Source organism: Rhineura floridana, chromosome 2 (genome assembly GCF_030035675.1).
Source record: "Rhineura floridana isolate rRhiFlo1 chromosome 2, rRhiFlo1.hap2, whole genome shotgun sequence".
NCBI lineage: Eukaryota > Metazoa > Chordata > Lepidosauria > Squamata > Rhineuridae > Rhineura > Rhineura floridana.
In genome coordinates this window covers 140,398,354-140,459,301 of record NC_084481.1, presented here as the reverse complement: position 1 = coordinate 140,459,301, position 60,948 = coordinate 140,398,354, and the positions used below count along the sequence as shown (strand labels likewise).

The 60,948-nt window shown below is 41.3% G+C and overlaps 1 protein-coding gene and 1 long non-coding RNA gene across 4 annotated transcripts; one reads left to right on the top strand and one right to left on the bottom strand.

Moving 5' to 3' along the window:
- Window positions 1-610: 610 nt before the first annotated feature.
- NADSYN1 (NAD synthetase 1) lies at window positions 611-51,489 on the bottom strand. 3 transcript variants are annotated; one of them, XM_061610672.1, is made up of 22 exons: window positions 51,150-51,487; window positions 50,293-50,532; window positions 48,563-48,623; window positions 44,544-44,660; window positions 40,613-40,666; window positions 40,124-40,213; window positions 39,558-39,609; window positions 37,604-37,692; window positions 35,755-35,872; window positions 31,829-31,960; window positions 31,515-31,589; window positions 31,180-31,304; window positions 25,130-25,178; window positions 22,840-22,942; window positions 17,694-17,862; window positions 13,662-13,797; window positions 12,776-12,882; window positions 11,987-12,118; window positions 10,225-10,294; window positions 8,981-9,109; window positions 4,659-4,835; window positions 612-902 (listed from the first exon to the last, which is right to left on the bottom strand). In XM_061610672.1, the coding sequence occupies exons 2-22, from the start codon at window positions 50,375-50,377 to the stop codon at window positions 849-851; spliced, it is 2,124 nt and encodes a 707-aa protein (XP_061466656.1). In that variant the 5' UTR covers window positions 50,378-50,532; window positions 51,150-51,487; the 3' UTR covers window positions 612-848. The 3 variants fall into 3 exon arrangements, with proteins under 3 accessions (XP_061466657.1, XP_061466658.1, XP_061466656.1); XM_061610673.1 differs by lacking the exon at window positions 31,829-31,960 and having other exon boundaries at window positions 611-902; window positions 51,150-51,489; XM_061610674.1 differs by lacking the exon at window positions 50,293-50,532 and having other exon boundaries at window positions 611-902; window positions 51,150-51,251.
- A 75-nt stretch (window positions 51,490-51,564) lies between these two features.
- Window positions 51,565-54,128, top strand: LOC133377179 (uncharacterized). The gene is made up of 3 exons (XR_009760641.1): window positions 51,565-51,609; window positions 53,253-53,380; window positions 53,517-54,128. It is a non-coding gene; the product is annotated as an uncharacterized LOC133377179 (long non-coding RNA).
- The last annotated feature ends 6,820 nt before the right edge of the window (window positions 54,129-60,948 follow it).

Sequence of the window (60,948 nt, the reverse complement as noted above, 5' to 3'; positions counted from 1 at the left end):
GTTCCTTGGGCTCATTGGAGGAAAAGCAAGATTACAAATGTAGCAAATAAAATTATTAATATTAAAATTATTAATATTAATAATTATTAGTATTCAACACTTGCCCTACTCAAAGAAGACTCATTGAAGTTAATGATCATGATTAACTTAGGTTCATTCATTTCAATGGGTTTACTCTGAGTAGGACTTAGTTGACTGAAACCCAGAATCTCCAGAGGCAGGAGCCGTATACTTCTCTGAATACCATCTGGCAGGAGATAAACCTGGGGGAGGGTTATTGCCTTCATGCCCTCCTTGTGGGCTTTTCAGAAGCATACAACTGACCACTGTCGGAAGCAATGAGACTGGACTGGATGGATCTTTGGTCTGATCCGCAAAGGCACTTCTTAGATTCATGACTCTATAGTGGTGCCTGTATTTGAAAGTAACCTCTGTTGAACTCAGTGGGCCTTACTTCTGAGTAAGGATGCATTGGCTCAGTTGGTAAAGTTAGTTACTCGGCATGGGAGTAAGATATTGACCTCAGTAAGGATAGAAGTAATCCTTACTTATCTTTTTGCTAAATAAAGGCAATACAAAAAGGTTGTTTTCTTTTTACTTTATTTTACTATTCAAACAAAACATTTTCCTACTCCATAATGATTTTCTTATTTGCCTTGTTACATTTTTTATAACATTTGAATTGAAAAATGAACAAAAAAATTACAAAAGGTAAGGGCGTTTAGTTTGAATAGTTTACTGTTGTTGGTGTTACAAAAAATGCAACATTATTATCATTATGATTGTTATTATTCTGACAACCTCCAGAATTCTTCTGCTCTTCATAATATCGGCAAGAGAGAGAAGAGTCAAGCTGCATTTTCAAGCTTAGAGTTCACTTCCTTAGATTCTAGTTTAGAAACCTGTAAAATCAGAAGTTTGAGCAGCCTTTTAATTTTTCACCAAGACGAAGTCAGGACAAAACACAGATTAAGAGCCAAATGATAAGTTATGCACAAGTAATTGTATCAACTCCCCAGTCATTGTGGCCTTTTCTTCTAAGCAAAACTGGGTGTGAGAGGAAAAACTCTGGAACAGAGAATCAGCAGGTAGGGGTCTTAGCCCTTCCAGCCCATCACTTTTCTACTCCAAATCACACCTTCCGAAAGAGGTTATGTCTGCATGGGGGAGCAGCAGGAGAGACATTGCAAGGGACATCATCTCCTGTAAGCTTGCCACATCTTACTTGGAAGACAAACATACCCCAACCTCCAGTTTAAAGCAGGGAACCTGGAATATTTCCCAACAAGCAGATCTACTTGCAGGTAAAATGTCACAACCAGCTTTTTAAGCACCAGGGGGACAAACTGATCTACTTAAACAGAAGCACAGGAATGACTTTGTGAGTAAATAGCCCCAGTCTACTATTTCAAATGGCAGACTGGAGTGCCTTATGAGCAGAACTGCTGGCGAAGAAGGCCTTGAGCCTGTCACTTGAAGCAGCAGGCTGATGCCTATTCAAGCCAACAGATCTGTACGCAAGGAAGCACCCCAGGCTACTATTTGGTATGGCAGACTGGGGGAAGTTCTCTTGTGTTAAAATAGCTTAACTCATGTGGCCCAATCTCTTCTCTGTCTATACCTAAAAAGGAACACAAAAAAGAAACACCTTTCTCATCCATAACTCCCATAATGGCAACAATACCAACCCCCTCACTATGAGGATGCTTCCAGTGGGGCACTGTTTCCACACTACTAGGGTGCTTCCTTTCAACAGTTTACAGGACTGAAAAATAGGAGTGTAACACCAGCACAAGGACATAACTGGTGCTCATACTCTTATGGCAGGGAATTGACTAGGGTTCAGCGCAGCAGCAGCTGTCATTCGTACTGCTGTACCAAGCCATCTCTAGCAGTGATATCCTCTGAAGTTCTTCCATGGCTCTGATGGGAAGAGAGCAGAGCAGCCCTTACACAGCATCCCAATGACTATTAGTAAGACCGAGAAGTGCTTTGGTGTGCAAATTTGTGCCTCACCCACACTTCTCCCTACTGGGAGAAAGGGCAGGATATAAATCTAATAAATAATAAACTGGGATGCTGCTAGTTGTGGTTAGGGTGACCTCAAAAGTTACTCAAGGCAGTGAATTGGCCTGGGGGTTAACAGGGGAACAACAAGAGCTGCAGGGCTCTGCAATACAGGGAATATTGTTTTTAGCTTCAGCCACAGAAATTAGTTGAGTGAGACAAGGGCGGGGAGAGCAAGTCTGGGCTTGTGCATGATAAATATGAGATGCAATTTCTAGCCTCCTGAACACACAGATATTAGGAATGCCATGTCTCCTGTCATTCAAATTGCTGAAGCAAAGAAATCAGACTGCCAGCCCAACAGCTTGTGCAGTGCAAGCTCCACAAAAGGCTGCAAGGCCTGGCAATATTGCCAAAGCATCTGGCAAAGGTTAATGACTACACTAATATACTGGTTAATTAGATACTTAAGCCCCAATTAATCATGACCATAAATTATTACAGACGCAGAGGGTTTTTTAAAATATGACCCCACAATAACATCCAAATGAACTCCCACTGAAGCTAGAAAGATTTTTTTTCCTTTTGACTTTACTGAGACTGGGTCAGGTCTAACAAGTGGGAAAAAATACAAAACTTTTTTTTAAAAAAGGCAGGGACCACATGGCATCTTTTATCTTGAGTTTCCAAGAAGTCAGATACTATTACAGCATGTCTGGCATTTCAGGGAGGTGGGAATTAGCATCTTATTACATGCATAAATATATTAAACGGCATCGGACCGCAATACCTGATGGAGCGCCTCTCTCGCTATGTACCTACCCGTTCACTACGCTCGACGTCGAAGGCCCTTCTCCGGGTTCCAACCCATAAAGAGGCCCGGAGATCAACAACTAGATCTAGGGCCTTCTCGGTGGTGGCCCCCGAACTATGGAATGCCCTCCCAGACGAGATACGCCTGGCGCCTTCTCTGTTATCTTTTCGGCGCCAGGTAAAAACTTACCTTTTCGCCCAGGCTTTTTAAATTTTGTAAATTTTTAAATATTTTAATTTAACATTTTAAACTTAATATGATCTTAATTTAAATCTCAATGGCAATTTTATTAATGTTTTATAATTGTACTATATATATATATATTTTTCCACACTTGCTCATATTTTAATTGTGATTTTATTTGTTGTACACCGCCCTGAGAGCTTTCTGCTATAGGGCGGTCTAGAAATGTAATTAACTAAATAAATAAATAAATAATTAAAGGCAACCAAGGTACAAAAATCTTTGGCACAGAAAATGTGGAGGTATTTACATTCCTCTGTCCAGCAAAAGAAAATATATTAAAAAAATGTTATGGCTGTGACTGAAGACCACAAGCAAGTCATAATTTTGATGCCTGCTTGATCTTTTCCATACCTTCTAGTTCCCAGTCTTGGGACAGAAACATTCAGGTCTTAAAACGCCACTGACCTCAGGGCTGAAGGCTACTGCAAAACAGGACTTCAACTATGAACCAAATGAACCTTCCTTCGGGCATGAAAGTCTGTTCAAGCCTCCCAAAATGTAATACTTTTTTTAAAAAAAATGGATGCCTTGGCAGGGATAATATAGTCGTGTTTGTCCAGGTGTGAAAAATGGTATTATAAAAAACAAACACAGCATGACTATGAATGCTCACAGCATTCACTACAGGTAAATTCAGGAGGCAACATGAGCTTTGGAGGACATGGGTGTTCTCTCACTGGCGCTAAGCACACCCAGAAATGAAGGCTTCATACAGCTATCCATGCTGCCCTTGCTGGGAAGGGATGGACAATGGCTCAGAAGCTTCATCGCCTTATCACCCCACACAAAAAACCTGGGCTAGGAAATAGGCTTGTGCCCCCTTAAAGGATGTAGTGTTGACATCTATGCAGAAATGCAAGGAATGAGAAACCTTTGCTCTGGAAGCTAGATGGCTTTAAACAAATTCCACTTCTAACATAGACTTAAGCAACAGTGTGGAATCTGTGGCCCTCCAGGTGTTGCTGGACTACAACTCCCATTATCCCTGACCACTGGCCTTGGTGGCTGGGGCTGATGGGAACTGGAGTTCACCATCTGGAGGGCCACAGATTTCCCACCCCCGGAGTAAAGTATGGTGCATGGAAACCTAGATTCCTATCCTTGCTTGCTATAATGTTTGATGGCAACCTTGGGCACTCTCTGTCAGCCTAACCTACCTCAAGTAGAAGGGTGGATATAAATGCAACAAATAACAGTTCAGACATTAAATGAACTTTGCATGCTTACAAGGGTCTCCATAACATGTACATACTTCAAAATTCTGACATCTATTTCTACAGTTTATTTCTTTGCTTTATAATCATGTCATAATCATCATCTTCAAAGCTTTAAAAAAATTTTTTTAAGTGGTTTTGTTTTAATGTATTTTAAGGTCTGTTTTTATGAGGTTTTAAAGTGTTTTTTGTGTTTTTGTTTGCCGCCCTGGGATCCTGCTGGGAGGAAGGGCAGGATATCAATCAATCAATTAATGTTTTCTTCCCACTGGAGATGTACATTACTAACCACACTTCCTTTATACATATATTGAGTTTATTCACACATCACCACAACTGCTATGGCAATAAACAACAAAGAACAGGCTTACACTTACCTGTTCATCTATACACCTGAACTGCCAGGACCAGGCAGTATTATAAAGAAAGGGTCTTAGATCAAATCGGTTGTCATCAGGACTATAGTTTGCAGCGTGATAGGAAGGGGTGAGAGTAGTCATTTTGTGTCGATTGACAGAATACATTTGGAAGAAATGCTTAACCTTTGACGCCACCTAGTGTACAACACACAGTATTTCAGAGAAACCAACCTGAAGGTGCTCAAACCTTAATCAGAATTCTAGATGAGAAAAGGGCTCTAAAAAGATGCAAAATTCAGCCCTATATTCCAGGGTAAGTTTATATCTACTACACTAAATTTAGCTACAGAATGAGAATACATATCCAAATAAATATCAGAACATATTACACAAAATTAGTCTCTCATTAAGCAAAGTTCAGACATTGTAAAACAGCAATCGTGCATACAGTTCAGTTACTGAAATCTTATTGACTTCAACAGTGCCCAATTTTATTGACAAACGCAGCCAGCAGCATCAAGAATGGGGTCAGATCGAACTGGTTGTCATACAGCATGGCAGGATGAAGGAAGGGTAGCAGGTGATAGCACAAAAATGCCTCAGGGACAACTGGGTGTAAGAACAAAGTGTGGCCCAGGATATTCCTGGTAGAACCACAGGCAGAAGTGGACATTTTCAACTGAGGAACTTGCCACTGCAACTGCCGCACAATTCAGACATCTATTATCAAACCATGGTTAGCATTAACCATTGTTTGAGATTCCAAGTATACAGGGAAACAATGGCTTAGACCCATGCTTCTGCTTTTATTTTTATCCACTCATTATCCTTGTTTATATGGGGCAGGGGCCTCTGGAGGCAGAGCAGTGACCATAACCACGGTTTGTCAGTTCAGATGTCATTGACAGCTAGGATCAATCTTGGTTTGCAAATCTTCTTCAAACCATGACTTCCAATTCTGGTATTCAGGATATTGCAAACCATGACGTATCAATTTAACTATAGTTCTGTGCAATGTCAGAAAAATATCAGAATTGCACATTTATTTGTAGTTTTTCTGAGTCACGCACTACAACTGCTATGTAAATGCTTCCCCAGACAGTCTGGATGCATCACATGGAAAATGTGTATTAATTCTGTCATACAGATTTGGAACTCAGACTGAAAGCAGTTTATCTCAGGTCCTTTAACAGCTCAATTCAGATATTATGACAAACAATAGTTTGCATTACCACAGTTTAAAATCCAAAGTATGATTTCAGCTTCCAAACATACAGCAGGCAAACCACAGTTTAAAGCTGCTTGCCTGCTCTTATTTTCTCTCCTCTCAGCTTCATAAATTCATTCCCTTCTTCAGAGTACTGTAGTCTGGAGATTGAGCAATGGCTGTAATTATGGTGTGCCAATTAGACAATGTCAAATCACAGTTAAGCTTCCTCAGTGATGATTGTTTGGCAAGATGTTTGAATTAAGCATTGCCTGTATTGGGGCTGAACTGATATTTCAACTTGTTGGTCAAAATACAACAATCTAAAACAATTCTTAGGCCTCAGCAGGATCTGTGTGGAAGGACTTGCCAAGGATGTGTGCATCAGAAATGGACTCAGGCCAAAATGGCGGCCAGGTTCTCTCTGGCAGGGAAAAAAAAAAGAATCACCAACTTGCTCCCAGCTTCTCATAATGCACCAAACTTGGGCTAATTCATTGATATATTTGTTGTTCTCCTCCGATAACTTGTGGATCTCCTTCCTTCTAAATATGTGACACTTAAATAGGGATGGACATCGTCTATTTCTGGTCTATGTCAATTTCACATGTTTATTCATAAATGTGTGCTGTTCTATTTCCATATTAATCTGCCAATTTAAAAAAGATCATACAAAAATTCATAAAATATGTATTTTTATGCATTATGGTATGTTTGAGCTTTGAACTGTATCACAAAATTTGGAGACGTCCAATAATAATTATCCTTCAGATTTTGGCACTTCCCAGGAGGATTGCTCTGCCTGTGACGCCTCTGAGACGAGCTCCCATCTCAGAGGAAGCTTTTTCAGTTTTAAAACCAGTCAGAAGAATTTTTTGACTGGTAAAAACTTTCTCCCAGGCAAGGGAGAAACGAAGAGATCACCCACAGAAACTTCGTTGTGTTTGTTGGGGACTGGAATTCATTAGGATCGCCTATGAACGAAGGTGTAGCCAGCAGCGTCTGACGGAGTCAGGGAATTCAAGCAAGCTCAAACTGACTAAGCGAGACTTTTTTTTTTCTTTAAAGAAAAACGGATTTTAACAGGCAAGCATCCTTCTGTCTACTACTATCTACTATCACTCTTATCATTGTTACAGTAAAAGAGATTTGTTATAGAATCAGCAACAAAGAATCCCTGGGTGAGTTATACCTTTCTCTTTTATACACGGAATTAAGGAAGAGGAAGATCGAAATAGCTTATCTTGGTTTTTATTGCAAAAAGCTGGCATGGAATTGAGCATTATAAAGATATAAACGGATGAGGGGCATCTAATCTAAGAGGAAATCTGATTAATATGAACATTTGAGTACTATTTGTTTGGGACTATTTTTTCTGGTCTACTTTATTTTGACGAATCTGCTTATTCTTTATGCCACTAACTATTTTGATGCTGGGAACTAAGTTTGTTTTGCACTCTTGGTAATATAGGAGATAAGGCAGTCTGTCTAGAAGATGATGTCAACAGGCTTGGAATATTAACTCCTTTGTTGCTGGAAAAAGAAATAAATTGCTCTTTGCTTGAGAATAGTGGCTATATTGGAAATTGAAGGGGGGTTTTTTTGGTCTTAAGAATGACAATCAAGAAAGCGGCAGAGACCCTGGATGTACAGGAAGGGGTTCTCTCTCTAAACATGTTTCAGAAAATAATGGATGAGATTAAGGTAACGAAACAACAATTGAGACAGGGCAGACAAGAGATGAAAATTGAATTTGGCAAAATGAAACAGGAGCTGAAAGAAATAAAGGATTCTATGAGAAAAGAAGGTATAACTGGACAAGCAACAGGAAATGAAAGAAAAATTAAAGGGAAGGTGCAAGTCCTGGAGATTGGAATAGATATATCAAATGTGGAATTGCAAAAAGATTTGGACTTTATAGCTGTGATGGATCCTAGTGACAAAGATTATTGCTTGGAATTCAGCGATGTCTCTGAAGGAATTGGTGAAGATATCAGAGATAAATTTATCAATGTTTCAAAAAAAATTCTGGACTGGAATGATCTGATGGAACCTGAGATAGAGAAAGTTTATAGAATTAATTCCAGATATGTGACAATGGAAAAACCCTCAAGAGATGTGCTAGTGCACCCCGTAAAAAAGAAGAACAGAGATATGATTTTACAACAATATTTCAGTAACACATTCAGAATTGATGGCAAGGAAATATTTGTGATGAAGGAAATTCCTATCAGACTTTTACTATATGACTATGACAGCAGAATTATGTGTGCAAGGATGGACGATGGAAGATGGAACTAACACTGATAATGGAAGAATAGCTGTTGAAACTACTGGATTTATTAGACTTGAATAGATGGATTAATTGACATGTCTATTTGGAGAAAAATCGATAGAAATATTTCTCAAGGACTGGAAACCTCTCTTTGACTTTTTGTGGAAAGAATAAAATGATATGATGTTAATGAGATTTAATGATTAACCAAGATAACCACTGGAGGAAAGTGATTTTGTAATATATTAAGGGACAGGTTTGTTATATACTATAGACCTACAGCTGATTTAAGACAAATCGGAAGTCAATATTTTTATTGTATTAGTTATTAATTTGTTCTTTTTCTTTTTCTTTTGTTTTGTTTTAGAAATCTGAATAAAAAATTATATTAATAAAAAGATTTTGATCAGTCTATTAGTCTGGAAGATGTGAATTAGGTCCTGTATTCGCTTAAAAATGCAAACCACATGAAATTCTAATCTTTCCCTACACTCGAAAGAAAGAAAAAACAGTGACCTTGGTTTTGCTGCGAGGTCCTTCTCCCATTAAGTTTCTCCTCCCCCTGCCAGTTTACTTGCTCCAGCCTTTGAATTCTATGCCCTTCATAGCACTCTGATCCCAAAATATCATCTCACTCATCTCCACAGGATCCCAACATGTGTGTGGAGAGGAGAGGGAATCGCCTGGCAATACTTATTTTCATTAAATGTTTTTAATGCTGTTTTGTCTTAATGTATTTTAAGATTTGTTTTCATGATGTTTTAAAGTGTTTTTAGTGCCTTGTTTGCCGCCCTGGGCTCCTGCTGGGAGGAAGGGCGGGATACAAATTAAATAAATAATAATAATAATAATAATTACCTCTCTTGGAGCACAAATCTCTTTCCAGATTGTGATTAGCTTGCAAAACATAGTATAAGGTCCAGCCTTGGCTATTTTTCTTAGTTTGCCATATACAGAGAGCTCATCATAGGTCATCCCCATGTCTATCTGAAATTACACATGCATGAAGTGTGCATACACAAAGAAAAAAGACAAAAAGCAGAAGAACAAATGGACTAAGATTAAAAATCATGAATTCAGAAGCAGGGTACATTTAGCCCAATCATTATCTGCTTTAAAGATGTCTATGGACTCAGACAGAAGCTTCTCTACATACGCAGCAGAATAAGGAGCAATTTGAATACTCCTTCGTGGATAGGTTAAAAGAAATCCTGCACATTTAAAAAAAAACTATAACATCAGAAAAAAGTTTCCATTCCAACCTGCTGTGCTAGTTTCTACCTGCAGGGTGTTTTTTTTAATGTAGCAGAACATTTTTAAAAAAGTGATTCCCCCACTGTCTAAAAGGATGTAATCTGCCCTTACCATGTCAGGAGTAGAATACGAGTATGGCTGGGCCTTAGATTCTTAATTGGACATGTCAGGGATGAACCTCAAACCTTCCAAATCCAGAACATGTGCTCTACAATTGAGATACAAACTACCTCTAAAAACAGTTGCCACAGCAGTTGAAACTTAACAAGTTTAAGCTATATATAAAATTAGTTCCTGCATTTGCTTAAAAATGCAGACCAAATGAAATTCTCCTCTTTCCCTACACTCAAAAGAAAGAAAAAACAGTGGCCTCAGTTTTGCTGTGAGGTCCTTCTCCATCAAATCAAAAGAATTTGGTTTAAATTAATCCTGATTTAAAATAATTATCATTAGTACATATTTCAAGAATTTATTGGTGGGGGGAATACACTCTGCTGTCTAAAAGGTGGGCTGTAGTTCTGCTGGTGAACTTCCTTGAATCTGGGTTGTGAAGTTCCCAAAGGCTTCCACAACATTACAGGCCACACCAGCCACATGCAAAAGTCTTCTCTGCTGGGTTATGCAGAAGCTTCCTGTCCTGGCATATGAGAAGTCTTATTGGTTTACAGGAGAAATAACTGTGGGGAAAGGTATGACGTACGCAGCATGAGAAAATCAATGCAAAAGTCACAAAATCAACACAAAATTTCTTGACATGGAATTTAGGGTAATCTGGGGCACAAATTTGTTTTTTAAATAGAATTTACACATCAGACTTGCAAGGGGATTTTGTAGTCACTGCCCTTTACCTCATCTGCTTGAGTGACATGCCCTTTCTTCAAGGGCTCCAGCTCTGCTGTTGGGGGTGCAGACACAACACTAAAAAAGAAAGAAAATCCACTCTCTCAGATTAGTTTATTGGTTTGCTTTAAAAATGAGCTCTTCTTGGAAGGGGTAGAGGGAAGAGGGAGAGCTTATTTCTATCAAGGGCTCAATATGTTCCACTTTCTGCAGAACAATTATTAAAGAAAGAATACAACTGCAAAGTATGTATGAGGCTTATGCTGCAAGATTATTAATATACTTGGCCAAAAGCCATATAGAATAATGTGATATTTATAGAAAAAGTATCACCCACATAACGATCCAATGAATAAGAATGATTTATTTTTTGTGGCCCACATAAAGTATTATTTGCTTAGATTTTATCTGTACCATAATTAACCCATTAAAATATAAGAATACAAGCAGAGCCTACTGAATCAGACCAATGGCCCATCTAGTCCAGCATCCTGTTCTCACAGTGACCAACCCGATGCCCATAGGAAGTCCACAAGCAGGACGTGAGTGCAAGAGCACTCCTGTGGCTACCAGCAACTGGTTTTCAGAAGCATACTGCATCTGACTATGGCAGAGCACAGCCATCATGGCTAGTAGCCTTTGATAGCCTTATTCTCCATGATGTATCTAGGCAGCATTAATCCACATTCAGCCCTGTCCAGGTATTATTGAGTATACATGTGTCATAATTCCCCTTCCTCAAGGTCTCAGACTACCCACCATTACACTGAACACCAAAAACAATTACATTCATAGAGATGCACATTCACACAAAATTAACAAGCTTGACCTTCAGCAAGAAATAAGTTTGTAACAAATTCGGAAAGGCACATTCCTTTCTATTTGGCTGCAGTTCCCACTCTTTTCTGCATTTATGATGTTGCTTCTACTCAACTGCAAGGACACATTCCTCTGGAAGATTTTTCTTACTATATAATAATATAATAGATATATATAATAAAAAGGTAAGAAGTTACAGTCATGGTGTCACACAGCGTTACACTGGGGATGCGGTGCATCGGCAGAGCACCAATGTACAAAAATGGCTGACTGGATGCAAGGTGGATGCAGGCACAACATTCAAGCAAAGTGGGTTGGGGTGGGGACTGTGGGTGCCTGGAGTGTGTTGACGGAGCGAGCAAAGCAAGTATGACAGGCAGGTGAGTGAGCAAGCATCAGAGGGATGAGCGAGCAGGCAGGCAGGGAGGGTGAGTTGCCTTAGGGTAGGGGGGACATTTCTGGAGTTGCTTGAAGGTGGGGGGGACAATCTTAGAGTTGCCTTTGGGTGGGTCAGGAATGTTCTGGGAGTTGACTGTGGGGGGAGGGCATTTTGGGAGTTGCCTGCGGGTTTGAGAGTCCTTGTGTATGTCTTTTGAAGTCCCTGGTGTGTGTGTCTGTGCGTGCACACAAGCTTGGAAGTCCACTGTGTGCAAGTGTGTGCGTGCATGTAGTGTTGGTGTGCAAAGCCCCTAGCATAAATTGTCAACCAATGTCAAGATGAAAACAGTTGGCTTCGGAAAAAGGACAGTTTCCTGTTGCCCAAGGAAACTGTGTCAGATACAATAATACTGTTTCTTATTGGCATTCAGAACTGAACTGAAATTTGGTCAGAAATCCTAATTAGGGTCAGAATTCCATAATACTAACATGAAACCATCACAGGAAAGGTATTCTAGCCCATTTTACAGCAAAATATGTGCAAAGCCCAAGCTTCATCACTTTAACTCTTACCTTCTGAGTGTCATTAGGTGAAAAGTATCAATGCAATATTGGATAAAACTTTTCAAGTCTGTCTTGCTAATTCCACCTATGGGGTTGATATCAGCACTGGAAGAGTCGTACTTTGTTAAGTATCCACAAAGGCTGATGGACAGAGCATAAATATTTTTATTTTGCATTTAATCCAGAAAGGGAAAGAGAGAAAAGTTCCAGGTTCTCACATGTCATGTAATTATAATAGCATAAACATTTTAATGTTTCGGAGATAAAGTCTACAAATTAGAACGGGGTGGGCAGAATCCAACCTTGTGGGATCTCTTTCGTTGGTTGTGTTAGAATCCCAAGGGTCACTAACTGGAGTCAAATGCAAAATAGTACCTGGGGCAGGGCAGACAGATGCAAAATGGAGGATCGACGGATGAAACTATTTAGTATACTCCATGAGCCAAACACTGGGATGACCTGCATATACAAGTACATATCTATATCTCAGTTACTATATATCAGGGATTTTGAGTCAAAATTCTAGAAGTTGCCACCAGATCAAAGACAACCAATTAAAACTCATATTTCACAACTGAGGAACACTGAGGCTAAAAGATACTGCATTTACAAGTGGGATTTGCAACAAGAGAGACTTGCAGCAAGCAGTGCTCCTCTTCAGAGCTCTAGTCATGCCCTCTTCAGTGACAGTCTAGCAACATCTGGAGGGCCACAGGTTCCTCATTCCTCACCTAAAGAAATTCTAGGATCATGGACATGGACAATAAGGAATACAGCATAGTTTTAACATGTGCACACCTTTCATCCACGTTAGCTGTTCCAAGCACTAACAGTCCACCAGGCATTCCACGACTCCATAGGCACAGCTGTGCAAACAGGTAGGTGAATACCATTCTTATCCTGGCCTAGAAGTCAAATTTAGAAACCAGGACTTAAAAGAAGGAATTCTCAAGAGGCAGGTCATAGCATGTCAGTCAGTATCAGCGGGTGGGTATTAACAGCAATGTGATATAAAGCAGGGATGGGGAACCTTTTTCAGCCCATGGGCCACTTTCCCTTCTGGGGGCCCATGCCAATGATGGGCAAAGGCAAAAGTGGGTGGAGCAATGAATATAAAGTTTACCTTTCTACAGTAGGCTGCTGTCTACCAACCCTCACACATCCCTCTCTATCCTCCATCCAAGCGAAAGGCATTATCAGAGTTCAAGGACACATTGCAGCTAGGCAAAAACACTCAAGAAGGATATGACGGGGAGGGGGTAGTAGCCTGGGGAAGAGTCCCAAGGGCCAGACAGAGATATCTGAAGGGCCATATTCAGCTCCAGGCCAGAGGTTCTTCATGCCTGACATAAGGAGATAAGTGGGAACAAGGCCGGTGGCTGTGTTGCTTAGCAAATACTCTGTATTATAGGACGTGCAAGAGAGTAAGGTTCTCTTCCTAAAGAAGGTAGGCAACAGATGTTGCTAGAAAAGGAAGAGAACTAAAAATGCAACAAATATAAATTATTTAGCGTCGGCCTCAAGAGCAGGAAATCTGAGCTCAATACCTAGCTCTACCACACTCGTAAGACTCAGCAAGCCTCTAGGGGACCCTCAGTAAATCAGCAACTCTCCCTGCCAAAGAGAGAAAATGTATTGCCTCTTCTGGAAAGATACAGGGAAACAATCCTTGATATTACAGTACCTGCACATTCTGTAGGGCCAGATTTTCCCTGGCACTTCCTCCGTGCACTTGATACTTGGGCAGTCTTCCTGTAATGGCATTGAAAATGCACCAAATAGCTTTCACTGCTCCATCTATGTATATATTCATATGGTAACTGGGGAAAGAAACAGATTTTATTGCTAAACAAAAGTAGTCTACCTCATGAAGAGCAATTTCATAGGTTTGCTTCAAAATATTTTAGTATCTCACAAGAAATAAAGGCTTGGATCCCAATATAAGTTAACTTAAAGATGCTCAGGAAAGGAAGGTTTTCTATCTCCTCTTGCCAACTATAGCCACTTTTGACATTTATGAAAAGCCTCTCTGACAGGTGAAGAATATGGGATGGGCAGAGGAGGCTGCTGAGGGAGGAGAGAATTGCCTAAAACTAGGCTATCTCCCATGATAATGTAAGGAAGTTCATGGAAGGAATGTTTGCCATCCCTACCCTCCTACATCAGTTCCTGTACCCTTCCCGCATTCCACAATCTTTCAGGGAGGCTTTTGGGGATGCTCAGGTGACAGCTGAAGGGAAGGAAATAAACTTTCCTTCCATGAACTTCCGTAAGTTAATTTAGCTTAGGAACCAAGCCAAAGTTTCTCAAGTGTTTAACCAGAAAACTGAAACAAAGTATACGTTCTGTGGTGTTCAGTTTTAAGTGATATCTTCCGTCACCTTCTGTTACCAAAAAGTTGTCGCAAAGTTTTTTTCATCACAAAGCAAATTAGAAAAAAATGCTACCACTCTTCTAAGGAACTACTTAATTTGTATTTATTTGGTTTGTAACAATTATCAGCAGTTGTGCTTTATACGTATTTTAAATTTTGTGGCTTTTTATACTGATTTTAATCTTTTGGCCTGTGCCCGTAATAAATGATTCATTCATTTATTCACGTGATACCTTCAGTGAGTTCAATGACCAAGTTCTCTAGACATTACAAAAGTTGTTCTGTTTTTGCCCCCTGTCCAGTTTTATCCTTTACAAAAGATTCTCGGAATCCTCTCACATGTTCTCTCTTTTGACTAAGGACCCACCTGCACTTTACATTTAAAGAGGTATTATGCAGTATTAAAGCAGTATTGTGTTTAAAGTAGTATGATACTGTGCAGATATGGGGCCTAGCTGTTTGAGGCAATCTAGCAACCAACCCAAAAATGGCTTGAATGTGTAACATACACAGGATACAAAGACCACAAAACCCAACAATACATGTAAAATACAAGCAGGAAAACAAAAACAAAAGCTGGAAAGAATCCAGCAGCAGCTTTGATCTTACATCAACCATTTCCATAGGCCTCAAAAAACAAATTATTATTATTTATTGAATTTATATCCTGACCTTCTTCCCAAAGGAGCCCAAGGCAGCAAACATAAACAAAACAATTAAACAAGAAAAAATAAAAACATGCTAAAAGAGTTAAAAACATTCCAAGCCAAAATTACAATTAAAAATGGTCTAAAGCAGTTAAAAATATTGTAAAACACAGCTAAAAATATTCTAAAACACAGCATTAAAAACATTATTTTATCTGTGATCTTCAGGTTGCCAGAACAGTCCCCTTCAGCCATCAAATGTATGGGTAAACAGGAATGTTTTCAAATTCCTCCTGAAAGTTAATAAGGGTAGAGACCAGCACACTTCATTGGGCAGGGCATTCCACAAACTGGGAGCCATCACTGAAAAGGCCCTGTCATGGATTAGCCCCAACCAGGCAGCACTCAGTGGTGGCACCACCACCAAGGCCTCACCCGCCGATTATAGGGTCTGAGACAGTTGATACTGGGAAAGATGGTCTTTTAGATACTTGGGTCTCAAGCCATTTAGAGCTTTATACATTAGTAGTAACACTTTGAATTGGGCCCGGTAGCTCACCAGCAGCCACTGCAGTGCTTTCAGGGCTGGAGAGACATGGTTCCATCAGGCTGCGTCACTTACCATCCTGGCAGCTGCATTCTCTCCTTTCTGCAGCCTCCAGACCATCTTTGAGAGCAACCCCACATACAGCACATTACAGGAGTCCAGACAGCAAGTCACCAGGACATAGACAACTGAGGCCAGGCTATCCTAGTGCAGGAACAGCCGTAGCTGACGAACTGGCCTAAGCTGAGCATAAGCACTCCTAGCTTCAGAAGCCACTTGGGACTCTAGTGGCAAGTTGGAATCCAGAGGTACTCCCAGACATCGGGGGAATACAGCCCCCCCCAAACAGGTCGTATCTCTAATTCCCAGACATGGGAACCACCTACCCACAGCACTTCTGTCTTATCAGGATTCAGCCTCAGCTTGTTGGCCCCCATCCAGCCCATCACTGCCTCCAGACATTTTCACAGCCTCTCCTGATACAGATGGAATGGAGAGATAGAGCTGCGTGTCATTAGCATATTGATGACACCATGCTCCAAATCCCTAGATGACAACTAGACTGATGCCTACAGACAGCTAACATAGGTGACAACCCTATTTCCATGGACAGGAAATTCCATGTTCAGGTATAGGCTGACGTGCAATAAGGCAGCTGATCCCTCAGATACTTAGGCGCTAAACTGTAGAAAGCTTTATATATTAAAGTCACTTCCTTAAATTGGGCCTGATAGCAAATCTGGAGCAAGTGCAGATCTTTATTAATAGTTGTCACATGATCCCATGTCACAGGACAGGTCAACAGCCTGGCTACTGAATTCTGCATCAGCTGCAGCTTCTGAACTGTCTTCGAGGGCAGCCTCATACAGAATGCACTGCAATAGTCCAATAGAGAGGTTACTAAAGCATGAAGTACTGTAGCTAATATCCCAGTTCAGGAAGGTCTGTTGCTAGAGAATGTGCCAGAGTTAGCCATAGGCTCTCCTTGCCTCTGAAGCCACCCGGGCTTCAAGGGGCAGTGATAACTCCAAGGACACCCTCAAACTGCAAACCTGGTCCTCCAAAGGAAGTGCAATTCCATCTATAACAGACTGTCTACCTAACTCCCAGATGTGGTAACTGCTCAAAAGTGTCCCGTCTTATCAGGATTGCTACCTCTAGACTCTGGTCTAGCACTTCTTCCAGTTCAGATGAAATGGACAGACACGAGTTGTGTAACATCCGCATACTGATGCTACCATACTCAAAATCTCCGTATAAGTGCTCACAGTGGCTTCAAATAGACATTAAAGAGCATCCGGGACAAGACAGTACCCTGTGGGAACTCACAGCACAAGTGCCAGCAGGAGTCTTCCAATACTGTTCTCTGGTATCACTTCTGCACATAAAAATGGGCTCACCATAATATGGTGTTTCCAGCTCCAACCCACACAGCCAAATCAGAAGGATGTCATAGTCAATCATATCAAAAGCCAGAGAGAGATAAAGAAGAACCAACAGGGTCATACTCCTCCTCTCCCTCTCATGATAAAGGTAACGTAATCAATCAGGATGGCCAAGACCGTTTCAATGCCAAATCCAGGCCTGAATCCAGATTGAAATAGATCTCTAGCTAATGAGTTTTATGCAAAGTCATGTATGTTTGGGTAGGTATGTTTCTGAGTGGGGAACTGCTACAGGAAATAATTTTTCCAAAGAGCTGACATGGGAACAGTAACATCTGTGCTTGAAAAGGAGGTAACCGAAGTATAGGTGTTCTTGGAGAATGAAGAACTGCAGGGCAGTGGTGGTACAAGATTGTACCCGAAATGGACTCCTGTGGCAGATATAATTTTATCTAACTTAAAAGATAAATCCTGCTTTAAAAATAAACTCTTACCACTATAGTCCACAGTGAAAGCTATTAAACCACTTAGTAGGATATACATTTATGTTTCAGGCAAACCAACACTACAGGATTTATTTTCTACAACCACACAATTGCCCTGATCCAACAAAGGGGACTGATACACTATAGTAGCCTCCCACATGTGTAATGGACGCAGATGTATATCTGAATGTAATGCCACCGTCTAATGCTCCTGCTAAACCCAGATCAGGGATTTTAATCACAACATGTAGTTTATCCACTTCTTGCCATTTATATACCTGCCAATCTCTTCAGCCAAAAATTTGGCTCTACTGTTTGTATCCTGAGAGGAGTTCTCACTAGCCATGTAACAAGTTGTTAAGACACGTCCACAAAATTCCCGAGGGTCTGTTGGTGTGTAGGCGTCATCATTTACTATTTTGCGCACATCATCCAGTACACACTGATCTGAAAACAGTGAGAAAGAAAAAATGAAAAATGAACTGAATGTTATTATCTCTTTTCATGTCAGAATTGATATCAGCTGTATCATTTCATAAAATAATACAATCCTGAGTTGATTAGTGTTTTGAATATAGTTTACTGATGTCTGTAATCTTGTTTTAAACTTAAGGGAAAAAACATTAATTTAGAGATGAAAACAAAGGCTCCTACCATATATGGAGCAAGAAATGCCAGACGTCCAAGCTGGATTTAGAAAGGGAAGAGGCACCAGAGATCATATCGCAAACATACGTTGGATAATGGAATGGACCAAGGAATTTCAGAAGAAAATCACCCTGTGCTTTATAGACTACAGCAAAGCCTTTGACTATGTAGATCATGAACAACTATGGAATGCTTTAAAATAAATGGGAGTGCCACAGCATCTGATTGTCCTGATGCGCAACCTATACTCTGGAAAAGAGTCTACTGTAAGGACAGAATATGGAGATACCAATTGGTTCCCCATCGGAAAGGGTGTGAGACAGAGGTGGATTTTATCACCCTATTTATTTAATCTATACACAGAACATATCATACAGAAAGCAGGATTGGACCAAGAAGAAGGAGGTGTGAAAATTGGAGGGAGAAATATAGATAATTTAAGATATGCAGACGATACCATACTATTAGCAGAAACCACTAATGATGTGAAAAGAATGCTGATGAAAGTTAAAGAGGAAAGCACAAAAGCAGGACTACAGCTCAATGTCAAAAAGACTAAAGTAATTACTACAGAAGGTTTATGTAACTTTAAAGTTGACAATGAGGACACTGAACTTGTCAAGGATTATCAACACCTTGGCACAGTCATTAACCAAAATGGAGACAATAGTCAAGAAATCAGAAGAAGGCTAGGACTGGGGAGGGCAGCTATGAGGGAACTAGAAAAGGTCTTCAAATGCAAAGATGTATCACTGAACACTAAAGTCAGGATCATTCAGACCATGGTATTCCCGATTTCTATGTATGGATGTGAAAGCTGGACAGTGAAAAAAGCTGGTAAGAGAAAAATCAACTCATTTGAAATGTGGTGTTGGAGGAGAGCTTTGTGCATACCATGGACTGTGAAAAAGACAAATAATTGGTTATTAGAACAAATTAAACCAGAACTGTCACTAGAAGCTAAAATGATGAAACTCAGGCTATCCTACTTTGGACACATAATGAGAAGGCATGATTCACTAGAAAAGACAATAATGCTTGGAAAAACAGAAGGGAGTAGAAAAAGAGGAAGGCCAAACAAGAGATGGATTGATTCCATAAAGGAAGCCACAGACCTGAACTTACAAGATCTAAACAGGGTGGTTTATGACAGATGCTCTTGGAGGTCACTGATTCATAGGGTTGCCATAAGTCGTAGTCGACTTTAAGGCACATAACAACAAGAAGAGATGAAAATGTATACTTTGGGGGCAGTTGTTTGAAGTAAGCATTTCCTTTTTTTGGAAAATTTTGGACTCTTTACCACTGCTTGCTAGAAGAACAGAGTATCTTATGTGTGATTTAATTTGTTCAAGATTTTTATATTGCACAAAATCTGAACGAGGGCAACAAAAATGACATGAAATTAAACTAGAGAAAAATCAGAAAAATAGAAGTTAGGTTTCCTTTTGGTTCTAACATGCTTGCAGCACCATCCTATGCATGTTTAATTGGAAATAAATCCCACTGTGTTTGAAGAGACCTACTTCCTTAGTTAACTGTGTTTAAGATTGAGTCTTAAACAATGGGGAGTCTGATCTAGCGAACGTTAAGCAATTCTAAGCTGTGCTGATTTCAGTGTGACAGTTATGCACACTGTATGACTCAAAAGGTAAAAAATTATTATTTCTATCATTCTGAACACTACAGTTGGGTTAGACCAAATACAAAGTATTCCTGTTTCAGAGTCTTGAAATCTGGTTCCACGTTTTTAATGAATCCCAGCTTTATCCAAACATAGATTCAAAGTGCAAGGCCATCTTTTGAAATAATTTCCTTAGGGGTGTTCACACATTATATTTAACATGCGTACTATCTGTGTACACATATACAGTAGTTGAGCTGTACATCTGTACAGTTATTCACATGTAACATTCAATGAGTGTACAATATCTAGTCTACACAGGTTTGCTGCCAGCAAGGAAATAGCTTCAATGATACTTATCAAGGACATCATTGAAGCAATTCCCTTTTACTGGCAACAAGGCAAGGCATGCTGGGTGTTTTAAAACTAAAACACCTATAATCAAAATATTTTAGATACATAATTCTCACTGCCTATTATTCTTAATGAATATATTGTTGCCCTTGATGTAGGCATTCACAGCTGAGCCCTGTACATGCTTACTCAGATGTAAGGCCTATACAGTTCAAATCGTTATGACTAAAGCCCTACATGTATGAAAATATTTTGAAGAAAGGGCTGCAACAACAACAAACCGCACACACACAAGCCACTTAAAAGAGCATTTGAACTAAAATTATTCTTCCAGCACGGTATACCCAATTCCTGCTTAGGGATATAGGTGTGGGGGAAGGTTGCTTGTGCTTTCCAGCCTGCTCCTCCCACTTTAACATACTGTATTCTACGTGAATATATTCTGAAGCTAGCCCTGGTTGGTGGATCTTGGGAGTATTAATTAATTAATTATTAATTAATGATAGCTACCAAAAACCTAAAGCCCACCCCATCTAGAGTATTAACACAACCCTACAAGATAGGTTTGTGTTAAAATGACATGCTTTACAATAAAGCAATATGATGCAGCTGCTACAGGGATGAAAACCATGTACTGTACATCACCTTGAGTTCCCTGGAGGAAAGGTGGGATATAAATGTAATAATAAATAAATGTCTATTGCATCTGGCTGCAGCTGATAGCTCTTGGGGTTCTAGCAAAACACAAAGTACATCTCAGACTCACAAGTCTAAGGTTTGCCCTCCCGTAGTTTAGTAAGTATTTAAGAATGTACATTAAAGACATCAGGAACTCCTATTAATATCTTCAAGTTCAGACCTGCTAACAAATCCTACACTAAGATTGCAAACCTATACACATTTGCTGGGGAATAAGTCCCATTGTACTCCATGGGACCAATATACAAATGAACATGCTTAGAGATTGCACTGTAAAGCAAATGAGAATATATGTGGAAAGAAGCAAGATCTTTACCGTGGTTAACCCAAGACTATGCCACAGTGGTGTTCTTCCAGTGGTGGCACTACTACCATGAATTGGGTGGGGATGAGGCAAGGAGCCTGCACGCTTGGGAGAGTTCAGGGTTGGTGGCAATGCCATCCTGCAGGTGGGCATGCACCTGGAGGCTGCTGCCACCACCATCCCAAAGCTCCCTCAACCTTGCTGCCACCTCACCCCAGAGCCACTGCCATTCTGCCCCTCTCTCCACTCAGCATGCCACTGCTGATCTACAGCATCAATTATTGGAAGAGCTCTGGCTATATTTCTCTCTCCTGCTCTTCAGAAGGAAATGCAAAGCACATAAACAGAATTTGCATTACTATTGATTTCAGTAGGTTTTAGAAGACAAAAAAGACCAAGGAAGAAATGTATACTAGGGTAATTTATATTAAATTACTATTTGTGGAGGTACTGCAGTGTACAGACTCTGGCAAAGCCTGTGTGGTAAAGTGATAAGCCTGTTGGGCTTACCAAATCCATGAGGGTTTTGTGCATGTTTTAAGCAGACTTCTTTGGAATTTGTGTGTCATAATCCTGAAAAGTAATTGTGCTACTCTGTAGCAAACAAACAACAACAAGGTCCCAAGATGACACATTAAAGATTTAACACTTATTATAAATACTGTAACATTAATAAATTAGTCTTTAAAGGAAGGAATTGAATTTAGAAGTTTTAAGGCTGCTATTCTACATTCAAATACTGAGGAGTCAGCCCCATTAAACTCAGCGGGACTTACTTCTGAGTAGACATGGGTTAGACTGCACTGTGGATTCAGATTCCTAGTCCCTCTCTCTCTCTTCCCTCCCTTCACTACCCTTCTGATTCCCTGGCTCCTTCTGCCTTCCCTCAAGATGACAGTTCTCACTCATCTGACACACACGATACATTCACACTCTTAGTTCCACCCACCCACTTCTCTCTCTTTCCCTCACTCTGTCTTCTGGTTAGCAGCTGCTGCTAGAAAAGAGACTCACAGAGACTGTCCCTGGGGAGAAACTTGCACACAGTCAAAGCCACATGGAGAGAATGCAGGGACCAATCAACACATGAGGATTTTAAAAATCACCACATGTAGACTATTTCTCATGAGCAGCTAAACTCAAGTACCTGTGTACAAGGCAGTGTGTGAACACCCCTCTTGTAAGCTCCTCAGGAGTATCTCAATGAGAATGGAAGACTAACTTCTCTGAAAGACAGTGTGCTTGCACTGCTGAACTTCCCTGTAATGTAGAGTAGCTGTGGAATATTAAGGTACACTCTCTGTCCACATGGAGTGATTGTGAAGTTCAGCATGCCTACCAAGTGCCCTAAATGAGCCAAGTGTGCAATCTAGAATATGCCCTGTAACACTCAGTAGCATGCACAGATTCTGGCCCAGGTTCTCAGAGGATGACTGCAGCTCAGTAGTAGTTACATGCTTTGCATACAGAAGATCCCATTTTCTGAGAAAGACCTCTCTCCGCCTGAGATCTGGAAAGTTGCTGCCAGTCAGTGTTGACAATACTGGCCTAGTCAGACCAATGGTCTGATTCAAGATAAGGCAGCTTCACATACTCAGCAGAAAGGTCAGAAGTGGAAAGAGTCCCTGGAAAGTTTGAAAACCAGTTCTTTCCAAAAATGTCCTCAGCATCTACAGAAGGGATGGAGACTAGGGCTGATGGGAGTGGAGAGTCTAACAGGACCTAGAAGGGCACAGCTTCCCATCCCTGCTCTACAGTCAACCTCTGGTAATCTTAACTATTCAAGTGCACTTACTTCCATTCTGTACTGCACAGCAAACCTGAAGACACATGGAGTACACAATGCAGGCTACAGCAGAACTGTCCACACCACCGCTAAGTGGCATAAAAAATCCTCCCTTAATGGCAACAGGGGAAAAAAAGAAAAACATAACATTGATGGCAGCCATGTATCTTTCCAAAATTAAATCTGTACCCCATTTTTCAGCCAACAGTTACACAAGCTATACCTAGCCTGGCCTTATTAACTTCTGGTCACCTGTGATCCCAAGTGTTCCTTCATGGAGAAGATTTTAAGACCTTGAGTCAGGATTAAAATCAGGTGCATCCTTTTTCACATATGCTTTGGAAAGTGTAGGCTAAAAGAATCTTGCAGCGGGGGAAAGGACACAAAACAAGGCACCTCTGTTTAACGTGGCTGGGAGAAACTCCCATTTGGCTTCTCCCTTCTCAGAACTGCTGCCTGAAGTGATCCTTACACATAGTCACCATGTAATAGTAGGAAAGAATTAGTACGTAAATATACTTACCTTCCTCTCTCATTCCTTTTCCCTTTTGCATCGTGACAGACTGTAAGCTGCACTTCTAACCCCAATTATCCGTTACTAAGCCCCAATAAGACTTACTTCGGAGTAGACATAGTTAGAATTGCACTGTAAGCCACTATTTGGTTTCTGACTCATTTACCTGGCTGGAGCCATGTTCCCAGAAACGGAGTGAATATGGACCCAGTGTAGTTCTAAAGCAGGAGTGGGAAACCTTAGGCCTGAGCCTCTCTATTTGGCTCTCAGGACTCTCCCGAGGCCACACACCCCTCTCCAGCCACACCTTCTTTCCCATGGCCACACCCCTCACCGACTCTGCTCCTTGAGTGTTCTTACCTGGCTGGAATGCATCCTTGAATTTTGATAATGCCTCTTGTTTGTATGGATGGAGAATACAGTGGGGTGCATGAGTGTGCATAGACACCAGCCTACTGTACAAAAGAAAGATTCATATTTGTTGCCTCACACCTACGCCTCTGGCCCTGCCCACAACTTAAAGGGAGTGCAGCCCTGGGGCTGAAAAGACTGTCTACAAATATTGTCAATATTGACTCTGTATTCATTATCAAGCCCAATTCAAGGTGCTGGCACTTACCTTTAAACCCTAAACAGCTTGGGCCCTGAATATTAGAAAGCATCCCTCCTCCCATACCATGCTGCCTATGAACTAAGTCTGAGGAGGCCCTTCTCTGTGTTCCAACTTCAGGAGAAGTACATCATGTATATAGAAAAGGGAGGGCTTTCTCTCTGGTAGCACCTCAACTGTGTAATGCCCTCTTTACTTGTTCAGGGATTTTAAATTAGGATATTTTTAGCTAGTTGAATGGTTCTCTTCCTCTTAATTTTATTGTATTGCTGATGGTTAAAATTTCTGCGCTCTTAAATTTCTTTGTAATCCATTTTTGGACAAATGGAAATTTATACATTTTTAAAATAAAATAATTATCAAGTAAAACCACTTTGACTGCTTTGGCACAAGGTAGTATATGAACATAATTTTTAAACAGTCAAGTATCAGCACAGCTAAATCCCCAACCCTATTCATGGCAAGCAAGGCATGGTTGGCCAGCTGGGTCCTGCTTCCAAGGCAATTTCTTGTCTTTTCTTTATTCTTAAGGCCAATGCAGAGTTCCCCCAGGTGCCTCTTTAATATGCCATTAAGCCTTGCGGCATATGAATGAGAAACAAAACAAGCACATCAAATTAAGTGGAAACAACTTTAAAGGGCAAAAACTACTCCGTAAATGCCCAATTTGTTACCAATTTCAAAAGGAAGTAGGAATGGGCACCTTTTAAGTTAAGAATACGTTCAAATTCTCTCGAAATCCATAAATCATAGAATAGTATAGTTGGAAGGATCCTATAAGGCCATAGAGTCTCCCTGCTCAATGCAGGAATCCAAGTTAAAGTATACCTGACAGGTGGCTGTCCAGCTGCCTCCTGAACGCTTCCAGTGTTGCCCACCATGTCCTTAGATAATTGGTTCCATTGTTGTACTGCTCTAACACTTAGGAAGTTTCTCCTGACTTTCTGCCAAAATCTGGCTTCTTGTAACTTGAGCCCATTATTCCGTCTCCTGCACTCTTGGATGATCAAGAAGCTTCTCTATTTCCTAATAGGATGTCTCCAACATCAGCCCTACCGAAACTGGTGCCCTGTCTGCATAGGGCAGTGATGATGAGAATTGTGGTCCAAAACATCTACCAGGTACTAGGCTGAGGAAGGCTGATTTAGCTGAAAGAGGGAGTGGGAATTTTTTACCTGTTTACTGCGCCTTAAGTAGTCCCAAAGCCAACATGCAGGGCCGAGGCTGAAAGCAAAACAGCATGTTTCAAGATAATTATGGAAGTAAAGCATATTCTCACAAAAATCATGGTGTTCTCCTGGGATCACACCTTGCCAGAACCTACATTTTATTATAAATGTAATGGTCTCTATTTTCATTGCACAAGCACAAACACACACACTACCTACAGCACAAGCTGATGCATATTTACTCAGAAATAAGCTCCACTGAATTCAATGAGACTCACTCCCAGATAAGTGGCATAGGATTGCACCCTAACTTACTTACACTAGAAAAATGTTTGTTTCTTCCTGGAGAAAACAGCAGGTCAAGGTTGCTGCTTTCTTGACATTCTGTATTCAGGTCTTCTGATATTATATGCACATTATATTCACTATTATCATTTATTCAATTTATTATCCACCCTTCACCTTCAGGTCCCAGGGTGGGTTGCAACCATTTGAAATTCAGTATTAAAAACAGTCTAAAGCAAATTCTAGTCACAGGAATAGGCTGGGTCCCATAAACGTGTATCTCAAGCATCAGCCAGGGTAAAGAGAAGCATCTTCAGCATATGACAGAAGCTATATAATGAAGATGCCAGATGTACCTCTGCGGGAAGGGAATTCTACAACCTAAGAGCTGTCACAGATAATGTCCTCTCCTGGGCTACAATTCCTTGAACTTCTGAGGGGAGTGGAACTACCAAGAGGAACCCCTCTGTCAATCTTACCCCCAACAGAGTATGCAAGGAAGCAGGCAGTCTTCCAGATATTTGGGGCCTAAGTCACTTAGGGCTTTAAACACTTAATGCAAGCACCATTAATAGGGCCTGGAAATGAAATGGCAACCAATGCAGCCATTTTAAAAGAAGCATTATGCGTATTCTAAAGGAAAACCCAGCCAGTAATCTGGCTGCTGCATTTTGGACCAGTTGAAATTTCCAAGTCATCTTCAAGGGCAGCCCCACATAAAGTGCATTGCAATACAGTAGGGCCCCACTCATACGGCAGGTTAGGTTCCAGACCCCTGCCGAAAAGCAAAAACTGCCAAAAAGCGCTACAGCTGAACTTCCCCTCCTCCGGCGCCATCAGCAGGAGTATGGGAATCTGATCGCCTCCAAGGAGAAGTCTTCCCCTCCTCCAGCGCAACAAGCTCGAGCGCAGGAGTCTTATTGCCCCCGAGGAGACGCTACAGCTGATCTTCCCCTCCTCCAGCGCGATCAGCTCGAGCGCGGGAGTCTTATTGCCCCCGAGGAGGAGACACTACAACTGATCTTCCCCTCCTCCAGCACGATCAGCTGGAGCACGGGGAGCTCCAGCCCCCCCTCCAGCTGATCGCCCCGCTGGTGCTGTATTAGCTGAACGCCAAAAAGCGGGGTGCTGCGAAGTGGGGCCCTACTGTAATCCAATCTGAAAGTTACTAGAGTATGGAGTATGGTAACCAAATAATCTCTTTCCAAAGGGGCTGTAGATGGCAAACCAGCTATAGCTAGAAATAAGTACTCCTAGCCATCGAAAAAAGGGTAGAATAAGAGTCCTATTCCAAAGGATTACAGAAATTAAAGGGAAATTTAAACCAAGGGTAGGGATGTTGAATAATCAACAAGGGAACACACTGACTGAAGGAACCGTATGATGAAGAACCAGAAATGTTAGAATGTGAGGTGAAAGCTGCTCCTACAATACTTGGAAGATACCATCACCAGGAACAGATGGAATATCAATACAGTTGCTACAAGCTACTGAGACAGAAACTGTCCAAATTTTGACAAAAAATTGTCAACCAATATGGAAAACTAAACAATGGCCCACAGACTGGAAGTGTTCAATATACATCCCAATTCCAAACAAACAAGATCCCAGGGAATGCAGTAATTATCGAACTATTGCCTTAATATCCCATGCAAGTAAATTAATGCTCAAGATTCTACAACAAAGGCTCTTACCATATATGGAGCGAGAAATGTCAGATGTCCAAGCTGGATTTAGAAAGGGAAAAGGCACCAGAGATCATATCACAAACATACTTTGGATAATTGAACAGACCAAGGAATTTCAAAAGAAAATCACCCTGTGCTTTATAGATTACAGCAAAGCCTTTGATTGTGTAGATCATGAAAAACTATGGAATGCTTTAAAAGAAATGGGGGTGCCACAGCATCTGATTGTCCTGATGTGTAACCTATACTCTGGACAAGAGGCTACTGTAAGGACAGAATATGGAGAAACCGATTGGTTCCCAATCAGAAAGGGTGTGAGACAGGGGTGTATTTTATCACTCTATTTGTTTAATCTATACACAGAACTTATCATACGGAAAGCGGAATTGGATCAAGATGAAGGAGGTGTGAAAATTAGAGGGAGAAATATTAATAATTTAAGATATGGAGACGATACCATACTCCTAGCAGAAGCCAGTAATGATTTGAAATGAATGCTGATGAAAGTTAAAGAGGAAAGCACAAAAGCAGGACTACAGCTGACCATCAAGAAGACTAAAGTAATGACAACAGAAGATTTATGTAACTTTAAAGTTGACAACGAGGACATTGAACTTGTCAAGGTTTGTCAATACCTTGGCACAGTCATTAACCAAAATGGAGACAATAGTCAAGAAATCAGAAAAAGGCTAGGACTGGGGAGGGCAGCTATGAGAAAGCTAGAAAATATCCTCAAATGCAAAGATGTATCACTGAAAACTGAAATCAGGATCATTCAGACCATGGTATTCCCGATCTCTACATATGGATGTGAAAGTTGGGCAGTGAAAAAAGCGGGTAAGAGAAAAATCAACTCATTTGAAATGTGGTGCTAGATGAGAGCTTTGCGCATACCATGGACTGCAAAAAAGACAAATAACTGGATGTTAGAACAAATTAAGCCAGAACTACCACTAGAAGCTAAAATTGAGGTTATCATACTTTGGACACATAATGAGAATACATTATTTACTAGAAAAGACAATAATGCTGGGAAAAACAGAAGGGAATAGAAAAAGAGGAAGGCCAAACAAGAGATGGACTGATTCCATAAAGGAAGTCACAGATCTGAACAGGGTAGTTCACAACAGATGCTATTGGAAGTCACTGATTCATAGGGTCGCTATAAGTCGTAATTGACTTGAAGGCACTTAACAACAACAACAAGCCATCGAGACCACCTGAGTGTTGGATGGCTAGGCAAATGACAAGAGTACTGGATCCAGAAGTATCCCTAAGCTACGAACCTGCTCCTGGACTTGAGAACTGGAACACGTCACACCTCTGTCTTTTCAGCATTGTTTCAATTTGTTGGTCCACACCTAGCCCATCACTGCCTCCAAGTACCCATCTAGCACCTCAGTTGCCTCTTCTGATTCAGAGAGAACAGAGAGATAAAGCTGGGTGCCATTTGCATACTGGTAACACTTTTCTGCAAAAGAAGACATTACCATCATCATTGCCTTCCTCTGAGTTTGGATGCATCTTAGTCTGGTGTCTCAGCTTTGACCATTCCGCCTTGGGTGCTCCTGCTAGGAGTCTAGCCTCTTGGTCTCAACTCCTGACGGCACTGCTTTCAGCTTCTTAGACACTCTGAAACCCCCTCAATACGTTAAGGTGTGCATCCTAGCAGCGGTTATTTTCAGTATGTTTCCTAATGATCCCTAACATGGAATCTGCCTTTTTCACAGCTGTTGCACACTGCCACTACGACCCCAAGGTCTCGTTCCTGGTCATTTACCACCAGTTCAGACCCCATGAGCATATATATGAAATTAAGATTTTTTGCTCCAATATGCAAACTTTACAATTGTTTACATTGAATTGCATTTGCCATTTTACCACCCATTCACTCAGGTTGGAAAGGTCATCTTGGAGCTCTTCAAGATCCTTTTTTGTTTTAACAACCCTGAACAAACTAGTATCATTGGCAAAATGGAGAAAGTGGCCTTAAAACTACTATTAGGTTCATTTATATCCCACTTTTCCTCTAAGGAGCTCAAAGAGACATACATGGAGTAGTCACTCACACACTCACACACACACACTTTGCCCTCACAACCACCCTGCAAGGCAGATTACCCTGAGAGATATTGCCTGTGCCAAGGTCACCCAGTGACCTCCAGGGCTGAGTGGGAATTTCAATCTGGGTCTCCTCAGTCTTAGTTTGACACTATCTGTTATATTCCCAATTATGTCTAGTATTGATATGCCTGTTTGAAGTTTTAGAACTTTTGACCTCAGTGGGAAAAGGTCAGGAAAGGCTGTATTTTAGTACATAATGATCACTTTCCACATAGGCACTGAAGGCATATTTATTTTGGGGGCAGGGGAATGGAATTAGAAGGTAGACTACACAACAATGAAGGTTACAAAAATCTTCAAGGATTCTGTCACTGTTCTTGTCATTCCACTACAGAGAATTAATGCCCGCTTCGTGGAAAGCTCTATGGAGAATGGAAATGTCATTTGCTGTTAAGTTACAAACTGTTCCAAGTCTGTTGACCAGACTATTAGCCTTGGAGAAAGGCTTACAGAAATACCAGCCTTGGAAACGAGTACACTTTATAGACTACTTTGTTCCGAAGTTGAATATCTCATTAAAAAAAAAAATCACCTCTGGTAAGGATAATAGAGTGCCCCTGCCCCCAAGGCACATGGCTGATCTACTGTAGGGGGTAGAGAATCCAGGAGTACAAACTAAGGTTTTGAGGAATGGGCCCAGAGGAAAAGATGAGGGCTGGGCTGTTCTGGGTCCACTTGCACTCCATCCCTCTATACCCCGTAGGAACCTAACCCTCCAGATGTTGCTAGCCTAAAACTCCCATCATTGCTGACTATTAGTCATGCTAGCTAAGGGAGTTTTGAGTCCAACAATGTCTGGAAGACCAAAGGTTCCCCACCCCTCATCTAAGATCTGTGGAGGAGACTGTGATGTTCCTGTATTAATGTATATATGGTAAGTGCTGTTTGTATAGAAGATATGTGGTAAGTGGAATGAAAGAGGAGGGGGGAGTAAATGAGCAGTAGAATGCTGGATGATTGGCTGGGTGTTTGGATGGCTGAGAGTATAAATGGAAGGATGACAGTTGAATCTGGGTGGACGTTAGTGGGCTGTTTGAGAGGTGTTAGGTGGACGTTAGTGGGTTGTTTGAGAGGCGTTAGGTGGACGTTAGTGGGTTGTTTGAGAGGTGTTAGGTGGACGTTAGTGGGTTGTTTTGGTGGAGTTGGGAGGTGGGTGTGAGTTAGTGTATGTCAGGAGAGTGTGGAGAAAGAGGGAGGTGGAGTTCGGATTAGTAATAAGTCAAATACCACAGTAATAGATGAAACCATAAGCTTGTAGATCATTATCAAAGTTATCTTGTTATTAATGTTATTTAATAAATACTATTTTAGTTTACCGAAGGCCTGATCCTTGGCTGGGGTTTCACAGACCAGAAGGGAGGGTAAGGTAATAACCAAGGCTGAAGGGAAACAGTAACAAATGGTGGCAGCAGTGAAGAGGAGATTATAACACTCATAAGTATCTAGAGCAACCCTGAGTTATGAGTTATCTGCAGTGATACAAGGGGGTTGGGAACAGCATAGGCACGCATTCACAAATATAACCGGATAGGGAGACTCAGGCAAGGTCTCTGGGAACATTGGTTGTAGAACGTGACTGGTGGTGCTGCCTAGCAGGTGGATCTATTGAGATCTGTTCTAGAGCGGGGTGAGAAACCATAAAAAAGGACAGTCCAGACTGGTGGAGTCCCTGGTGGTGCCTAGTGAAAGGCAGTAGCCACGAGCAGGTAGGAACCTGACAGGAAGAGCCAGGGAAGGGTGTCACAGAGACCCATGGCTCTTAATATTCACGTCCCTTTCCAACAACTTTGAGTCCAAGGAGGAGATTTTTCCCAGTTGAGAGAGAGAAAAAGGGTGGTGCTGTTCAACTCTGCTCTACCTACCTCACACAGGGTGATGCTGATGTGGTATAAGTAGAGTTATGCCCCAACAGCTCTATAGAAATTGGTTTGGGCAGCCCTCTCTCCTATTGTTGCCTACCTGATCTCTTCCTCAGGACTATGATATCTCCACTGGACTGGCTCACTTGTAGGTGCACATATGTCATCAAAACATGATAGGGCAAATTTTACTTTAATTCTTTGGTAGGGAGTCACTTTGTTGGCCTGATCGATTAAAAGGGAAAAAAAGAGAAGATTCAGAAAACAGGCAGCATATTATTTACCTGTAGAAAAAGGCTGTTTTCATATGTGCTCGAATACAGTAATGTCTAGATGCTTCTGTTTTAGCTCTCACTGATTACAGAGTGCCTTACCTAACCAACATCTTGTTAAACTAATTAACAATGGAGGGGGGAAATCATGTATCATTCTTACCTCTAAATTTCGAGAGGATATTTCTGCCCTATAACTTCTGACATCTTCCAAGTCCAGTGTGGCAACCAAAACTTCCTGGAAAATGAAAGAGATGTCAATCTGCAATAAGATATGAAGTTTTCAAAACCATTTTTGCTATATTTCCATTGACACCAGAGACATAGCAACTTCTGGCACACTTTTACCATAAATGTAACCCCACTGATGGCAATATGACTAAAGTTACCATTACACACCAACACACAATAGTGTCCTCTTAAGAATAGTATGCAACACTCTCAAACACAATTCCTATATATAAATATATGCATTACCACATCATCCAGAGAAAACTGAAGTCCTTGAGCAACAGTGTCTCCATTCATAGAGATCATGGCACAGCCATCGTAGTACAGACGATCACCATCACAGCCTTTCTGGTTAGCCAAGAGATATATTCCACCATTCTAAAACACAGACATTACTAAAAGTACAATCCAGCCCATATTAACCTTTTAAGTAGCATAGCAATATATATATATATATATATATATATATATATAAACGTGATTAACCAAACAGAGGTTTTTATTATATTAACAAAACGTTTCAGCTTCCGCCTTCATCAGCTGCCAACATACAAATGCTGTTACCAAGGTGGCAGTTATAGAGCTTTGAGGATGGAATGCTCAGAGGGGCTTCATTTGCAGAAGCTAAGTAGTGCTGGTACTGTCCTCCAGGTTCAGGCCATGTGGTGCCAATGTGTCCAGAGAGTAAATCCAAAAGTTTTCCCTTTTGGTCAATGCTGCTGGATCTGCTGGCATCTCTATCGCTGTAATGGAACAGTCCAACAGGCTGTGACCCTCGATGTTAAAATGCTTTGCAACTGGTTGCTCCACTTTTTTTTTTGTCAAAATTGCTGACTTGTGGTTCCTGAAGCACATGCGTAGGTCAGTTGTGGTCTTTCCTATGTATTGGATATGACATCCTGGCCTTTTGCACTCGATGATGTAAACTATATTGCAGGACCTGCAGGTGATGTTCTGTTTGATGTAATATGTCCTGCCTGTCCTAGTGCTTGTAAAAGTGGCTGTCTCCCTGAGGTACACACAGTTGATACAGCATTTGGAGTGACAAGGATGAGACCCTGGATTGGTGATAGGTGGCTTAAGCACAGCTCTCACCAACAGTCTGTGCAAATTAGGAGGTTGGCGAAATGCTATAACAGGAGGCCTGCTGATGGCTCTAGTAAGATGCTCAGAGTTTGCCAGCAATGGGTAGCTCTCCTTGATTGCTTGGTGATAGTTAGGAGATGCTGGATGGAAATCTACCACAAATGGAATCCGTTGCTCTCTGCTCTTTGACACCTCAGTATGATGGAGGTTTTCTCTGGACAGAATGGAGGCTCGGTGGATGTTGGAATTCATAATATGTGGAGAATATCCTCTTTGAAGAAGGTGTTCTTTATGTTCACTGATCCTTCTCTGGTATTTATCTTCAGTGTTGCAAATAAGTTTGATTCTCAGAGCTATGCTATACACAATGTTCTTCATATAAAGAAGAACAATGTGTATAGCTTAGCTCTGAGAATCAAACTTATTTGCAACACTGAAGATAAATACCAGAGAAGGATCAGTGAACTTAAAGAAGCTATACACAACATACAGGGTAGTATTCAATTAAATATTGCACAAGTGGAACAACTTCTACTTGTGCAATGGGACTTGGCCCCCTCTCCTCCCCTCGCATGCCCCCAGATCTACTCTGGAGGGTTAGGGGAACCACTGCACAATGGAGAAATCCTTGTGCTGATGGAACTAGCCATAGAGCTATGCTGTATACAATCAATAAAGAGCCACACTTTTGCCCATCGACAAAACAGCACAACCAGTTTTACACAGGTGCACAGTGTTGAAAATGCAATTCATGTATCTTATTTTATTTCTTAGTTCATCGCTTTTCATCACCTGATTGCAGGGAGGAAGTGCTCATCCTAAACCAGTGCCTGGAGGCTGTAAAGGGCTGGATGCGGGCTAACAAACTGAAACTTAATCCAGACAAGACGGAAGTACTGCTGGTCAAGGGAAAAACCCCCTCCAGGGACGGATTCTACTATTCTATGATTCTATGCTTTGATTTGGATTCCTGCATTGAGCAGGGGGTTGGACTCGATGGCCTTATAGGCCCCTTCCAACTCTACTATTCTATGATTCCCCTTGAAGGAGCAGATCCGCAGTTTGGGAGTCCTCCTGGATCCTGCCCTGCTCCTTGAATATCAGGTGGCTGCGGTAGCCTGGAGTGCTTTGGGCCAACTCAAACTGGTCTACCAGCTGTGTCCGTTCCTGGAGGCAGCTGACTTGGCCAGTGACACATGCATTGGTGACATCAAAGCTTGATTACTGTAACACACTATGTCTATGTGGGGCTGCCTTTAAAAACGGTTCGGAAGTTGCAGTTGGTTCAAAATGCAGCAGCCAGAATGTTAACTGGAATATGGTGCAGGGAGCATATCACCCCTGTGCTTTATCGACTCCACTGGCTCCCAATTTGTTTCCGGGCCCAATTCAAAGTGCTGGTTCTGACCTTTAAAGCCCTAAATGGCCTTGGACCAATATAACTGAAGGACTGCTTACGCCCATATCTACCTGCCTGGGATTTAAGATCATCTGCTTCTGGTCTCCTCTGCATGCCTGGAATAAAAGATGTTAGACTGACAGGCAGGCGGGAGAGAGCTTTTTCAGCTGTGGCCCCCAAGCTTTGGAATACCCTACCCCAAGAAGCCTGCTCTGCTCCCTCCCTGTTGGTTTTCCGGAGACTTCTGAAAACGATCTTCTTCTGGAGAGCCTTTGGGAGGGACTGAAGGTAGAGCCTGACACTGATTTTATGCCTTCTACATTAAATTTTACCGTTGTAGTCCCTTTAGTACCACTCCCTGTATATATGTATATATGTGTGTGTATATATCTATATATATTGTATTTTAATGTTTTGGTGATTTTACTGTTTACAATTTTATTATGTACGTGTTTGATTTTATTTTTGTAAGCCGCCCTGAATGCTCTATTATAGGGTAGAAGGGCGGGATAGAAATATTTTAAAATAAAATAATAATATAAATAATCAAGTAGCCTCAACAGTTTTCCATAACAGCAGACGAACCAGTATCATTAAAAATTCAGAGTACACAGTTAAAACACTGACATTAGAGCATCAATAACAAGCCACACACACACAATGCTATAATACTTAACAGACTCAAGGCTCAAAACAGTCTAACCACGGCTCCAGTAGCTGGAAAAACAAGCAGGGGTTATGGCCTTCTGTGCCTCCATGGGAAGTGAGTTCCACAGCTGGTCTGCCACTACAAAGAAGGAACTACAGTACTCTAGATCTCTACACACCAAACTACATCGATTGGTGGAACTACAAGCAGGAGCCCACTGTTATCAGAATCTGGGCTGGCTGATATGGGGAGAAGAGCTCTATCAAATACTTAGGCCCTACGTCTTTTAGGGCTTTATATGTTAGAGTTAACACCTTGAACTGGGCCCAGAATATATAGGCAACCTACAGTGCACTACAGTCATCTAGTTCCAATGTGCTCAGTAAGAGCATTAGCATAAAGACAAGGCAGTTCTCAACAAGTCCTCATAAGCAATTGGGACTGCCTGTGTAAAAGCAAGATAACAAGCAGTAGAAAGATATTTCACAATACACGCTCTGCAAATATAAAAGCAAAGTTCTAACTTGTCTCTCTTTCATGCATGCAAACCAGCCACTTATTACCTTTTACAGAGTCATAGTTCATTTCCATGATCAAGAGGGCAACTTTGCCCAATTGCTATAACCAAAAAAATAACTTCTGACCACTACAGGATGGATTCACAGAGGAGGGAGAAATTAAGTAGCCAGTTTTCTTGTGTGCATTTGTTGCGTTTCCTTGCCTATGACTCCAAAAGCCAATTATCTGCTTAAAGACAACTGCAAGGTCAGGGATTTCTTTCTTTCTGCAGTGTCTAAAATTAAGTCCCAGGTTATAAAGGATAATTCAACATGACTGTGCTATCATCTATCCTCAAAAGGAGAGATGATGGCTATGGTGTGAAGATACATGATGCAGCAACGCTGAAGCTGACGATGTCTCACTGGAATGGGAGACATTTTGGCAACACTGTGTAGGCCACCGGTTGATGAGATATAAACATAACATTCACAATTTACTGAAAAATCAAGTAAAAATGAGGGGTGGGGAAAGACCAACCTTCATTGTTGTAAAATTTACCAGTTCCACTCGTGTATGGGCTTTTCTCAATACATGGTGACTTGCTGAGGAATTTGTGAAGATCTCCACTCCATCAATTCCCATTTCAATGTGAGGGCTGTGAAATTGACCAACTACAAATTAACAAATAGCTTGCTGCTGCACTATACAAAATATGCACTGTGCTACTGGATCACACCACAGAATGTTAAGAATGTCGGTGCACACCACGAAACCCATGAGATTTAACCCAGCAGCCCACAATCTCTTGCTTGATTACATGGAAAATGCAATTTCACTGCAATGAAAGCTTTCCCCCCCAGAAAATATGTTTGGATACAACTCATAGAGAGACCACTACTGAATGAGTATAGTACATAGCGAGGGGGATAAAATCATCATTTGGAAATGCTCATCTATGGGAGTGTTGCCAGCTTCTTTGGTAAGAGTGCCTTGAGTCAAATCCAAAGCAAAAATAGTGCCACCACTTTAATGCGCCGCAGTACATGCGCAATCTCCACGTGCCTTGTTGTACTTTTTCCTGTAGTGTCCTGAGCCGGACTTGACTTTATGTCATAGCCAGGGCCAGATCTCTTCCTCTTATTATAAATATTTCCTACATGCCATGCTTTACTTGTGCTACAGCTTTGCCATCCATCTCTGAGCACAATCCAAGGAAAAATGTTAATTAGCAGCACAATCCTAACCATGTCTACTCAGAAGTAAGTCCTACTGAATTCAGTGGGCTTACTCCCAGGTGAATGGAATTAGGATTGCAGCCCAAGGCCTGTTAAAAGCAAAGAATAAGACTCGGGTCTAATTCTGACTGAGGTGGTAAAAATATGTCTGGCCCTTACCACCTCAGCGAGACTTTGGCCATAGTTACAACAAAAATTATCTGGGTTGTTTTAGGCCAGGGGTGCCTAAGCTGTGGCCCTCCAGATGTGGCTGGACTACAGTTCCCATTAGCTCAAGCTAACATGGCCAATAGTCAGGAATGATGGGAGTTGTAGTGCAGCAACTTCTGGGGAGCCACACATTAGCCACCCGTTTTAGGCACTCCTGAGTAGGCAGGAAATCTGTGTGCATGGCATATGCCAAGCATTTCCACCCCCCTGGATTTCTGGAAACCTCCAAGAAAGACTCCAAAACGCTGTCATCATTGTCAGTGGAAATTCATGACTGCATAAAACCAGCAGAGCCTGCAATGCTAGAATTTCCACTGAATCTAATGTTTATGGATAATAGGACTCCACATAATGACTTTGACAAAATCAATGTATTAATGCCAAACCCATATATTTTAATGTAATTAAGAAAACCTGCTGTGCAAATATGAACTGAAGTTCTGGTAAAAACATAGATATCATCTGTAAGATTGAGTCAGGTGTACCTCAAGTTGCGTGAATCAAATATACCCTCTGATTTAATGATGATAGTTAAGAGTTTTTTTTAATGTAAACATTGTTACTATCACCATTATTACTAACATTTTATTTTTGGTGTTTATGATCTACAACTCTGGATATGAACATTTCCACAAATTGGAAGAACTAAAAAAAAACCTATAAAATTACTAAACATTCAATGTATGAAACATTCAGTGCAATAATCAACATAAAGGTCAGCTTTGGACATAGAAATCTAAATAGGGAAAGCTTCTGAAAACAATACAAGATCTCCTACATATTGCCATATTATTAATTATCTTGACATGTTCTCTAGAATGTCCCACGGGGGGGGGGGAGCTGGCAGAGAAATATTTAATGTTTACTGCATAATCGATCTCAGTTGGAGTTATTTTAGCAGTTCTGGAGATCCTCTTCAGACTTTAGTTCACCTTTCTTACCTGACTGGTGTCCACAGTTCTTCACAGATTTCACTTCCTATGCAGGTATCTAAAGTTGCCAGTACTGCATCACCAAATGGGACACTTTCCTAAGATAAGCAAAGAGTGAGCATGGTCCACTGGAGGGGGGAAAAGCATTCCACAGCCCAGTAACTGATCAACATAAATGAAGATTATCTGGCAAACGTACAATAAGACATTAATCATATGCAGTCTGATTCACAATACCCTAATAAAAATATTTGTCAAAGGGTTTCTGAAACCAGAGTTAATTCACTTATATTTTTAATTCAAGCATATCATATAACAGGGATAGCGAATTATAACCCAAATCACAAGATGCAATACTAGGCACAGTAAAATTCAGCCATAAAACATATTGGAAAATTAAGCTCTGAAAATGGCACTTCTGAAGACATGTTTCTGATTTCTTAACCAAGATAAAAGGTATCAGGAGTAGGCTATAGGGTTGCATGAATCCTCCCCTCAGTCCCTCCACTCCCATGTGAGAAGTCTGCTGCCCTTCCCCAATCAGTGTTAGGTCACATCTGCACCACTCTTTTAAAGCAATATTAGACCACTTTCAGCTTCCCCCAAAGAATCCTGGGAACTGTAGCTTAAGGACACCAAGAGTTGTTAAGGAGACCCCTATTCACCTCCCAGAGCTATCATTCCCAGAGTAGCTTATTACGTATTTATTTATTAAATTTATATCCCGCCCTTCCTCCCAGAAGGAGCCCAGGACTGCAAACAAAAACACTAAAAGCACTTTAAAACATCTTAAAAACATAAGACTTTAAAATCTATTCAAACAAAACATCTTAAAACCATCTTTAAAACCATCTTTAAAAGCAATTCCAGCCCAGACACAGACTTGGATAAGGTCTCTACTAAAAAGGCTTGCTGAAAGAGGAAGGTTTCCAACAGGCACCAAAGAGACCACAGAGATGGTGCCTATCTAATATTTAAGGGATTTTTTCCCAAAATGTCGGTGCCACAACACTAAAGGCCCACTTACTATGCTGTGAGGAATGGACCTCCTTATAAGATGGTATCTGCAGAAGCCCTCACCTGCAGAGTGCAGTGATCAACTGGGTATATATGGGGTAAGACAATCTTTCAGTAGAGCTTTGTACACCAGAAGTGGAACCCTGAACTTGGCCCAATAGCAATCAGCTGTAGTACGCGATCAGCTGTAGTGTGGGGAGCTCCAGCCGCCGCGCTACAGCTGACCACTGTCAGCTGTAGCACAGCAGCTGGAATACAGCAGAGCCCCACTTTCCGGCGGTTTTCGCTTTTCGGCAAGGGCCTGGAATGTAACCCGCCGTATGAGTGGGGCCCTACTGTAGATGTTAAACAGCATCAGAGACAGGATGGTACCCTGTGACACCCCACAGCACAACTGCCAGGGGGCCAAAAGACAATCATCCAATGCCCTAGAAATAGGATTGGAACCACTGTAAAACCATGCCTCCAACAGCCATCTCATCACATCAGCTCAGAAGGATAACATGGTTAACGGTATCAAAAGCTGCTGAGAGATCAAGTAAGAATAACAGGGTTGCACTCCCCCTGTACATTGTTTATCAGTCTCTCTCTTCCCAGAGTACTCTGGAAATTGTAACTCAAAGTGCAACAGTACCATGTGTGAATTTTCTTAGCAATATTTATGTCAGTTTTCAGTCAACTTGTCTGATTAGTTTTTGAATTAATTGTACCCCAAAGGCAAGAGCAAGGAAGGGAGAATAAACATTACTTTTTATGCAACTGTAACATAAAGCATAACATCAGCTGAAAAACTTCTAGTACTGCGTCTTTTATCTGAAACATAGCCAACAATCGGGTTACGGCAGTTATAGTCCAGGAACATCTGGAAGGCACCACTTTGGATACCCCTGGTCTAGAGCTTCTGAAACTAAAACATGCTAGTGTCCAGGAAGAAAAAGCACTGTACCTGAATCGTTATCTCTTGTATCATCCTGGGAAGGAAATAGTCTTCCACGTGCCTAAAGGAGGGGGGGGGAGAAGAGAATTGTGCTATAAATAAGTACTTAAACATGGCTTACATTATACTAAATTTTAACACATTTTCAGCCATCATTAGCAAGAAAACTCTCTGGGATGTCAGTTTTGTGGCTTTCACAAAATATGGCAAAAGAGTTTAATTTTTTTTTAATGATCAAGCAGAAGCAAAGGCTTGGTATAAACCAGGCCTGCACAACTTGCAACCTACCAAGCCAAAAGCAACTTGAAAGGACAAAGCTTTCCAGTCTCAGGCAAAAGACAAACACAGCCTGTGATATATGGCTGGTAGGCCCCATGTTGTGTATATTGTATAAAGTACTATACCATGATGCAATATCAGCATGGGTGTAATTTTTGCTAAGATTAAAAAAAGACAAGTCACACAATAAAGCTTTCCGAAAGATCTTCTAATAGAGGTTTGGAGTGGTAAACATCAAGGACCAGCCCAATTCTCTAAAATGGCTATCACAGTGAAGTGTGAAGCACAGAGCTTACCGTGATCTGTTCCAAGGAGTGAACCATCGCATCTCCCGATAGTTTCCAGTATTTGCCAATGCCATCTTTGGTCGTATCAGAAGAATATTCCTTGAATAAAATAAATAAAGCTACCATGAGCATAAGAACCTTGAGAAATTAAGGATTTTGAAATCCACTTATTTCAACAGAGAACAATCAGGCATATGCATGCTTGTTAATGATTTAGCTAATATTTGGGAAGGGATGTTGCGCCTTGCCATTTATTCTTTTTCTGTACTAGGCTCTGCACATCAACCCATGTTGGTTGTTTACTGTAATGTTTATCTGTTAAAATTAAATAAAATATGTTGCAAAAAAAAAGCACATGCACAGGATCTGAGCCTTAGGTCTTCCACTGAAAACAATGGGAATTAAATGTACACCCCAACACAAGCACATAGAAGATACCAGGGAGGGGCATTCTAAAAAGAAGAAAATAGTACTTTTGATTGAAAAGCAGTCACTTACTTGTTTAGAAAGATCACTCTACAATTGTAGCGAACATTTCTATGCATAACAGGCCTGTAGAAATAATAAAACCCATTTAAACTGGCCGAATCCTTATTGCAGGGTACTTTCGTATATAAAAGGAGGACTTGAATAAAATATAATTTTGAGTATCTTTCACATCCCTATACACTCTGATCCATTCAAGCATCTCTGCTCTAACATGCACTGTTTTACTGGTGTCACTCTGACTATTACAACCCCAACTTGATAGTGCCAGAAGCGGCAAGTACAGAACTGCAAGGGATCCCCATTGCTTATCTATCATCTAGGCAAGGTTGAACCCAATTTCAGCCTTTCAGAAGACTATTTATGGATGTCTACAAATGTGCTCACCACTGGAGAAGAGGAATCTCTTTCTGGCCATCCACATTTGTGGATGAGGATCACCTCAGGAGAAAAAGCTGCTTACTCTCTGTGCGTAAGGAGGCAAGAGAGACAGGTCCTGCCCCTTTCTCAGACCTCTGGCAGCCACAGGAAACTTGGAGGAAAAGTGTGCCCCTCCTTGTGAGGGGATAAAAGTTAACCTGGCACAGTGCTTTGGAGATCCTTGAAAGAGCAAGACTGAAGCCCCCTTCACATGTAAATCATGCAAAGGTGCTCCACCTCTATAAATCCCTCCCTTATTCACCTTTTTCTATAAACTACAAAGTCCAAAACACTGTAACCTTTTCTAGGCAGCATGCTAGATTATGTGGTACATCTAAAACATGAGCCAATAAAAAGGACATTATGCTCAGGGCTGCTATGTCCTGCACTTGCTTTTTGCCACCTGCCAACCAACCGTGATCGTATCACCTGTTGGAATAGGCAAACTTGCATGTTCCCTTGTAAAAGGGAGATGTTCCCTTTAAGGGATATTTGGGAAATATCCCATGTACCTGTTTACCATGATGTAACTTCCTAATGGGTGGGGTTAGTTACCTGGGTTCCTCCTCCTTTGTCCAAAGACTAAAATGGACTAAGACTTCTACTTTTTCTTTCATCTAAGCTAGAGCCTATGTTTCCTGAACATATGAAAGGTCGTGAGTAAATATCTTTTACCTAAGAAGGTTGTATCTGTTTTTATTTGTGCCTAGGGAAGCTGGGCTGGTTTATATTCTCACTCTGCTGCTTGCATTTATATCTCTGCTAAGAAATAGGACCACAAAACTTAGTTCCTATTTCATTTTATATTTTTGAAATACCAAACATCACCCCTCTGTATTCTGCTTGCTTATCCACAGAATAGGGGCAACATATTTATTTGCCTTTTTCTCTCTGAACTTGACAGTCACCAAATGGGAAGAGGAAGGAAGTGTTTGGACCCTTCTTCTCCCTTTCAGCCATCACCTAACCTACGAGGTGAGTGATACAATGAAAACATGCAACTTGTTGCGTGAGGATCTGGATTAATTTCATTTTGCCATATTAAATACAAAGGTTGGCATAAGTGAAAACAGTGCGAGATCCACATTTTGGAGAGCCTCTGCACAAGATAACTTTATTGATCTCCCACCCTCTTCTTGGGATTTTAAAAGAGATTGCTTTTGTTACATGATATTCAGACTAACTTTCCTGGGCTCTACAACCATGCTGAGGTAGATACTTTCTGTTAGAGACAATCACCAACAGCAGCAGGAGAAGATGAAACAATACTGTTGGAGGCAGTATGCCTCTGAATATCAGTTGCTTAGAATCACAAGTGAGGAGAGTGCAGTTGTGCTCATGCCCTGCTAGTAGGTTTCCCATATATATCAGGTTGGTCACTTTGAGAATAGGATACTAGGCTAGATGTGTCTGTAGCCTGACCCAGCAGGCCTGTCTTATGTTCTTAATGTACTGATGCTGCCAAACATAAGGCTAAAGAACAAAACTTCAGAGTTGGGGACTTGGCCTACTCTACTAAAGATAAACATCTGCCAACATACAGACTACGTAAATCCGGATTTAAAGACATGATTATGTAGAATTTTATTGATCTAGTACATTTTTATGTCTACAATTCAGAAAATGCTTGTAAGTCTGTGGGAGGTCTTCCAATGTCAGAAGTGTTGGTTAAGTTTATTGTTCTTTGTTTTAATCTAACAAAAGGGAGGAATGTAGTATAGTTTCTTCATAGATAGTCCTGCAGGATTATAGTCTCCAACAGTCCCTGAAAGAGATACAGGGAATAAAAGATGCCAGGAAGTAGAGACCTACTGAGGAGGTACAGAAAGAACTAGTTTTTAAAGGACTATTACAACAGGGGTGGCTTATTTCTGGCCCTCCAAACATTATTGGACTACATTCCCATCATCTCTTACTATTGGCCATGATGGTTGGGGTTGATGGGAGCAGAGTCCAATAATATCTGGAAGGCCATAGGTTGATCTCTTTATTCCTGTAGCACAAGAGTGGCTAAAACAACTCACTGTTAGGCAAACTTCAAAGAGACACAACAGAAGGCCAATGCTTCATCTTCTGACTGCTCACCTGCTCAGAAAAGGCAAGTGAAGAGGCAGTGAGAGCACGGATGGCCCTGGGTTCTAGTATTATGCAACAGGGAGAAAATTCTCTATGCATTTTCTTCACAATATGCATAATTTTATGTATCTCTATTACATTCCCCTTACTCATCATTTTTCTAAACTAAAAAGCCTCAAATGTTGTAACCTTTCCTCATAGGGGAGTTGCTCCAGCCCCTTGTTAATTTTGTTGTCCTTTTCTGTATTTTTTCCAGCTCTATAACATACTTGTTGGGGTGCAGTGACCAGAACTGTACAGTTTTCCAAATGTGGTTGTACTGTTATGAAAGAAAGTAAGAAATAATGTAATGAAGTATGGTGTGGATAGATGGGCATTTTTTTTCTTTAAAAAGGCCCAAGAAGGGGTTCAAAGTCTTGCGCTACCAAAAAATGCTGAAGCAGCAGTTGAAGATGTCAGAATACCAGTCAGAACTAGAGAACCAGGAGACAAATGGCGTGTTCTGTGAGGAAAACAGTTACAAGAGGAAAATGGAATGTGTAGATAAGGCCATATAGAGTATAAAGAATGATGAGAAGCCTGGGTCCAAAGGAGAAGAGAAAAGCAGGAACAGGTTAAAGGCAGCACAGTACATTGCCATGACTCCCTTTTAACCAAGACTAGCTACTAGGGGCTCCTCCCCATTGATGTGCTTGTGTAACTATGAACTAAACAAAGCTACCATTGTGAATTGCTATGTTGTTAAGAGTTACTAATAAAAAGTAAGTTCAGAATTGTCTCAGACTTCCTTCTCTGAAAGATCCAGCTGCTTTTAGGGCAGTGGTTTAATCATCCAGTGGGCCTGGCAGCAATTAAGACATTGCTAACATTTGTATAAGGGCATCATCTTGTTGGTAGTTTTATTCCAGTCCCTTTCCTAGTGATCTCTAGCACGGAATTCATTTGTTTCCACAGATGCAGCACACAGTTAACATTTTTCCTGAGCTATCTATCACAACCCAAAGATCTCATTTTTGATAAGTCACTACCAGATTAAATCCCGTTAGTGCACGTGTGAAGTTAAGATTTTTTCTACCCAGTATGCATCACTTGCTTATAATGAACCACATTTGCTATTTCAACACCCATTCACAGAATCTGGAGTGATCATTTTGGAGCTCCTCACAACTCCTTTTTCTTCTACCACCTTAAACAATCTGGTATCATCAGCAGACCTGAACACTTCAATGCCCACCTTTAATCCAGGCCATTTAAGAACTGTACTGGTCCCAATACAGTATTAACAATTTTTGTATTCACACAGTACTTTTGGATGAAATGGGAACAAAGAAATTAAGAAAGCTTATCCTACATAGGAAACAGTATATTTACCATTAACGTCAAGCTAATATTTCTGGGGAAATTTTCCTAAGAAGCTCACTATACATTATAATTACAAGATACTTACATTCCAACATCACATATTATGTCTTGAGTAATAGGAGATTCCAAAAGCTTGGCCAGAACTTGAAATGAATGCAAGAGCGTATCAGATTCATAGTAATGATCTGAGCAGCCATAACCACTATACAGAAAAAGAACAAGAATCAGACAAACACATTATATACTAAGGAGGAAATTCTGAGCTTTAACAAGAGAAATTTCCTAACCGACATCACTTCAACATAGAGATTCTACATACCTCACATAAACAAATTAATCTTGAGTGAGTTTGTGTTGCACATGAATGTGACAGGAAGCCCTACACAAGTAGCAGTGAAGATTCTAGTGAGGATATCTAAGGCAACATAGTCATGTGAGTTCATCAACATGGAAACAATATCTCTGTAGGATACTGATCTTATGTGGAGTAACCACTTACACTGCGATATTATTGACTACAATTGAATTATGCATGTGCAAGACAGTGGTAATTGAAACTAAAGAAGTAACCATAATGGATACACAAGTATTTCCTATTATTCCATCCCTCTGGTGCCTATGTCCCACTCATAGGTTTGCTATTGATTATGTTTGAAATCACACAGCACAACTGAGATGTCCATCTGTTCTCTCCAACTTCATTCCCCTCTTTGCCCCACAAATGGAGGGAAACAAATTTGCAAATTTGGAAGGGACAGGTAGTGGAAAAGTGCTGAGGAACATCCTGTTTGGAACAACTCATCTTTTAAGGATAATATTCCAAACGCTACATCCCCAATTCAAAGATCAGTATGCATGGTGGTGTCGGTCAACACTGTCAGCTTTAACAGCGCTAAACATCTGTATGAAGAGGTGGGCAGCTCAATACTGGTTTCCCTTCTCCCATATAAAGATAAAAGCAACAAGAGGATTCTGGTGAAACAGGAGTCTGCTGCTATGGATGTCACTCCTGCAAAGTTTGCCCAACTTCATATCCGAACAGTTTCCAGAAGTGATGCAAAGGAAAAATTTACTTAACCATGCATACAATATTTATAGAATGGGAATCTTTTCAGCTGCATTTACTTTTATCTGTATTTCTTACATACTTGATATCCTCACTCCTCAGGGTTCATTAGAAAAATGAATAACCAACTGCAGAAAAGGACCTTAAGCAGCAGGTTTCATTCTATAAAAAGAAAGCTCTTTTGAATGAGAATGTGTATCCTGCTATTGATTACACATTATTATTCTTTTACTCTGTTAAAGAACTGTATACCTTGTGTCAGCAAAATATATAAAGTATAGCTTTAAGCCAAAATAGCTAGTAAATTTGTTGTTAGCCTAAAGGTTTGTATCCCCTTTAAGGCCCCAGCATTCTTAAGCATTTTAGATTGCGAATGTATTTGGCAGGTGAATGAGTCAAGGTATGGTCAATGACAAGATAGTACAGGTGTGTTATCAGTTGTTTGCTAGCAAAGTTGGAGATAAAGATAAGGCAGGCACATAGTTTGCCAAGGGAGGATGCTTCAGTTATTTATCTTAAGATAATATAGCTTTCTAGCAATTAGTCTGCTTTTGAAGTTGTCTTGTTACATCATCAGATTAGCAAATAGTATGTAGAAGTTGCCATGATTTAATGTTTTGATGCTTTGAAATCATTAATCACTTATGTAACCATATCAGTTTGTATGCCAATTTGTATGCCCAGTTCAGCCTGGTCCATGTTTGTGCAGAGCCTGGCAGCCTGTCCCATTGTGTATTTGGTATACTGTGGGTTGAAAGCTACTCAATAAACACTTTGTCTCCTTTTAGGTAAACCTGTGACTCAGTCTGCCTTCTTCATCTCTCTGGTGCCTTGAAAACCTGAATGCCCAGGAAGGGGGCATACGACAATTGGCGCCCAACGTGGAACACCAACAGAGCTGAGATGTCCAGACCCATTGCAGGGAAGGAGGATGCGGCAGTCGAATGGAAGAACCGACTCCTGGGGCCAATGCCATGGCCAAAAGTAGAGGAAGACATACCAGCTGGTCGGTGGCTGGAAAAGTAGTCAGCCAAGAAAAAGCCGAGTGCCGAACCTCTTGTGTAAAGCAAAAGAATTTGCAGGTAGGCTGCTTCGCCAAACCCAGAAGAAATGCCTGAAGCATGCCAAAGTGCGTAGCATCATCACCTCTCCTGAAACTGAAGATCAGGGAGAGGGGGAAGGTGAGACGGCAGCTAATCCCCTCTCAGAGAAGGGAGAGTGCCAGGAAAAGAGCATCTCTGGAGAGGAAAAGGAGACCCCATATGAGGAAGAAAATACCCCGCCTGATCAACTGCTGCAAGGGGGCGAGAGTGGCCCAGGAGTCCAGCTGCAGGGCACCCAGAACGGGCAGCTGGAGGGGGAAGACCATGAAGAGTTGCAGTTAGCAGCAGAGGAAGATGAAAAAGAAGCTGTGTTTATCCTGGAGCCTGCCGGGGGTGAGGACAACAAAGAGCTGAAAGTCAAGCCCCAAGTGTTGAAGAAAGAGGAAGCCCTGGAAGAGAGTGGGGTAGGGATTGGAGGAGAGATGCTGATAGACTCCTCTGCCCCACATGCACCCGCTGCAATATGGGAGGAAGAAAAGGCTTTGAAGCAAACTGAAGTAGGAGCTGGAGGAGAGACGAATTCCTCTGCTCCGTGTGCGAGAGAGAAAGAATGCGTAGTTGAAGGACAGCCGCCACTGGATCTCTTCGCTCTGTGTGCTCCTGCTGTTAAAGGGACAGTGTCGGAGGGAGAGGGGGAGGCGTGCCCACAGGATCTCTTCGCTCTATGTGCTCCTGCTGTTAAAGTGCAGGAAAAGCCCTTCGTTCCCTGTGTGCCAGCTGCAGAAGGAAAAGCACCTGGAGAGATGGGGGGGATAAAATTCCCCAGTGCTTTTGCCCCTTGGGTATCCCATAACAATTTCATGTGGGGGGATTCAGTTCCTATGATGAGCACAGTCCCTGGGCAAATTCCGGCAGTGAGAGACACCCAGCGCCCTGTGCGTGTGAAGAACAAGGAGCAGGGGGAGGGTTGCCTGTCTCTGTTTGAGCTCATGATTTACACAGGAGGTTGCAAGGGAGGACAGAGACAATTTCCTTCTGCCAACCTGGGGGGGCTGGGCCAGCTGGTCATAAAGAAGATTCCCCCTGATAAAGACTTGTGGCAGGACTTTGATGTGGCGTTTGGGACAGGAGATGCAGTGGACTGGCGTAAAGACTTTTCCCGGAGAGGAGAGTGGGAAGACAGCCTGTCGTATGCTGCTGAGGAAACACATCTGTTCCTGGAGACCCTGTAGGCAGCAGGATCCGCTTGGAGTGGAAACTCCCCGAAGCCTCAAGATGGGGGGGGCATGGCAACCGCTTGGCCTGGGGTGGTGGTTATGCGTATGAGACTGTGTATTGATTTGCTGTAAGAATTCTTCTGATGTGCTCGATACTGCCTTTGGAAAATGCTGTTAATTTGATTAGTCAATACTGCCTTTTGAAATGCTGTTAACTTGAGCTGTTTGATGATTTTCTCCCTTTAGAATTATGCTGATAGGTTTTTGCAATAAGGTTTTAGTGTTTAAAATGTATCATGCTATGTTTGTTCAAGTCTGGGGGTGTATTAGCAATTGGGCTCAAGCCAGCCTGGGGATCAGGGGGTAGTCAGTTACCAGGTGTTGCAGTTGGGATCACTGTCTTGTGTGGTTTTCTGCCTGTGTATCATGTGCTTATATTGTTGGTGTATTATTAGTATGCAATAGGCAATGATTGATACCCCTCAGGGTCAAAGGATAGGGCAAAGATCTGGCCCTCAGGGCACATTGACGTCCCTTGGACCCAGCTTTGGGGGTGGAACACACATTGTTCTTGTACTGGCCCGTGGGCAAGTTCAGCAGCTATATTAGCAGAATAGCTGCCTGTAGGCAAGGGGGGGAATACAGCCCCCCCCTTGCCTACAGGCAGCTATTCTGCTAATATAGCTGCTGAACTTGCCCACGGGCCAATACAAGAACAATGTGTGTTCTCAGCATGCAGGAAAAAACAGCATACATGAAAAGGTTAAGAAGTTCTCACCAAATTTCAAGTTCTGGTCCAAGCCGGTATCTTGCTCCTTTATCTTTAGCAATTTCAATGCCTAGAATATTAAATTATAATTATTACTATTCTATAACCTGCTGGCAGAGAAGGATCTCACATTTCAAAGTATAGCTTTGTGAATACTCCACAGAGCACAAAAACTGCAATACCACTTTCTGAAAATCTCAATTTTTTTTTGAGAATCTCAAATTTTATTTTTTCCTAGCCCTTATGGATATAAAGACATGCTTGAAAACTGCCTTTTGCGGTCTCAAAAACCAGAGAATAAATAGCCAGACGAAGACTTCCAGTAATTGAAGGGAGGTGGTACATAGACCCCTGGGATGCCATTACTAGCAGAACCACAATAAATTACGCAAAAGTAAAATTCTTGCAAATTGTCATCACTGTTTTTCTTGGTGCAGAATATTTTCTTAAGTATGACCAACTCATAGGACTAATTTAACTGTGACCAGTGCAGAATACAGGTGCATGAAATAGCCATCACAAATCAATAACTATGCCTGGAATTCTCTTATAATTTATACAGAGGAGACCAGCTTTACAAATTATAAGAATGTAAGGAAAGCCCTGCTTGATCAGTCCAAAAGATTATTCAGCCCAGCATCCTGTTCCTATTGGCCACCAACCAGATGCCTGTGGGAAGCCCATTAGCAGAACATGAGCATAAAAGCCATCTCTTTTTCTGTTGTTTTTCTCCCAACATTATTACTCAGTAACCACTATTTAAACCAGTGTATGAACAGCCCCAGAGTTCATTCAAACACCAACTGAGCCCACCAAATATATAGGGTCTAAGCAAATAACAAGATGGAGATCTGTGACTGGGTCTTCCGTCTCATTAAAATTGGAAGTGACCGGAAATCCAGTCACAAATCTCCATCATCTCAGCTGCTGAAGCCTAGCTTCATGCCTTTCAGAGCCACACAGGCTTTTGAAAAACCCAGCCATACGGCAACTTAATACCATTCTAGCAATTTTTTGCATTACTAAAGAGAATACTACATAGGTGATCATTTGCAAAGATGACTGAGGTGCAACCGTACATTTACCTGGGAGTAAATCTAATTATATTCAGTGAAGCCTCTGAGCAGACACAGAGGACTCCATAAAGCTCCACTTTTTACCAGATTTATCTATTGTCATATTCATTTATTTATACTTCAAGAAAACACATTACAAACATTTATGAACACACCAACCAGGCTTACACATTACACAGAATGCAGTGGCAGACTAACAGTCACATTCTGCACTTTACTTCAGACTGCTGGGGAGGTGGAGTCCTCCTGAGGAGGTAAACCGATATGAAAGAAAACCAAGATACATATTTTAAAATAGTGGGCCATATTTTTATTTTTGCACAATTTCCCTCCCACTACAAAAAGCCAACTATATGCAGTGAACTGAGTGTTAATAGCGTGGGGGAGGGGGATGAAATATAGAAACCTGGGGGAAAGCATGGCTGCATGGCACCCTGAACATCAGCACTCCCACACGGTTGCCCTGGGTCCCTTTTTGGAAGAAGGGTGCGATATAAATATAATAAATGATATATAATATCTTGTTGCAAAGTTCCACTTGCAGCACCTATTCTTCTGCAGATGGGGAACCCTAACTCCCTCCTCTCCAAGCAGTAAACAGAAGAGCCAGCCTTAACTGACGCTGCTTTTTTCAGCCCAATGCACCACTGCTCTTTGGCTTACTTTTCAAAATCCTTTCCAAGTTGCCATCAAAATCGAGCGCCCATTGATTCAAAGCGCAGGTAGCTACAGTCACCGTCCTGCCCATGGTTCCTCCGCCTAAGACTCCACTTTTCCCGTGTGCCTCACCCTGCTGCGAAACCGCGAGCTCTCCTACAAACTGGGGCGGTCATCAGCAACACAGCGAGATAGCTCTGGAGGAAATTGCTTCTTTTTTGCTTCCGGGGTTTTCTCCGACTCTGCCTAAGAGGGACAGAGGAAGAACTACAATCCCAATGCAGCTCTGATTGGATCTTCCAGAATAAAAAGTAGAGATATGAACAGATGTAAGAGTTAAACTACTTTTCCACTCTCATTATCCCAGTGCAAAGTACAGGATTTTCACCACAGAGATGAGAAGGGATACTCTGCAACACTGTTGTTGTCCAGATCATAGTAACACATGTGCCCCTTGGTACTCTGCTTCATTTGGTATGTCAATATTACTGGCGCTCTGAAAAATGGTTAAGAACAGAGATGTGTCTCCGTCCAAATGAGTGGAGTCTATGGCTGCTTTCACACGTGGGATTTATAGCGGTAGTTTAACGGATTAAAAAGGAAGCGCTTCTATCCCGATTTCCAAAACCCCTTTCACACTGCAGTACCTGTTATACCAGCATTTCGCGCAACAGTTTTTCACACACACACACACACACACAGAGCTACTAGCAGAGTTTTTCTCTCCCCCCGCCCCTTCGTTTTAGGGGGTTTGGTGTATGTCCCCCCACACACACTTGGTTTTTGAGGCTCACAGAGGGGGCCCTGGGCTTGCGGCCGCCAGGAGCTCACGGAGGCCTAACAACACACAAAATTAATTATACCGGAGCGAGTGGTTGCAGCGGCTGCGGCTCCAGTCTGTTTAAAGTGGCGCCTGCTAATTTCCTCCCTCTGTTTTAAGGTGGCTCTTGCTTTTCTCCGTTTCACACTGCAAAAAAAAAAAAAAAGCCCGCGCGACTAAAGGGCGAGAACGCACTGCATGCATCTTCCGTGTTCCCAGCCTTGCTAACGGATATTAATTCAGTGGAGTGCTAGGCTCAGCCGTTCTCCTCATAAAATCCATAATCCCCTGACAGTCTATTCTCCAGCGTTTTGTCTCTTGTTTTTCCCAAAAAATCCAGTGTTTCCTGTCCATGCTTTGGAAGTGTGTCCTTTCTTTCAATCATTCGCATGTCCTACTTGCCTGCCTCTAAGGTGCCTCTGTCTCCACGCCTCCCTTCTCTATCAACTGAGCATGTGCAACCTTTTCTCCCCACTTCCTGGTTTCGGGTAGATGAGGTGAAGGTAGGATTCGGAAATGGAGCGTGGAGATTTTCTTCGGCTTGTTCAAGTTCATCTCAACTTATTGCTTTCCTGCCTTTCTTACCTGAATTAAAACTCTAGAAATTATGTGCGGGCTTTGACTGAAAGTGAACAGAATCAGAGGCGCTGCATTACTGTCCTTTGTAAATTCCATAAAAGTAGGATTGCATTTATAGGCGCTAGTGGTTACGGAGAAGCTGGAGTGTAGATGAAAGAGCCTGGTACCTGGATGCGGGCACTGCACATTTTGTTTGGGGACGAAGCACCCCGTGTGATGTGTGGGTTAGAGACAGAGAGGGCTAGATCATGTTGGTTGGGGCAACAGTCAGTGGCTGGCCAACTTCTGGATGAAGCGACTTTGTTTGAGATTGCTGATCTCATGCGACCCAATATCCAAAGGAATTCAGTAAACATGCGCCTTGCCATTCCATTGGAGGCTTGCTATTACTGTATGGTAGCTGGCAACCCTTGCCAGGGAGCAACAGTAAATTTTAACAATCAACTATTGGAAATATTGTGTGGAAGTATGCTTGGCCATGGAACACGTGATTCTGTCCCATGCAATCCATCTGGGAAACCACCATGAGATATCTTGCCTCCCTACTTCTTTTTTTAATTTTTAAGTGGCTTGTACTTTCCAGTACTGCAAAGAATTTTCTGCTTCTGAAATTGCTCAACTTTGCACTGAACAAGACTCACATTCTACCAGATTTCTCCCTTGCTTTGAGGGAGGCGGAATTGTGTAGAAAGCTTTGATCAGCTACTTAGGTTTTCGGGTGAGAGGGAAGCCGCTTACAGTCTCCCCAACTCTTTTGTCCTATTGCTGGAAATTACAAGGCTCCTAAAGATTCTTCCTTCTATAGAAGCATAAGATCATAGTGTGATAAAGCAGATTCAGTCAAAGACTGTGTAAAAAAACACCCCATTTTTAAAGAGGAATTTGGTGTGACATGCTGATTACGGGCTGGTAGGATCAGCAGCAAAACATGTACATAGGGACATGATGATAGGGGAATTCAGTCAGGCCCATTCTGCTGATCCATGCAACACCATGTTTGTTTGTTTTTAAAAAACAACTGTTAAAAGAGATTTCTGTCTGACATGCTAGCCACAGGCTGGCACCAGCAGCAGCAGCAGCAAAATGTGCATGTAGGGACATTAAATTTGGGGACATGGTGGGCCTGATGAAGGGGAGTAATCTTACCAAGTTGCACATGGCCAGATCCACCTGTTTTGGTGCTGCCCGTCTGCAAAATTGCCAATCATTAAGAATTTTTAAAAATAATTACTAAAATGGTGTCCGGGTGCTTAGTCAGTTACATTCAAGTGATCATGCTATTTCCCTTCTGGTCTGTGCAACACTATGTTAAAAACAACCCTTTTTTAAAATAATTTAGTCTGGCATGCTGGGCACAGGCTGGCAGCAGCAGCAGCAGCAGAACATGCATGTAGGAACATTAAATTTGGGGATATGTTTGGTCTGATGAAGGGGAGTAATCCTACAAAGTTGCACATTGGCTGTTTCTCTGGTTTTGGTGCTACCCACTAGCAAAATTGATGATAATCAAACACTTTTAAAAAATAGTAAAATGGATTCTGGGTGCTCTTTTGTGTCCATTCAACAGATCTTGCTATTTCACTGCTAGTTTCTGCAACACTATGCAAACCCCGCCCCGCAAGTTTAAAAAGATATACGTCTGACATGCTGGGCATAGACTGGCAGCAGCAGCAGCAGCAGCAGCAAAACATACATGTAAGGACAATAAATTTGAAGATATGGTTGGCAAGATAAAGATAACTAATCCAACCTAATTGTGCATGGTGAGCTGAAGAGGTTTTGGTGCACCATTTTTCAAAACAGTTTTTTTGTGTGATTTCTCTTTTTTCAGATGATGGACAGCTTTCACAGGATGGGATTCCCACAGATCATGGGTGTGATTTATGGTTGCCACATTCACGACATGGCTCATTCAGGCTAGGGGGAGGAGTACATAAACTGCAGAGGTTATTACTCTATTTTAATGCTGGGTACATGTGATCACACGGGCTGATGTATTGATTTGGAGGTTGGATGGAGTGGACATACCCACAATACCTTTGTGTTCAGGAACTCCACTGTTTGCCAGGCAATGTATGTACCAACCATCAGTATGTGTGGGATGCAGGTGCCGACACTCGTACTTGTTGGTAGTGCATATCCCATGTGCCACTGGTTCATGAAGCCTAGCATAAGACTACTTTCAGCCAATACTTCAACCATTATGGGAATGTGGTGGAGTGTGTTTTTTGTCGGATGAAATCATGATGGGGTCTATATTCAATGAGTTTATTAGCCGTGGAGGAAAATTTTGTGAATGTAGTGACTTCCTATGCAATCCTACATTATATTTGAGAGACTAGGGAACATGTACTGCACAAAACATTGGATGGTTCTGCAGACTTGGAACTTCCCCCCCATACAGAAAAGTACCACTGTTCTGACAAAATTTTAATAAATAAACATAATAACATCTTGTTGTGAGTTCCCTTGCAGCACTTATTATCCTGCTGATGGGGAATCCTAACTCCCCCGCTCTCCAAACAGTAAATAAAAGAGCCAGCCTTAATTGAAGCTGCTTTTTTCAGCCCAATCAACCAGTGCTCTTTGGCTTACATTTCAAAATCCTTTCCAAGTTGCCATCAAAATCCAATGCCTATTAATTCAAGTCACAAATAGCTGCAGTCACCATCCTACCCATGGTGCCTCCTCTTGAGACACCATCTGCTTGCCCAGTACAGAAATTGTGAGCTCTCCTACAAACTAGGGCAATTGTTATAAACATGCGGTGATAGCACTAGACAAAACTGCTTCTGGGGTTTTTTCTGACTCTACTCAAGAAGGGAGAAGTAAGAGGAGCTACAATCCCAATGCAGCTCTGATGGGTACTTCAGGACTAAAATACAGAGATAGGAACAGATGTAAAACCTGAACTACTTTGCCATTATCATTATCTCAGTGAAAAGTACAGGATTTTCATCACAAAGATGAGGATAGAGCAACACTGTTATTGTCCAGATTATAGTAACACATGTGCCCCTTGGTGCCCTGCTTCATTTGGTATATCCATATTACCGGCACTCTGAAAAATGGTTAAGAACAGAGATGTGTTTCCGTGCAAATGCATGGAGTCTATATTCAACTAAATACACATCTGTATTCAGTGGAGCACTAGGTTGGTGGGATGAAGTAGGACATTGTGGGGACAGCAATGTAAACCAGATTGACTTTGCTGTGATTTGAACTGTAGCTTTGTTCCACCCACCCTCGGATCTCTTTTGGCAGCTCTACTGTTTTCAGCATGATGGTGTGAGATTCAGATAATTTAGAGATATTTGGGTTGATTTGAAATACCTGCATATCCTATATTATAGTGTCTGTTGCATCTTGGCAGTACGTGTTTTGCAGTGGAGACCTGGCTCTGCAGCGTATTTCATCAATAAAGATCAAGTAAGTCACAGTTACTAAAGCTTTATTAGAAAGTCGTGACAAGAAACTGTTTTTAACAGCCTCAACCAACTGTGGATATGATAATACAACATAGTTGTAATCCCCAGGGATATTAACTGTGGGCTGCAACACATAAGCCAGCATCTGTCTCAGCCCCTTGATATTTTCATTGGAGATGCCTGCCCCCCAAAAAGCTAATAAAGGGGCACCACTGTTCTAACAAACTATCAGTAATATCCATCAACCTTATTTGTATGCTGGGCTATGGTACAGCAATCAGATGACTGCTTAATTTGCTAGATTGTTCACCAATGCATTCAGTTTACATTGCTGGCATGCTAATTTCAGTTTAGGAATTAGCTCTTAATCTATGTGAGATAGCTGTATTTGGTCCTGGTACAGTGCTAAGCACTTGACAGAATGACCTTTAGTTCCCTTCCAATGCAACTGTTCTATAATTATATGTCATGGATGGCCATCTGGCAGCCTACAGGCCAGATGTCCTGAATGTTAATGAAGAAGTGGCAGAAAGTTTGTCACAAGAAGCATTATCCCTCAAAGTTGTGAACAAGAATCATGAGTCCCATTAGTACGTCTCAGAAAAAAAATCAAGGGTCAAGAGTGGATTGCAAAACACCAGCATGGACTGCAGAAGAAGGAATGCACCGAAGTCCACTTCATATTCACTGCAGAGAGACCTAGTGACATCATCCACTCCTTCACTGCACCTGACAATTGGGAGCATACATGCAGGGTCTAGCACAATCCAGCTACACTTCCAGGCCATTATAGGCCTTGCCTCACATGTCTTAAAAGCCTCAGAACATACGAGACTAGGTCTAGATGGTTGCTGTTTCATTCAGAGGAAGCAAAATCTTAGTAATGGGCTCCTACTGGGAAGGGTGGGATATAAATCTAATAAACAATAATAATACTGCAGACATCTCATTAAATAACGAAATTTATGCCTGAGCTCAATTGAGAAGCTCTATCATCAGATTACACCAACTTTGACCTTTATAGATACTGTTACGAGTGCTCGGGCTAACCCCCAATTTGTTTCATTTGGAGTCGAAGGGGTGGCAAGGCCCTGGAGTATTCTGGACTACATTTCCCACCCCACGCCCCCTATTTTCTGACTCATTGTCACTTCCTAAGTACTGTGAAAGAGGACAGAAGCAAGGCCATTCTGATTGCAGCCAAAGAAGAACAAAAAGACACTGAATTAAAAGTTATCTTCTTCCTTGGCAGGCTTCTCTCAAGCCTAGCAGAACGATCCCATTGCTTAAAGGAAGCATTAGAAAGTAGCCCTAATTTTTCTGAGTGTCATCAAGAAATGCACACACAACATGAGATCACCTCATACCCAGACCCCTCCTTTTCACGTTGATTTGTAAGAGGGAAAGTGTATTTAAGAGCAAGGTTTGAGACCCAAGATGGCAATCTGAGCTCCAACATGTGTAACTACGCTCTCAAGGAACACGGCACAGGACTGCAGGCCACAGGACAGGAAGGGAGTTTGTGTCTCGGGGCAAATATTGAGGCAAAGAGATTCCTTCCTGCTTTTTGGTCAGAGCTCCTTCACATCACATCAGATGTATTTTATTGCCCACTCCTGGGCCTAGGATAGGTAATCTACTACCTGTCATTCCTTACAGCAATAGGGATGTTTTATCTCTTTAAAGTTATGAATGGGTTAAGATATGAATGATCAATGCTGCCATGCACCCAGTAATTTTGTATTGTTATTCTTCTCTCTCAATAAAAGAAAGCTTTGCTTTGGTCTGGTTGGGACCTGCATTTCTTGGTTATACACACACTGTTTAGGCACATTTCAGGACAAAGCATTTGATTTATCCCTAGCAAAAGATCCCCCTCCTCTCAAGAAGGCATGTTTAATGGGACACGTGGGTGGCAGGTTCACACACTCAGGTTCCCAATAGACACAAGTGTTAACTCAGTGCAATCCTATGGGTGATTATTTTACTTGGAAATAAAAAAATGTGTCCAGTAGTGCTTTTTCCTCAATAAGCATGTTCAGGATTGCCACCTCTGTCCATCTGTGAAGGATTGTGTGTGGCAAAATACTTTCTGCCTCCACCCATTTTGTCACTTCTAAAGAATCAATCATCCCTTGAGAATACAGAAGGCAGGCATTCCTGCTATGTACTGTGTCCAATTTTCCAGCAAGGTGTATTGCTAAAAAAGGCGCAACTGAGCATGGTCAGTTTCCCAACAAAAAAAGGTGGGGATTTCACAGAAGGTAGAACTATGCTTGTGTGCATGGCTGTTCGTTCATATGTTTGAAAAAGAGAGGCACCAGGGTTCAAGCTTTAAAAAAACATGTTCTAGGGCTGCTGTGATGATGCAGGGGATATTTCCTTTTCTAAGTCATAATCGACTTGAAGGCACATAACAACAGTGGCGCATCCACCCCGTTTTTTGCAGTTTTTACATTGTTGCTGACAAGTTAAAGCTTGCCAAAATTCCCGAGACTGCTATGTTCATCTCCCTGAATTTCTCTTCTATAGACATCCGGGGCTGGTTTTAAGTAGTCTCACACTGAAAGATAATAAAGGAGCAAAACTACCCCTGTTGAATTTATGTTTGCCCTACAGTAGATATATAGAGCCGTGTCAGGGAGAAAGACAACAAACCAATTAAGATGATTTTCCTCCCTGGAACTTGTTTCCATGGGCTCATGAAATGCTTCTTTTTTTTTTTTTACAATAATTTTTATTAAAATTTTCATAAAACATACAAAACAAAATCATAAAACATTCAAAGACAAAAAGCAAAACAAAACAAAAATGATTAAACAAAAAAATAAAATGTTGACTTCCCATTTGTCGCAGATCAAATCAGTTATAGGTCTACAATATATAACAATCCTGTCTCTTAAATTATATTATAAAATCACTTTCCTCCAGTAGTTATCTTAATTAATCATCAAATCTCATAAACATTACTTTATTCTTTCCACAAAAAGTCAAAGAGAGGTTTCAATTCTTTAAGAAATATATCTATCAATTTTTCTCCAAATAAACATGTCGATTAATCCATCTCGTTAATAATAATAATAATCTTATTGTCATAACCATAGTCCAAATAAACATATCGATTAATCCATCTCATCAAAATCTGTTAGGTCCAATAATTTCAATAGCCATTATTCCATTATCCCTATTAATTCCATCTTCCATCTTCAATAGTCCTGTTAAGTCCAGTAATTTCAGTGTCCAATCTTCCATTATCAGTATTCCATAATAATCTTGCTGTCATAGCCATAGTCATATAATAAGAGTCTGATGGGAATTTCCTCTATCCCAAATATTTTCTTGCCATCAATTCTGAATAAGTTGCTGAAATATTGTTGTAAAGTCATATCTCTGTTCTTCTTTTTTACAAAATGCACTGGCTCATCTCTTGAGAGTTTTTCCATTGTCACATGGCTGCAGTTAATTCCATAGATTTTCTCTATATCAAGCTCCATCACGTCATTTCAGTCCACAAGATTATCCAAGCCATTGATAACTTTATCTCTAATATCTTCATTAGTTTCTTCAGAGATAACGTTAAATTCCAAACAGTAGATTTTATTTCTAATATCCATAAACTCCAGATCTTTTTCCAATTCCACATTTGTTCCAATCTCCAGGGCTTGTATCTTCCCTTTATTTTTTCTTTTCTCATCTCTGATCTCATTCTCCTCTCTCACAGGATCCCCTATTTCTTTAAGCTCCTGCGTCATTTTGCTCAGTTCAATTTTCAGCTCCTTACTGCCCTGTCGCAGGGTTTGTTTCGTTATCTCAATCTCATCCATTATTTTCTGAAACATAATTACTTCCAGATTCTCAGCCACTTTCTTGATTGCCATTTTTAAAACCACCAAAACAAAACAAAACAAAAATAAAGAAGAACCACTTCTTATTTCAGCAACAATTGGGTTAATATTCCAGGCTTGATGACATCACAGTATAAACAGAGCAGCCTGCCTTATCTCTCTATGTTCAAGAATACAAAACAAATTTAGTTCCCAGCATCAAAACAGTTAGTGGTGTCGTGAAGCAGATTCGTCAAAATAAAATAGACCAAAAAGAGAATAGTCCCAGACAATATAATGTTCCTCGGAATAGAAATCCCTCTTCTGTTTATATCTTTAGAATGCACTTCCAGGACAGCTTTTTGCAATAGAAACAGAGATAAGCTGTTAATTTCGTGAATAACAGAGAAGAGTTATAGCTCACCCAGAAGTTCTTTAAAGCTGATTCATTTGACAAATCTCTTTTTGCTGCAACAATTTAATCCAAGTAAAAAAAATAATAGAAAGAAGGGTGCTTGCCTGTTAGTCCGTTTTCTCTTTGAAGAAAAGATAAACGTATCGCATTAATCAGATAGAGCTTGTTCGGAAGTCCGTCCGGCATTGCTGGCTGGACCTTTTCTCATAAATTAATGAAATCCAGTCCTCCCAACAAAAACAGGCTTTTGAGGTTGATCTCTACGTTTCTCCCTGCCCGGGAGAAATTTCATCAGTCAAAAAAAAAATGTTCTGACTGATTTATATCTGAATAAGCTTCTTTTGAGGCGGGAGCCCGTCTGAAAAGCAGGCACAAGCGAAGTCACCCTTCCCGGAAGTCAGGCTCATGAAATGCTTCTTAAATGCTTCGTTTTTGAATGTAGTGTTAGTTACTGTGAATGGGCTTGTTACTATGGTTTCATCTAAAGAAACTTTGGATGGGAGTCACGAGTCAACAACTTTAACATCAGAGTCTTGAGGCACCACGACAGATCAACATGTGATGAGCAAACTGGTCATGAAAACAAATGCCATAATTAGTCTTTAATGTGCTACAATTAGTCTCTGGGAGAAATCTTCAGTGCTCTTTAATGACAGTGGGCGTTCCTGAATGGACAATTTGTTGGAAGTGTTGGGATGCAACTCAGCTTGCTGGTGGGTTTGCATATGGAAGGGTAGTTAGAGAGGGGATCCTCCATGCTTCCTAGAATGTTTTTCTGACCTAACCTGTAGTGACCTTACTTCAGGGGCTACAGTAATACACTTAGGGCAGTGCTTTTTTGGTAAAATAATGAGGTGCTGGTACTCATATCTTAACAAAAGTATTGTAGGTGCCAGCAAGCCTTAGTCAAGGGGGACCACCCCCCTAAAACCTTTTACAAAAAAAAATTAAATTTATTACAGAACACCCCTTCCTCAACTTTTAGGCTGGCTATGGGCCTGTGTACCAGCACACAATGGCTGGCATGGACAGCAAAAAAAAGAGGCACCGGTACTGCATACCAGTGAGTGCTGTCACAAAAAAAGCCCTGCTCTTAAGGTTGCTGATCTCATTTTCTGCTCCTTCCCATGGCCCTTACTCAGGTACTAGTCTCCCAGTAAGCATAATAAGCTGATGGGACTCTCCTGTAAGGCAATCAGAAAGGACTGTCATCCACCAAGTGGATGTATTTCTTTGCTTCATCACAATCCAACCTATGTTTAGAGAAGATGTCCTCATACGCCACAGTTTTTTGGGCCAACATCTGTTTCCAAAATCTGGACACCTCACAAGACTGAATACTCGGCTCTTTTAGGCCCAGTTCATAGATGCCTTTTGGCTATGACTGCACGCCCCCACAACCTACAAGCACTGTTTTGCACGCCTGCATACCTTTGTCACCAGCAAGGCCTATTTCTGACCATTTCTTTTTACATTGTTCATTAATGGTACAGGACATAGAGCCAGTGTTAAACAGTCTGCTTAATTCCACCTTCCCAAAAACTTTTACAGGAATATAAAACAAGTGGTCACTACATGATAGTCTCTGGGTGTTAA

Excerpts from the sequence above, each read along its gene's own strand:
- NADSYN1 (XM_061610672.1), bottom strand. The coding sequence starts at position 50,377 with ATGGGCAGGACGGTGACTGTAGCTACCTGCGCTTTGAATCAATGGGCG. Across the intron at positions 31,961-35,754 it reads TAAATTTTACAACAATGAAG|AATGGTGGAATATATCTCTT; the intron begins GTTGGTCTTTCC and ends TCTGTGTTTTAG. Across the intron at positions 10,295-11,986 it reads CACCTAATGACACTCAGAAG|TGTTGTGTCTGCACCCCCAA; the intron begins GTAAGAGTTAAA and ends TTTCTTTTTTAG.